Below are 72,089 nucleotides of genomic sequence, written 5' to 3' on the forward strand. Positions count from 1 at the left end.
CTTCTAATACTTCTCACTAAATGCTCAAAACCATAACCATCCCCCTGCATGTATGTTTAAAAAAAAAGAAAAGAAAAAAAAGGCAGAAAATAATTTTCTTTGATGAAAAGAAAACATGTTTTTCAAATTTCTGTCATGCAAATATTTAATCTTCCTATCAATTTGCAAAAGGTTTGAAAAATTATAACCCTGACCATGTTATGAAACCATTTTACAATAGCATTTGACATTTACATAAATTAAAACATTCTGATAAGTGGAATAAAAAGCTCTCCAGGTTTAATCATTCACATCCATATTGAGACCTACTATCTGTGGTCAATTGTTCATTTTTGAAGTTAACCACGAACTTTCTTCAGTTAATTTTAATCTACACTTTTGCCATGTATAATACATTTTATGCTATGTATGTTACTTTTGTCACATCACTTTACTTAAAGGTGCATTAGTCACGATTCAAGAAACACCACCTATAGAAATGAAAGGTTATCCTGGGTACCAATGTGACCTTATTACACACCTTGCTCTTGGGAGTGATCTTTGTAGGTCAACCACTCCTGGGCAGCCTATCAGTGCTCTTGAATTTAATCTACTTGTAGACAATCTGTATGACTGGTTTGGTGGATTCAAAACTCTTCTGCGATGGTTCTGTAACCTTTTCCAGCCTGATGAGCATAAACAGCTCTTTGTGAAATATAAAGTTTTGAAATTCACAATTGTGATTTAAAAGTGAATTGTAAGTTGTAATCAAATCACCCCTTGCAGTACCATTATATTTCAGATATCTGTGCCCTTTGCACACTGCCAACGTTTATTGTCCCGGCTTTGAAGCAAGGGCAGGTGTTACCTGGATGCTTTTAGTATAGATTTAAACTTAATACATGTGTACTGCCTATGCAAACACTTAATGAATACAATATGATACATTTGCATTCATATATACATAGGAAAAATCCCCAGACACCACCTGTCCTTTTGTACTTTTTATTAAAACGACACATTTGTTAAAGAAGGCCACTGGAAACGTGTTTTGCACAATTAGGCTATCATTAGTCAGTTAATTTCTCCGTACATAGAACTTATTGAAAAGGGATTGGTAGCCTATGGGTACAACTATTAGATGCGTGTCCCTAATAAACTGGCATGTCAGTGTATATGCACTTTGAAAAAGATTTTAGGGCTACATGAAAATTTCATAGACCTGTCAACCCATACTTTTCAAAGGTACATTTTAGGATTTATGTACTGCTTTCAACTGATCTGCTTAATTAAAATAAGCTTTGTACTTGCATAACATGATTGTCTATTCATAACAGTTTCAGATCAAAAGAAAACCAAAGCCTTAGGTTAAACTAAATGCTTCTGATAAAACACAGCTACTAACCAGTCAGACTGAACTGTAATGAAAACATACCTGCCCCAGGTATTCTCCTAATAACTTAATTATCTATCTTGCTTTGTGATTAGGGCTGGAGCTTATGGACTTCAGGAAGGCAGGCAGGTTCAGATCTCAGCAGTTCAGTGTCACCTCAGCTTCTACACACTTGGTTATGAAGATCTTAATTGAAATCAGAAGCTCATTATCAAGCCATATTCAAGGGAGTTAACAACATGGAAAAAAAGAAAGTACTACAACCCAATAACCTGCCAAGTAACCCACTAACGTATTTGCTGCTTAATATCAGCAGTTAGCGAAGTGCTCAAATCCCTGGCATGCACTGCAGGGTGGTGTTAAACTGGAGTGAATAGTTTAAAAAAATTAAATAAAGGCTTCCACCCTGCCTCTTGCGGTAGGGCCCCAGAATCTTGTACTACACCACTGGTTAAAATGTTAAGGTGAATTACGAGACCTGGCCTGCTAACTCTGTCTTGCTTTAAGATATAATTTTCAAATTGGAAAAATAATCTGAATCTGTTATTGCAGAAACATGAGGGGGGGCAGACATAAGAGACTGTAAGGCATTTATTGTAGAAAAGTATTGTATTTATAATATACTCCATCAAAAAATATTACCCAACAAAAAAAACCAGAACAGAGTATTTTTATGATTACTTTTCTAACTTTTCTCCTTAAATTTAGGTTTTAAGTTCTTTTGAAATTGAATGATTTGTGATTTATGGTTGAGGTAAACAATAGTTTTAAATATAACTGGAAACAAACATTTCAGTTTAAACAAAAAGTCAGAGGACTACTGTACTGTATGGTACTCTTTATGGCGAGTTGCCGGTTTCTTCGAAAACAAGGAACTTCCCACTTACGAGTTTTTCTGAGGGATTTTAATTGTCACCTATAAGGAAAAAACCCACCACACATTAGATTTAAAGTTTTTTCTTCTTAAAATACACTAAGGCATAAAAATACACAAATGCAACATATATGTCCCTGTTTGAGAGGTGATACATTTTTTTTTGGAAACAGACAGGAAACTGATATGACTCTTCAGAGGAAAAGCATAATTGAACCGTAATGTTTTTGGTCACCCTGATTTTCCAAGTATCAGTACTGGCCTGACAGTGCAGAAACTGATTAATGCTCTTTTCTCAGTTTGAGTAAGCTTCTTCAATTAAACCAAGTACAATGACTATGTTCACTTAACAAAGTACCAATGTAATACCAAAAAAATCATATCCGACTCTTTCATCTCTACAAGAATGGTGGTGAAGTATGTTTGCTTACTGTTTTGACTTCAGTGTAGTTTTCCAGGCCATATTCTCCTAGTTCACGTCCAGTCCCAGATGCCTTGTAGCCACCAAAGGGAGCTTGGACTCCAAATACATTATAACAGTTAATCCTGTAGATATCACAAAAATATAAACACAACATCAACAAAACTATAGAAATAAGCAGTTAATCATGGTTTTCCCAACACCTTCCAAAGGTGCATTGATGTATAAATATTTAGGCTTCTCTCTCTCTCACCACCTCAGCATGAGAATTAAATACTCGATTTTAGCATATGAATTGTCAAATCAAAAGTTATTTATATATTGCTTTTTGCAACAGATGTTACAAAGAAGCTTTACAAATGTCCAAGTACAAGCCCCCAGTGAGCAAGACAAGGGCCCACTGAGGGAAAAGTGTCCTAACTACCTTTTCTGAGTCATCATTGCAGGTCCAGTAAATATGAGAACATCTGGCTAAGGCCAACCAATGGCACAACTGGAATTAACACTTCAATCTGTGTGGTAGCAGGGCTCACTGACATACCAGACTGTGCCAGCACGAAGACTGTTAGAGATGTACTGCGCCTTGTTGATATCCGTGGTGAAGACGGCAGCGGCCAGGCCGTATTTAGTGTCGTTGGCTCTCTCAATCACCTCTTCTACAGACTTAAACTTTAGAATCTGCATTACCGGCCCAAAGATCTGACAAACAGATGGGGCAAATTGTTTCACTTAAACATAACTTTTCAGTTAGCTGAGGTCTGTGACTAAAGTAATTGTCAGTTTATTAGCTTAAGCTGCACCTCTTCACGGGCAATTTTCATGTTATCCTGAACATCTCCAAAAATGGTAGGCTGGATGAAGTAACCACGGTCTGCAGCTGCACTGCCTCCACACAACAGTTTGGCCCCCTCATGTTTTCCGCTGTTGATATAGCTCAGAATCTTCTGGTATTGTTCATCATCAACCTTCGGCCATGAAAAAATAAATTAGCTGAAACATCAAGCAGCTAACAGCATGTCTGTACCTTTGTGTGTGTGTGTGTGTGTGTGTGTGTGTGTGTGTGTGTGTGTGTGTGTGTGTGTGTGTGTGTGTGTGTGTGTGTGTGTGTGTGTGTGTGTGTGTGTGTGTGTGTGTGAGAGAGAGAATGTATATAGTAGTTTTGCTTGATAATATAATATAGGAATCACAAGATATAACATCCTATATAAAGCAGGTATGCACAGTAAAGGCATTTCTCTCTCATACTTGCATCTGTTTAGAAACTAAAGTGAAGCTGCCTAGTTTTTGTTGTCAAGTTTATGAGTATAAATGTGCTTGAACATGAAAAGCTAAACAACAAACAATTTTGTCCATGTGTGTCTTGTTTGTTTTTTTCCAAGATGAATGTTAAAGATAAGTCCTCATCAGTCACACTTCAATTACACTGCTTCCACCTCCACAATCTCCTTTTCTAAGTCTGTGGATGCTCTGTGGCTTGGTGTGCTCCAGGGCCGTACCTGTGGGCCATGCTCAGTTTTGAGATTGAAGGGATCTCCCACCACTCTCTTCTTTGCTCGCTCCACACTGCGCTCCACAAACTCATTGTAAATGCTCTCCTGTACATATGTGCGTGAGCCAGCACAGCAGCACTGCCCCTGGTTGAAGAAGATGGCCATGTTGGCTTGGTCCACAGCTTCATCCACTGCCAGAACACACGAAAACCAACTCAGAAAACCAGCTCAGAAAACCAGCCCCATAAACATGCCATCAGTTTCATTTGTCTCTCCCATCTCCTACTTGTTTTGTCATGTGACAAAAGCAACTCAAAACGTCTAACATTTCTGTATAAACAGAAGCTAAGGAAAAAATGTCACTTTCTAAGGACTGACTAAAATGACAGCATGACGAGATCAAGTGGATCAAGTGCACATTGTAACCAGTGTACAGGGATTGACAAGCACTGTACTCACTGTTGGCATCAGACAAAATGATATTGGGGCTCTTCCCTCCTAGTTCCAGAGTTACTTTTTTCAGGTTACTGGCACCTGAGGTTTGCTGGATTAGTTGGCCTACCTATAGAACATGTGGGATAATGTATGTTAATTTACACTCTGTTTGCACATGCATCACTCACATGCAATTAGTACACCCTACAGTCTTGCCTCAGTGGAGCCCGTAAAAGCGACTTTGTCCACGTCCATATGAGAAGCGATGGCTGCCCCAGCAGAGGGGCCCATTCCAGGGACGATGTTCACGACACCAGGAGGGAAGCCCACCTAAAGGGTCCCCAGCACAAGGACACAACAAACACAGAAAAGTTAGTGTGATGTTTTATTTTTGTTTCCACAAGTGCATAACACAATGTTGTTCATGTTATTCTGTTCCGTTTTTTCACTCCTGTAGATCACCTGGTAGGACAGCTGCTAATAACACCAAGATCATAGGCTCATTGGAGTGAATGTACTGTCATACTGATAAATATGTAAGTTGTTCTGGATAAGATCATCTGCCAAATGTGATGAATGTAAATGTTTGAGTTGAAAAATAAAATATTGCATATATGTAGAATTTAAATGCAATGCTGGTCTTTGAAGAAAGGAACTGAGGTGACAAGGGCATATGCAATTGCCTAGGTGTCAAGGTGCAACCGCACGCACGCACGCACGCACGCACACACGCACACACGCACACACGCACACACACACACACGCACACACGCACACACGCACACACGCACACACGCACACACACACACACGCACACACACACACACGCACACACACACACACGCACACACACACACACGCACACACACACACACGCACACACACACACACACACACACGCACACACACACACACGCACACACACACACACACACACACACACACGTTAGAAGGAACAAACCTCCTTTATCAGACTGGCCACATAGAGTGCAGTAAGAGGAGTCTGCTCTGCCACTTTCATAACGACTGTGTTTCCAGTAGCCAGGGCAGGGCCAAGCTTCCATGCTTGCATTAACAGAGGGAAGTTCCACTGGTGGAAAGAAAGAAAGAACGAACGAACGAGAGAGAATGAACATTAGTGTTACACACTAGACAACACTAGCCTATTAAGAGACACCATTGTTATGTGGACAGGAGGTCTAAGGTGAAAAGGTACACAGGTCTCTCTTAAGTGATCATTTGTGCATTTCACACTGATGTGAACATGCTGATCTGGACTGCTTTTAAATGGAGAAGAGAGAGAAGAAAAGGGGAGGAAGGTGGCAGACTGGGTGAGGTAACATAAAAAAACCACTGCGCAAAAGTACTAACAGAGCAGAGTTGTTTTTATGTCCAATTGCAGAACAGGACATACTAAGCACTGATCACGACCTTTGATGATGAAACCTAATTGCAGCAAGAAAAAAAGACAAATTCAGTCAACAAAGATCTACATCTGCCTCCTGTTCTACCCCATCATCCCACCTACCAACACCCACACCACGTTCATGCAACCCCTCAGGTTTGATTGAGAAATCAGTTCCCGTCCAGTTCCCTGTGTGCCCTCATGCGTGTGCCACGTTCTGCTTCTTTTCCCTCTATAGTACTGTATGCTCCAAGCATACCTAACAATCTGTGGTATGTGGGCTTCAAGATCCTGCAAGGTCCAGCTATGTTCCTCCTAACATGAAGGAGGGACCAGAGCAGATGGAGGACATCAACATGCCCCTGCCCTCTGCACCCACGTGATGCACGATACCCACATGTATGACATTATAATGGTGCATGAGACTGATGTGTTAATACCCTTGCTGTGGGTCTCTGCCAAATCACAAGTGAACTTGTGAACTCTTAATGTCTCTCAGGTGATTTACTCCTGCCTCAAGTTCATATTAAGATACTCACTTAATATGAGCAACGTCCTGTGTATTCACAACACAGTCAGTGTTTTGTCATGTGTTTGGCAGGCATTCAACACAAGCTACTGGCTTCTCTCACTTGTCCTTTCTATGATCCAAGTGATTTTGCTTAATCCTTTTGTAAATTTCATTTTGAACTACACTATTCTTCCTCATGCCATCTCAGGGAGGTTTTGTTTTACCCATACACAAAATAACAAGACATTACATGTCATGTTTTCAAAGCAAGTCCTTCATAAAATATCCATTGGGAACATTTGTCAGCTAACTCAGAAAGGACTGGTAGTCTATATGTGTAGCCTACAATGTCCCAACTACTTGTGTTTTCATGTTTATTAAAGTAACAGACTCATATTGCCCAGTGTATGTTTATAATACCCCCTCCAATACACCTGCACATTAATAACACAAACTTGATGCTAAATTTATATACTCTGGCTAGCCCTACTTTACATAACCAGGCTTTTTCCAACACAGAGTCCTGAATTAAACCCTGCACTCATTCCCCTGATTCCACCCTACCCTGGTCTTTTTGGTTTCCCTTATCTTCAAACTCTCACTCTCACTCATTGCCTTCTCCACCAGCTTCCTTTTCAGAACAACATGCAAACACAACCAATACTCAGCAGTATTACAATAAGAACAGTGCAAAGATATTACTCTTTAGAATCTCTCTATGAGAAAATACAGGTAAACCTTGTCCACAGAGGTTTACTATATACATGCTACATGCTTTAGTTCATGTAATACTGACCACCAAAATAAGTCTTTAGAAAGTTTAATATTCAAGCTACATTAACATTAATATAAAACCTTCACCTGTTTGACTATATAAGTGATGAGAGACGAGAGAAAAATGACACTGACATATACAGCCTGATCCCCAGGCACATACTCACAGGAATAATCTGGCCACACACTCCAATGGGCTCATGTCGGGTGTAGCAGAAGTAATCTCCATCAATGGGAATGGTCTTGCCCTCCCATTTGTCCGCCCAACCAGCATAGTACCTGCATACCCACACCCAACCACACACAGCATTCAGGTGAAGTCTATGCATGTGCCCAAAACATATTCAGGCTAGAAAAAACCCCACAAACAAATAGCAAAAAAATATACCAACTTTACTCCAGAACGTTCTGGATGTATTATATACTAATAACCACTCCAGAATGTTCCACATAAAAAAAAAAAAAAAGACATAGTCAGGCACACAAATGCATGAAAAGCTGCTTCTGTACACTTGCTAATAAATGAATAAGACTCAGCTGACTTTAGACTTGTGTATATAGGCTTTTATAATAAAACAGTCCTCTGTGTGCTACAATGTGAATGAACTAAATATGTAATTTTGCTGTGAATGAACAAGCCCAGTGAATGTGTAACAAGCGTCAACTGCTGCACTTTCTTTTGTAGAGGTGAATTAAATGTGTGTGTGTGTGTGTGTGTGTGTGTGTGTGTGTGTGTGTGTGAGAGCCCTAAGATCACTTTGCATGAGCAACATGCTCAGGGGTAATATAAAGGTGTGATCACCACAGATCACAGAACCATATTCCGCTTCCAAAACCACTAAACCATTCAGCAACTACCCATTGACACAAAGGCTAGCTGGAAGCAATGGGTAAATACAAAAAGACTGAAACAATAGTATGCATGCTAGAATAAAAAAAAAAAAATTAAGCATAATTTCTAATGTTAAATATCACAAACTGACGCGATTGTTGAGACTTTTCACATTAAGACACTACAAAACAAGTGCCACTTACAGACCAAGTCTGAGACTAAACTTGTTCTAAATTACAATAACAATTGTTCCCCTATTACCTCCCCCTTCCCACAAAATTATAGGGGGGCCAATTTATGCAATGGCTGGAAACAACTAGGGCCCTCTGGTACTTAAGTGTTACAGCTAACCAAGACAGACACCTCCAGCTTGTCATGCCACTTAAATACTGTATTTATGACTGCTATTGAGTTCAAACTAAACAGGACTCACCTCAAGCACTTTAACACCATGGGCACATCCACAGTGTAAGCCACAGCATATGGCTTTCCGTTGTCTAGAGTCTCTAGTGCCTAGAATACAAATAGCTTAATAAAACTACAATAAAACCCTAATAAGCTTCATTAGACTGTAAAGAAGGTGTGGAATAATTTGCTGACTTTAGCAGTGTTTAGAAAAAACTGCTCCTTACCCACAAATACAACACATATCTGATCTTAATGTATGCAATTCTAAAACAAGCACCTTAATCTAGATATTTTCAAAAATATGAACCACACCACATAAGAAGCAAATCAAAAGATCACATTTGAAAGTGTGCCTAAATATAAAATACAAAAAATATGATTTTGTAGAATCATTTGATGATAACAATTGTACCTCTCAAGTTAATCAATATCCAGTTCCAGGGACAGTGTCAAAAGTACATGAAATCTACTGTTTTTTTCATGAAGTGTCTAGTGGTCACTGTATACATGAAGCAGAGCACTGTATTTATAGCTCTCCCAAGAGATACTGTTACATAACGCAGAAGGCAGTTACTGTGGTAATCTGACTCTTTTGCAATATCCTGCTGCTTTTCAGTATTTTGTAAAGACACACTCCCCCCAAATACAGAAGCTTCTTCACACTGAACAAATATTAATTTTGATTAGCATGAAGTTTACGATTACTGGACAATTAAAACACTTTCTCAGAAGTGTGCACACACCCAGACCTTAAACTGACTGGGCCCATGTGCAATGAATGAACCCAAGGGCAAAATTTCAATTTCAAAATTCAATGCATTAGAGAGATACCAGTATGGCAGCATGCTTTCTCTTTGGTCTTTAACAAATTTAACATAGCTGTGACACAGACATGAGCAAAACAAGAAAATCCAGGCCAGCTCCCATAGTCCACTTGCCCACTACATGAACTTTTAACTACACATCAAAGTGCCTCTTTTACAACCCAGCTATGACAGAGTGCTTGATGTTCTGCCTGTCATCCGTTCCTAGAATTAACCAACATGTGAATCAGCCAACTAATCCTGAAGGTAAAACAATTTTACCCAACCTGAACCTGTAAATAAGCTTTCATTTGCAATTCATTAAAAAAAGTATTTGAACAATATTTTATCTGCACGACATAGATCTGATCCAGCTGCCACTCACAGCGAGATAGGCAGCATCTCTCTCAATGCAGTCAGCCAAACGGTGCAGGAGCATTCCACGATCTGATGCGTCCATGCGTCGCCATGGCGAGCCCAGCCGGAAGGCACCCTTGGCAGCCTTCACTGCTTTATCCACATCTGCCTGAAACATAGAAACGACCATCATGACATCTATACTTTTTACTATTGAATTCACAATAGGGCATAATATAGGACTATTGGAGGTCTGTACAGTTAATGTATTCTACAATGCCTTAATCATTACGTCATTAGGTGTACTAAAGTCGAAACATTAAATCTCTACATTAACAATGCTTTAGTGAGGTGGTAGAAGTAGAATACTCTCTTACTGGCAGTTGCAAACACACATCCAAAGTAGCACAGCACAATATATTGTTTGTCAGTTGTTATTGCAATATGGCCATTGAAATACCGATATGGTATAAAAAGCGGAATATGAAAATTAAGTCTAAGGAATCTTCTCGTTTTTAATTGTCTGCTGATTACTCTGATCAATCTCAGAAGTTTCAGATGAGTATTCTGTGGGTATTTTTTGAATCCCATCATGTTCACACGCTCCAAGAAATGCAAGCAACTTTGGTCAAAATAATGCAGAACAAAGTGTATTCAGGAAATCCTCACTATCGTTCTTTAAATATACTGCAAAACATATTGTAATATGTAGGAATATAATCACAATACGCCATTTCGTCCGAAACGTTCAGTCTTACCGCACACCCTTACCTTATCCCCCTCTGCAACCTGGCAGATGACTTCCCCTGTGGCTGGATTGATGGTAGGGAAAGTTTTCTTGTTCACTGCATCATGCCACTCATTGTTGATAAACAGCTGGATTCAGCAAATAACAACGTTATCTTTGGCGGTATAACTTAAAAGTAAAAACTGTGAACTGACGCATGCAATTTGTTAAGTTACAGCAACTATCTTGCTAACCTACTGGCTTAGTATTTTCGAATAACTCGAAGTTAGTTACACACGGCGAGAGGATTTTGAAATGCAGTGATGATTTAGTGTACTACTGCGAGAATATTTCGTAGCCAGAGCCATTCCTGAGCAAATAAGACTGATCTTGCCAAGCTGATAACGACAAAAAACATCCGAACAACACACGATTTGGTACTCTATCTACCTTGTTGTAGTGAATATCGGGTTGAGTGTTTGGTGCAGGAATCGCTGCAGCGGAATACGTGCATGCAGAAATCCGTGAAACCGGCCGTAAAGTTCTGGAAATCCCGGTGCGTAGCATGGTGGCCCTACACGAATGCCTCGAGTCAACCGCACAAAAATAGACGTTGGCGCGTGAACAGGATCCTGTTTATTATAGCACCACCCCATAGAATGGCGGAATGCGACTTCAGTAGCTACACTGCGCATGTGCGTCAATAGCTAAGGAGCCCCTGTAAGGCGAGGGTGTCCAAGTCTGGTCATGGCACACCTGCTGTAAGGACTGATGTCTGTCTTGCTGTTACATTATGAAAATAGAACTAATGCAGAAATCTACTGAGGTAACGCTAATTGTGCAAATACAGTCTTAAAGTAGTGCCTAGGTAGTCACATCTAATAACTGTATATTACTGATAACTCTTTTAGTCCATGAGTCTTTAATCTGAAATATTCTATATCACTCTTACCCTATTAAGCAACCCCAGTGTAAGTGGTTTAAGTAAGCAGATACAAAAATTAGGATAGTAAATAAAGTTCTTACTGTTACCTTACCTTCAACTTTTATTCATGAAAATTGTAATCTGATATGGCCTGGTCAGACCATATTATACAGTTCACAGTCCATTCATTTAAAATGACAGAACCTAAGATATAAAGGCAACAATGAGAAAAATCAGAAGATTAACGCATTGTGTTATATTCTGTGTGAACATTCAAAATTAATCCAGCATGTCCTAAATAAAAATGTTATACAATTTTAATTTTACAAGTCTCATCATTTGTTATACAACAGGGACTGGGATAGATGGAACAGTGGTGTAAATATATCCACAAATTAGAACAGTTAAAGTAGAAACAATCAAAATTGTACTTAAGTTAGAGAAAAAACAAAAAAAACAAAAACAAAAAAACCACAAAACTTTCTGAATTTAAAGGTACCCAAAGCACATTTTCTAATATTAATGTGCATGTTTGTGTTATTTAAAAAAAACAACTATATACTTAACACTGCAGTTCATCATGTACTGGTTCAAATCTCTCACCATCAACATTCAGAGCACAGACAGTAGTTAGACACTTAGCTACTTTTATGTTAGCAATTAGCAAACCTCACCAATTAGCCAATGAACAAACCACAGCTCATGCTGAAGGACATCAGTTACATTTTCTTAAGCAAAAGGCTGAAAAAGAATACACTGTATTGTGTAAGAATCACTTTTTTTTTACAAACTTAAGAACACGGAGAATATGCATTTCCAGAGGTAAAAGTAAGTAAATAATTGTGAGAATTATATGAGCACTGGATGAAACTGTTCTTTACACACATTCTGAGGCATTTCTATTGACTCTGATGAACACAGTGGTGTTCATGAGAAATCAGACCATTCCAACAGGCCTCCATCCAATTCTTAATTAGACAGGCAATGAAAGATTACTGTAAAAAGTCAAATAGGCTTAAATAGGGGTGGAATAAAAGTAGGCCCAAATAGAGTTCAAATACTTAAAAACTGTACTGATGTAAATGTATTTGATTTACTTGTACTGCACTGCAGCGACTGAACTTCAGACTATCAAACAAAACCTATTCAAATCAAACAAGAGCATGCACGTAGGCCCAGTATTGCTGGTTAGATAACACGGCAGTTCAGGGGTTTAGTTATGTGTGCACACAGGTGCTGGACAAAAAAAAAAAAAAAAAAAAAAAAGACTTCCATCATTTTTTCTGGCATTTAAAGCGACACTGCCTTTTATTAAGTCTAAATTATTAATATCATATTTAGATTACACAGAGTAAACACTACCCTGGCAAATTATTGGAGCACATGCAGTCTTGTGCAAACATGCTTTTATTACAAAATGTTGCATTTTGCATGCCCACATTTGACCTGAGTAACTACACTAATGCACTGTAGAAGGCTCTTTACCATCAAGCACTCCTTTAACGCAATGAAGGGTTCACCCAGTAGACACATGCCCCAATTCTACACTCTTTCCATAGCTGGAGAATCACCTGCCATTGTCGATTTCTTAAAACATTGCAATAATGACTATGGAATGATGAAGTGGCACAGCAGTGCCATAAACAGCACCTGGTATTAGCCTGGTACTTTCAGGCGTATTCTGCTGTCCTAACGTAAATACTCCCCCTCAGCCTCGCTGCTCCTTCTTAAAAGGGACATATCTGGCTTATCGCCTGGGATTTTACTGGTGGTTATCCATCATGGACAAAGTACACAAGTCCTGTACTTAACAGAATATCATCTATTTACATTTTACCTGAGTTAAGTACAAAGGCACTTGTGTTGAAATGTACTTATGCTTCAATGCCTTCAGCATATCTTGAAGCCAAAAGGTTCTGCAGGGCCTGAGTGACAAGTTAGCCAATTAAAAAGCGAGTTGGGCTTAACTGCTTTGCTTCTGTTTAAAATGCATCAAATACAGCATCATTAGTTGTAGAGATATCCTAATATTTGTGTTAGGATAGTGTAATTGATTCTTATTCTCAGAAAAAAACTATTTTTTTTCACAATTTCATTGTTGCCTTATTATTAACACTGACAATACAAACAACCAAAAAAAAAATCTAACATTTTCAAGTTTACTAACTCTTGACTCTGGCATCCAGTCCCATGTCTGTGAATTGGAGATAGCCAATATGAACCAGACTCCTTCCTTCAGCTTTACAACAAATCAAATGGCAAGGATATGAAAAGACTAATTTCAATCTTTTCACAGAAGTTACACACCTGGAGCCAGTGTATATGCTGATTGGATAACTTGTTCTTGGTGTTTGAAATACCAGTTTTATCTGTCAGTAAAAATATACACACTTGGTTCTTTGAAATGAAACCTAATCTTTCTCTACCACTGAACAAGCACCTCTAGTGCGTGGATAAAGCAACATCAAAGTCTGAAATGACAAATATTACTGATCCAGCTGCATGCAGTTCTATCACTGAGTTGAGCATACTAGATCAGTTTCCTGGTCACCTACTGTAGTGCACAGCAAGACACAGACAAAAGCCCACTGTCTAACAGAATTGCCTGGGCTGATGTGAGAAGGTGCTGCCCATTGTCCTTCTGCTCAAAGCCCTGCAGCTCTGGGCATGGCATTGAAGATACGGAAGCCCTCTTTAGTGGCAAAGTGCCATGCCAGTTCTGCCATGGCCTCCATTTGACACGTGCTGCCAGCCCCTTGAACAAAATACATTTGAGATAATAGCCATAAATATTACAATTATTTAAATTAAAAAACATTTTATTTAAAAAGTGGCGGTAAAAAAAAAAAAAGAAAAGAAAAAAAAGACCTGCACACATACTAAAAAACAAAACAGTACAAGCCATCAAGACTGTAGAATCCATGTTAACTGCAGTATTAATTGTGATAGGAGCTCAAATGTGGACTGTCCAGGAGTTGCTATGGACCAAATTGAAGAAGGAAGTATAGACTGAGTTGTTATCTGATTATACGTTACCGTTGAGAGAGTTTGCATGATTACTCTGTAAGATGACAGCCTGTCGGAAGAAGGAGAAGGACATGTAGAACTGCCAGTTTGGGATGCTCTCCAGCCCCATTGTCCTGCTGTACAGCTCAAACATTTCCTCAGCACTGGGAACGCCGTTCAGAGCAAGCTCGTTCCCTATTAAAGCATAAAAACACTCTCACCCCTTGAGCAATAAGAATTTCTAAAGGCTACTATGGTATTTCTCCAGTTTAGATTGGAACTGCTAAATGAGCAAGCCAGTTCTCCTTAGCATTAAAGTAAAGTATTACTTAATGTTGAAAAGACCCTTATCCTATTATTTAAGACATTTAAATGTTGAAAAGTTTGTTTTTTCTGACTCTGGCTGTCTGTGGTGTGGTACCCACTGAAACAGTTATTTGTTTATGGCCAGTCAATTTTACACTGTAATAAAGAATTCTCACACAACCTCTGACTTAATGGTTGATTATGTAGTGCAACTGGGCTTAGTTTGACTGGTCTTTCTCTTACCTGGTTGGCTAGCAGGGTTACAAGTCTCATAGAGGGACATACAAGAGCAAGCCAGATCTACAATAGGGTCTCCTACAGTGGAGAGGCCCCAGCCCAACACTGCCCTCACAACCGACTTCTCCGAATCAAACAGCAGGTTGTCCAACCTGTAAGTGAAATGCAGTTGAACCGCAAACTTGGCTGTTCCAAAGGGCACAAACAGAGCCTCCTGCCAGCCTAATATCAGTGGCTTCTCACTAATGTGGAAACCATGAAGTCAATTAACCGTCCATTAAGTACAATTTCAGTCTGACATGCCTGCTGGGCACTCTGAACAGCATACCAGCATGTAAAGGTAAGTGTCTGTCACTGTGAAAGTCATTATGAGGAGACTGCAATTATGAGGTGCCTGACCTGTAGTCTCCATGCAATAGTGTGGTCCTTTGCTGTTGAGGGAGATGCAACAGGAGCCAATCTATAAGCCTGTTCATAGCTGGACTGGGCTGACTGGTACTGGCCTTGTACTGTTGTGCCCACCTCTTCACCTGACTTTTCATGAAGTTTCCTGAAACACAAACAAATCATTATCTTTAGTTTCAATCATGACAGACAACACTGAAAAAAAATTCTTGCTGTGTAGTTGAGTAACTGCAATGTCACATTTAACCCAGAGGATGGCACCATAATGCCACAAGATGGTACTATGGCAAATCTCATACACATTTTGTTATCTACAGGTTAAATCACATAACCCATTTCTGAGCTATAATGACTCCATATCTGTGCAATGTTGCTTGAATTCTTTTTTGAGGTGTAAAAACATTCTATATTTTAATTCCCATTTGGCTTTAAATGGCTAACTGGGCCTACATGTCTCCACCAAAATTTAAAAATGTTAAATTCAAACTTCTCAGCTTACAGCCTACCTGGCTCTCTGAGGTCCTCTAAGCCTGTGGTTTTTAGGTCAACTCTGTGTATTTGACAGAGTGTTTGGACCATAGTTTCATATATAGATCTCTTCCTATCAGGCGCCAATCCTGGCAGAAAGGGATTATTAAATATGTGCCCCTGGCTGTAAGATGTCAGGTAAAACGGGGTGTCCAGGACACTGCCCAAAAGAAAAGCAACATGAAAAGGCATGAAAGCAGTAGTGAAACACACAATTATTATTCTGGATGCACATTTAATTAACAGTTTATATAGACATTATGAATTATACACATACCTACATAATGTTGGTTTTCTCAGGTGTGTATGTACTTACCTGGCTACTTCACACTGGGCAAGAACATCTGGCACAGGAACTCCAACACCTTTCAGGCCTTTGAGAAGCCTGTGAAACACACACAGAAAAAAATTCAACAGATGCACACATGCACATGCGCTTACACACACAGGCTCAACCCATTTAATGTCAAACCATTAACTAAGCAAGATTTAAAGACGAATACATCACCCACCCAAATGAAATATGGCAAACCTGCACTCCTTTCTCAGAGATTCAGTATTTGGTTTCTTCTTTAGAACAAGATGGCTCCCACCACAGGTCAGGAGGTATGCAGAATCAAAGTGGCTCTGGCTGAATTGCCGCACTGTAATTGGGTCTAAAAAGCAAAAGATGAGAACCGACGTCCAATTAAAAAACAACACAGCTATTGACATGGACTAGCATTTGACATAAAGACAACTCTAAGAGAAAAATTTCAATATGTTTGACCTGGTTTATTAATCCAAGGTAATGTACCTGCATGGGGTACCTGAATAGCTTTGTCGAGGTACTGGGCGAGACGGTCTACAGGGAGTTGTTGACTTGACCTCACAGAACGTGTTCCAGTAACAAACCCAGACAAGGACATGTTCAGCACCTGCTCCAGCTCCTTAACAGCAGATATAGGATCTTTGACCTAAAGAGAAACGGTACGACATGCATGCTGTGTAAAAAAGAAACAAACAAAACAAAAAAACGCAATTGAATACATTTCCAAACTCTAAATGTCTACGCACACATATAAGGCCATTAACTCTTGAGGGGAAGTGGACTATAGAGCTGTCGGGGTGTCTATGAAGTCTTAGAAATTCTCACAAAACTATTTGTGGCAAAATGAACTGACAGTTAGAGAATATGCCCAGGAAAATTCCCTTCTAATTCAAATAAACAAAAACTGTAGAAAAGCAAAGAAACATGGAAAAATCTGTAAGGTTTCTGCTTGGGGTAGAAATGGCTAAACCAGTGTTGATATAGGACTCACCACAATGCCATGCATGCCCACTCGCTCTGCAGCCTCCACATTGAAGCACAGGTCATCGAGAAACACTGCTTCCTGAGGCAAGACCCCCAGCCTGTCTGCACACAGTAGGTAGATCCTTGGATCTGGCTTACACATGCCAACTTTGCAGGACTCTATGATCTAAAGAAAACACACAAACAGAACCAAGCCACCTTGACATGGGACACAAACAACTTATACTTACGATCGTATGTCAGGTGGCAAAGGGAAGACTTGAAAGCAGTTACATTCAGTGCCAAATATATTTCTTTTCATTCCCTTTATGATGAACTTCCCATATACTGCCATCAATACAAGAATGAAAATGCTCTTCTTACGGTCATTATTTTCCCTATGTGATCTGAGCCTGCTGCACATGGCATTGTCTTCGCTTATGGGACATGAGCAAGGTCACTTACCACATCAAAGAGAGAGGGATCCAGAGGCAGAAAGGAATTTCCCCCGGGCAGCAGGAAGTTGTTGCTAAGAACTGCGGTCTTCAAACCCTCAGCACGGACACCCTGCACAGCCTCCATCATAGCTGAAAGAGGCTGTGTCATGGAGCCACTGGTCAAAGCCGAGTGGAAAGAGCCAATGTGGACCTTGAAGCCCACCTGAAAATAACAATATTGAACAATATAGGCAAGGATCATGTGACCTATAGCAACAGTTTCAAATGAGCTAAAACCAATTTTCAGGACTATTTCATGCACATAGTATTTCAAGTTAAATTCATGCATGTATGCATATATTTTATTCCTTAATTACTCATGAGTGGACTTTCAGGTTCACCACAAGAATCATACAATTCGACTGCAGTCTTGGCTAAAGGTCTGCACAAACTCCTCTGGACCCTGCTCCCCTCTCATGTACTTCTTCCAAGAGTTTCCATCTCCCCCTGTCCTAATGGCTCTGCCTATTGTGCCATGCGGAACGTCATTCTTCTCTTCCCATTCTGTCCCAGAAATGGCAAACATATTCAGAATTATAATCCACCTGGGGTGCATTTCCCTTGAGACTATGTGCATTGTTGGAGGTCAAAACGTAAAATACAGTATTAGCTGCATATGATGAAGTAAATATTAATCACAAAAGATGGCTGCTATTCTCCTTAAATATATTGCTGCGGGGATTCAAAGTATGTTTCAGGAGAATATTACTCGTCTGTCCTTTTGCCTATGTGATGCAGTCTAATTTGCTAGCAGAATAAGAACATACAGAAAGCACATAGAGCGTGTTACCTGTTGCCTTAGCGAGCGGTGACGGTATGAGAACCCCAAACATATCGAATATTACAGCCTTATAGGTCGAGGCCCAAACCACGCTGACATGGCGATGTAACAAGGGCTTCATACTGCGCCACAGCAAAGCACCCCGTGACAGCTGTGCCATCTTCACTGTACTCTTTGCCACCTTGACAAAAATACACATCCTATTCGCAAACTACTAGCTAATAAAGTTATTAACCATGCCCAAGGCCTGCTGTTCTCACTCATTATTTGTCAAATTGTCGCCATCAATATCCTAACCATAGCACATCTTCGCATCATACAACACACATCAAGAGTTTAAAAGATAGCTAGCTAGGATAGCCAAACTAACTAGTCGTGTAGCGAGACACAAGAACTTAAAAAACTACGTTGTTAGCTAACCAGCTAAACTTGTTTGATATTAAGTGTATGGTTACTAGCTAACATACCGTTTTTTTGTTTAATTCAAACACTCGCTGCTGTTGAACGTTAGGAAGTTAGCTAGGGTTACCTTTTTACAGGTATATCGATTAGAAATTCAATGTTACATGGTATCACTTGTGATTTTCAGGCGAACCAAGAAAGCACATCTGTTAAACGATGTAGGGCGAACACGTGACGATAACATTGCATTACGTAATATTTACTTATCAAAGTAAAAGTCTTGTTACCGCAGACATATAAAGTAGTGTTTAATTAAAGCATCTTGTTACAGCTTTTAAGTGTGACAGGCTAAGATGCACTCAAATATATGTGTGAAGAGAGCCCGTGGAAGCAGTCACAAGAACAAATAATAGCTCAAATTACAATCTTCAACCTGACACAACAGATCCAAAAAACCTCGTATTAGCCACTCATTTACAGAATAACGGAATGATTCAATTGAGAAGACGTCTACTAAGAGGGCAGTAAATATCCATTAAAATATCTGCTGTTAGGCACGTAAATGCTAACCTGATTTCACAGCTATGTGTTGGCTGGGTTCTTTTTGATGTATTTGCAGTATCAAAGTGAATAGCTAATGAATGCTGTCACTAATCAAAATATAATTTCCAGCTATGGTGCCCACTCCCAGGTGTGGTCATCAGTTATATCCATTTAAGGCTGTATTATGAAACTGACCATTTTCCCCTACGTAACTAAATCAACTCAGCAGCTAATTATCACATCCACCCAGATGTACTGAAGCACTAAAAGCAAAAATTGTTCAGTGGTCCTTCACAAACATCTCAAATCAAAGCCCAGCCCTTCCTGTCCGGATTCTGCTGGGACCAATGAACAGAAGTGTCATACTTCCTAGCATCAGCAGCGCAACTGGCCAAGGAGACATTCAATTTGGAACAATACAATCATAAGTTCCAACAATATCTGATATCCAATATCCAGTTACTCCAATATTTGAGTTCCAGCACTCACAAAAGACACCAACTATATCTTCAGTCATCAAACCACATTGTGACATTTATTTGCAGGATCATTTAAGAACATGTCTTTTTACACTGGCATTTGTTTATAAATTTTGGCTTAAATAAATTATCAAATCTTCTCACAAACATGTAAACATTAAGGTCTAAAAAGAGACTCACGAAACAGGACAAAGTCATAAGATGACAAGAACAGAGGGCATTGATGTATTTCTTTGAATCAAAACTATAATGCACCTGAAGGATAAACTATATTAGGGTTGCTGTATAAGAAAGACTTGCAAGCCAAATGTATCACATTTTAAACACAAACTGAGTTCATTCAAGTACTGTAAAACTGGAAATTCCTGTTTGATATGTCTTGTGTTACAAGACATACATTTGAGAACAGTCCAAGACTGCACAGCTTACTTACTATTTAAGTAAACACTTATGTAAAAGACAGCTACATTATTTGTGCCACAGAAACTTAGAGTACTTTCGGCTGAATACTGACCTAACAGTTTGAATATTGTTTTGCTGGTTTGGGATTTTCAGCACTTTTTGGTTTACAACACACCATTGGGTTTCACAGCACACTTCAGAAAGTGAAACCTCTGATCATTGCATCGAGTCATGTTTTTGTGAAGTATACGCTTCATATGAACTCTCAACCACAGCACACAAAACAGGTCTCAATATGAGTCTTAAATAAGTGCAGTTAAATGTAAGTCAAGTTACAAGTCTTACACACCAAAAGGGCTTTTTCCTCTTTTCTGGATGGAATTAGCAATACTGTTGTTCTTTCAGATCCTATTTCTGGCTGCTCTTCCTTTCCTCATAATGTCCTACGGTCTTTCCCTTCAACACCCACTGCATCATTCATGCTCGATTCACAGAACATGAACATGCAACACAACAAAGTCCAAAATTCACCGAGCAGTCTTCAGATGGTTTGTAACTTTGAGCCAGCTGGTGGACTGCTGCAGTGTCTTCTGGAGCCACCTTGCTCCATGCTATGTGATCCCCACTATGTAATTAGTGCATTGAAAATAATTTTAAAAATACATGCTGTTTTATTTCTACATGCCTAGATTCTGTTATGACAGTTTTCCATATGTGTGATCTGCTTCTTCAGGTATATAGAATATATTGTGATTTTAATGCATCAACAAGAATAAGCTAGCAGTGGGTATGCCATTTATTCAGTGTTTGACTAAACACACACTTTAATTTGTGGAATTTATCATGATTGTGGTGGGGCCTTATAGGAGACACTTTCCTGTACACTCTATAATTTCAGTCTGACAAAAGTATACTCCCTTGCCAGGTATTCAACCTTAGCATAGAAAACACACAAGTCCTCCATTTCAGTCAGTGATGGCACAGGGTAACAGTAATATAAAGTGACCAAAACTTCTCACCTTCCATTCTCTAATCCTATGTTAAAAGTTCATCAATTGTGTTGCATTTCAATAAAGCCATAGTCATAAGAAAGGAATTCCCTTGCTTCATTCTGGTAGCAGGTGCAGTGGCAGAACTCATAACAAAACTGCTGCTAAAGGCCCTCCCCTTTCTAGATGCTTTTCAAAACTCTCATATAGGCTTGTTTGTCATAGATTTTTAGCCACCTTGGCTTGCATCTGGCATGGTCACCTTGGCAACAGGCCTACTGCCTGTATTGCGACCTTAGAAGTAAGACAACTCAAGTCTCTTCAGAAAGGTCCTTCACACATTGGTGCCCACACTTCCTTTTTGTTTTCAAGTGTTTGTTCACACACAAACAAGTCCAGTGTCCAGGAGGGCATGTTGTAAGGCTGCTTGGATGACAGACTGGGCTGTTGGAATGGTTCTTTCTTCATAGCCATCAGACAATTTGTGTGGGTAAACTAGAAGAGCTGAGGGAGGCATACGTTCGCCTCTGGGAGCGGAGCAGCGGTGTTTGGGTGTCGGCATCTCGAACGGTGACACTACTGAGAGATCGAAAATGCTGCTGTGTCCAGCCATACACAATACAGTTCAAGAAACCCTGAGAGGCACAGGTGAAGGCCTAAGGAAAGAAATGGAGACAGGAAGGAACACACAGAGAGAGAGAGAGAGAGACAGACAGACAGACACTAAGAGTGAGTGAATGTATGTAGTCATAAGAGAGACAGTGATGTATGCATCTTGTTTCTTTAACATTAAATGAGCGAGGTATGTGAACATAAGGCAGTGATCCAGCACCTTACCTCTAGAATGTAGAGGATCATTCCCACCCTCCCCTTGACTTCCTGTGGTCTGATTAACATCAGCGAGGCCAGGAGAATTGCTGCCCAAAAGAAGAGTTCAAAAACGTCTTGCTCAAAGCAAGCCCAAAGGATGTACTGTGCGTGTGTGTGCATCTTTGCATGTGTGTGCGCATCTTTATAGGAATTTAAAATATACCCCCAATAACTGGAAAACATGACTAGACTAATGTAGGGTCTGGTCTCCATTAGGAATAAATGCTCATTCATCTACTGAGGCTACGTTTAGTGTTAAGGGTCAGTTTAGTATTAGGTATAATCATTACACAATATTTAAGGTTAGGGTTATTGCCATATAGTTCTTTACAATACTGAGATCACAGAAGGCTACAGCATACAGAGGAACTGTCCAATAAATCCCAAAACCAAACAGCTTTGTTGTGTGTATCCTGACCAGTCTCAAACATTCCAGACAAGTGTTCTATGGATGTTTTGATGAATCATAGCATTTATCAACAGATCCAACAGGCATAAACCGTCTCAGTCAAAACAATGGATGCCAGTCTTTCACTATCCCACTTTAAGGCTTCACCAGTATGCTGTAATATATTACAAAGCATACTCCAAATGGAACGCATCACTGCGTGATAGTCATGTGTTCCATGCAGCCCTATCATTTATCTGCAGTGAGACACCCAGTTAAGGATAGTAACAGAGGTGTATGAGACAGAAAAGTGTGTGTGTGTGTGTGTGTGTGCATGCGTGCGTGTCTAAAGTCTTGTTTACCTGGTGCCCAGCAGAAAAGGTATGCACACGGGTAAAGAACCATACGCTGTTCTAGTACACGCAGCGTAGCCCACTGACGGTCGCCAAAGAAACCACGAGATGTGAAACAGCGCCTGTACAAGGAGCAAGCTTTATGCATGATCACCTGGAACAAGAACAACAATAATGTCAGTGATGGGGGTTTCTTTAGAGTCTTCAGAATTTTTATACATAATTTAATTATGGGGTATTCATGGCTAATCTTATACTTTTATAAAACTCAAAACTTAATCATTCTATAATAAAAATATCCTTTGGCACAAAAACAAATGAATCCTTTTTACACTGATTACACTGATTAGTTGTTTTAGGGCATGGTTTTATTTTACAGGTTAGCATTAAAAACAATTTTGTTATAGCAAAACCTATTTCTAGTCATATTTAATACTGATTAGCCATGAATCATTTAAATGAACACAGTTTAAAAAAGCATCTCACCACAATCCCAATGAGAGTAAAGAAGAAAGTGATGAGGAAGATGATGATGGTGTAGGTGCTGATGATCTTACAGGATGTGAGCATATTACTCACTGGCGAGGTTAAGTACAGAGCACCAGTGTGCAACAGTAGACACCTATAGATAAACAGGATGAAAACAGGATGAATTCTGAAGAAAATATTTCAGCCAGTAGCATCAACACTGCTAATTAATGAATGGAAATGAATGGGAGCTAATTACATAATGAGCTCAAGATGACCAAATTAGTATGAATTCCTTAAACAGAATAAAATTGCGCATTTTTAAAGCAGGGGTAGAAAGAATTCCAAGTTAAGTGTGGTGCACTTCGACAAAGATACCAAACAAGTCTTTATGTAACATTATGTTTATAACTGATCTGAGGAGATCAGATTGTAGGAAGAATTTCTTTCCAACTCATGAAAGACATAGATAGGTGTGGGACATGAACAACTGTAACCCTCTATAATGATCTATATTCAGGGCCTCCACCTGATATTATATGAAATTTTAGTCTCACAACCACAGCATGCATTTTCTTCTCTTTATGTCTACTTATTTATTTATTTATTTTAATGAGAGGTACCAACAGTCATATGCCCAAATGGTCTGAAACCTCAGGAATCCATATGGAATGCAAATGAAGACAAGAGGAAGGTCGTGAGTCTCTGGACAGGTCTGTGAGCCAGAAACAACTCGCTCATTCTTTTTTTCCTTTCATTAAAATAAAATCTTGTCTTCTAACCAAACATGTTTAACAGATGTTCTGTCTCTCTTTTCTGTTACATTAGAGAATGACTTAACGGAGTTATGTATGCCAGATTTTTTCCTAGCCAAGGCACTGCAAAGAATCTGGAGGTAGACATACTTGTAGGGCTGGGTGAAGTTTATGTAACACTGGTGAATGTTTCCTGTTATGTATACTGGCACTGTGAGCAGCAGAGGCAAAAGGCTAGAAAAGAAATGTGAGAAAGAAAATGTGAGGCAATTACAGAGCCCACGTGTGTCCATACACACTCGCATTCACACACACACACACGCACACACGCCCAGGAACACAATATACAGTACAAGTCAACGAATGTTGGAATCACACTGCTTACCATGACATAATCGCAGCCCGATGTCTGCAGTGGCTCATCTGAGCAGGAAACTGAAACAAATTCAGTGTTCATTGCACATGGACAGAGAACAAATTAACCACCTACTCTGTTGATTTTGTCAGACCGTGACAGGTTCTAAACATAGCTTGACTGGTTACCTGGGCTGGGAACCCATTCAGTGTCCGGTTGTAATTGTCCTTCAGGCCCATATACAGCACCCACACGTAGTTCAGTGTATAGAAGAAGGAAGCCATATAGAGGGTCTGATTGGTGAGAAGGGGAAAGATAGTAAGAGAAAGAAAGGGTGAGAGTTAGATGCCATGTCTCATAATAACAAGCTCGTGCTTGACATTTATGGCTTAGCTGACTGTTTCTCACCATGGAAATCTGCTGCCTAGAAACATGCATCATTGCTCATTCAATGAGTCATGCCATTCTTGCTTAACCACTCTTAACGATTCCAACAGGTTAATCAATGTTCTACGGCAGCTGAGTAACTTCCCAAGATGGTATCTCTTTTCAGAAAAGTACCTCATCACTCCAAAGGGGTTAACTTTTAGTTTCGCACCACAGTGAGCATGTAGGAGAAAAATGTCTGAGCATCAACACACATGATCATATCTATGGCAAATTCCAGTTTACTCAAACAGTTCATTTGCAAATCCCAAACTTATTTGTGTTGATAAGTCATAATGATAGGTTTTATTAGAAGGACCCAGTCACCAGTGTCACCCCACTCCCCCAACCCACCCCAAAAACCCCTACTTAATAGCTGCATTTACTTGTTAATTTGTATAAGTTTCTAGGCTGTAGAACATTTATTATATTACATTTATTATTCAGTGGAGGACAATCTAGGAGATAATCCTGGATAATCCTGGAAATGTTATTTTACATCTACAAACAGTTTCCAAAACTTGTGCAAGTTCATTGTTGTTATTTTCTAAAGTAACTAATGACAGACAATAGCTACAACTCCTACATATAATTGGTACTTTTCATACAGCTAACAATGTGAATGAAAATCTTACTTCAAAAGGAGCCACTAACTTTTGACCCCGAGCGACCTTAGCATTAACATCTCTCTGACCTTACAACCCTTCCATACAAAAACATATTTTTCTGTACATTGTACAGTGCCACTACCCCTATACCCCACAACTTGTTTGCGTCACAGAAAGAGCACATTCCTTAGGTGTGTAACTCAAATGCTGCAGAGAAAAGCTGTGTTTGTGTTCTGCTACATAACAGTTACACCACTACACAGTGGCACAAACTACACAGATAGTTCAACGAAACAGTATCATAGTTGTATAAGAAGTTAGTACTATTACAGAAATGGATGTACAAAGTTATGACATGGATTGTTTGGAAATCTTCTGTATACACAAACATGCAGGACCTTGTGGGCAAGTGAATGAGGTGAAGCTCTTTTTGTTTAGTTAAGCTTAAGTGCTGAAGGCTCACATAAGTATCAGAAATGTGAGCCTGCCTGGGAGGCCAGGGATGACTCATCAGAAAACTTTATGTAAAATTTAGGGCTATTTAAAGTGGATAGAAAGCTCTAAGGTGCTTTCCATACATGTGGGAAAATCTGAGCTTTAGAGGAAAAAGGGGTAAACTCTTGGCTATAGCAAGACAGGTTACAGAAATGCTTATTAATTCCACCACAATGCACTCTTCTATAAACTCCAAACCCGTTGCCTTTTGCTTCTTGTTCCCATTTCAGTTGTCCTCACAGTTAACCATTAAATCATTTCAGTCTCTATGACGCAATACAAAACAATTATTTGATTTGCAACTTCTTACTGAGGTTGATATTGTTACAATAAGAGCAAGAGGCCTGGAGTTGGCCTCTCTCTCTCTGTCTAATGCAAAACTGGGATGCAGACCAAAGTTATTTAGAACCCACCCAAAGTGGGTTGCAATACTAGTTCCACACTGCTTAGCTCATCACACTGCCAGTGCCCGAGACAAGATAGACTCCTTTTGTCCTTCGTGGACAGACATGTGACAAGGCCAAAAGGGGATAGACTGTTTTGTTTTGGGTGGGTTTTTTTTTTAAGATGTGGGTATAAATCAAATATAAATTCATGGGTATAAATCAGCATGATTAAAGTCAAGATCTTATACTGCACCAAAAAGATCAGTTTGTTAAATAAGAAGCATTAGTGAACTGATAAATACATTTCTGTTTGGGAGTCATACAGGTTAGACGTTATGGCCAGTTTATAGGACCAACCAGGAACTAGAGAAACAGCAGAGCAGAGCGGCCAGAGTGGGACGACTTTTGATGGTAGTAAAAGAGACCATGATAAATGTAGAATAGAAAGTTTTACACAACAAAAATTGTGCAGCGGTACGTGCAGAGGTTCCTCAGCTGAATAGCATTAGCAATGTTGAAGCTGGGCCACAGCCCATTACATCAGGGTTCTGGACCCAGCTGATGTTTCTTTATTAACTAAAGTAAGCCTCCTTTAGAAAGCAGCAATGGCAATATCTAAATATTTGGAGCCTTATCTAGACAAACTACATATTGTTCTACACGTTTTATGGAAGATAATATAATGAAGATAATTCTCATTCTGTGCTTCTATTTACCTGTTCCACTGTGTGGAGGTTGTAGCAGGAGACATAGGAGTCACAGGACTTGAAGAGCAGTGCACCACTCAACCAGCTCACAGCCAAAAGCAAGTCGGTTAAACTCAATAGGAACAGAGGCTGTACCTGTGACAGGCAGGAAGGTATTTGATAAGTATCATGGCTAACCGTCACTGAGCATCCATTAGACCTTCAGAAGGACAGGATAAAAAAGCTTGTTTGTGTTTAACGAGAAACAATCATGCTGCAGGCATTAAAATTAATGTTTTACTGCATAGCAGAACAGATTTTTTTAAATGATGCACAAAGCAGATTTTTTTTGTATGTTTTACCTCAGATGTTCTTACAAGTCTTTGGAAAACAGCATAAAATATTATGGACCCTGAGCCTATAATACTGAGAAAGGAACAAAATGTCAGAATGAATCAACAAATGAATAAATACATTCCAATGGATTATATGCATTTAAGAATTAAATTCCAGATAATTTATTCCCACACCTTAGAACAGCCATTATAATTTGAATCCACCACACCGTTGAGTAAACCTTTGAAATGGACAAAGAAAATGTATATTATATGCCGCACAAAGTAATGAACTTCAAGTTTATTACAATGCGTAAGACAATTTTCACTAAATTTTATATTTTGCAAGGCAGAGATCTATGATTATATAATTTGCATAACAAGACTCCAAACGTATTCACTTTGTTGTATAATTGTGTATATCGAAATGAAAGCGTCGCGAGAGAGTTTATGTACGAGATCACTGAAGTTGGTTACGAACAGCAAACTGATATTCTTTAGCATCACGTTATCGTATGAGAAAATGGGACCAATATTTACATAACCACAATTTTCATTGAAAATTGTATATTTACACCAGCTACTGCAACTATATATCTTAGACAACCCCAAAATTACTCACGGATGTCAAGTTTTCGGGCGGACCGGTGGTATTTAGCTGAGAATTGTTTAGAAAATTCCAAAATAAAATGTCCATCTTGTAGTTGGATTTTAAATAATTAATAGAACCATTAAAGCTAGCATATACAGTAATAAACAAATATCCAAGCGAATTCTCCTGTGAGCTGGGGGTTTTGTTATGTGTCGTGCAAACTAGATCCCCGGTACGTTCCAGCGTGGATAAACAGCACCTTGGGTAGACTCCACACTCACTCCGCCTAAAACAATTAGCCCCTCCCGTGGGAGGGAACATGTCTGAGTCAAAGGGACTTTTCCTCCAGCGAACTGGGATTTCCTTTAATTGCAGCATAATTGGTTTATTGATGCATAATACATTTTTTAAATCGTCTGTTTGGGGGCCACAGTTTTGCTTTACATGTATCCCAAGTGTATATATAACCTAATACACTCACCAGAAACTTTATTCATCTTTCCTTGACTCTACACTCACTGGCTACTTTATCAGGAACCATGGATGTAGTTCGTAACATTACTAAATCAGAAAGTTTTGGTTCGATGCGCGCAGTCGTATCGAAAATACGCTGTAGTGTATGTGCGGAGACTGATGAATGTAATTCAGCAAAACACCTCCACAAAGTGACGATGCTAGCCCCATATTGCACAGTTCAAATAGTGTTATTTGGATTACAAGCCTCCCCCTTTGCGCCTCCATGCATAGCACTGTTTATGGCCAATTTGTAAAAACCTAACAAAAGAAAAAAATCTGACAACGGGTTAAGTTGTAGTGATCATCTTCAAACTTTTCCTTGCATTGTGCCTTTCAGACCACTGCTATATCTTAATGGGGGATGTAGATACTTCTGTACCCAATGATTCCAATTCTTTCAGCAGGTCAAGAAGTTAAATTGTATCTTTTTCTTAAGTAAGGAGGTGTCTGTGCAGCTCTGAGATTTTTATATTTGCCTGCAATTGTTTGTGCAGATGCTTGGGGTACCTTCGGTAATTTTAAAATTGTTCCAATTGGAACCAAACTTGTGGATGTGCCTTATTATTTGGGGATTTGGCTAAATTGCTTGGATTTTCCTGTGCTGTCAAGAGCAAAAAGGTGGGGCCTTAAAAACTACCATAGGTACACTACCAATTAACTCCAAATTAAGACAACTGCCCAGTAAGAAACTTCTAGATGTCATTCCATCAATTTCTGAAATTTTCAATAATGCTAGGAAACAAAACAACAATAAAAAGTAGCAACACTGGAATTAAAGTTAATTAAAAACATTCACCCCTGGGGAACTGGATAATATTGATGCAAGGTATTATTATTGTGGAGTGTTTACAGAGTTCATATAAAACCATAATCAACCATGTGTACACAAAAATAACTTTAAACCAAGTTCAGTCACTTCCAAGGTGGAGAATCACCACTAGTAAGCAAGCCTCCCCACACAATGCACTCAACACCTAAAACACACACAAAAAACCCCACAAAAGGGAACAGACAAGACAGATAACAATAAGACAGCTTCTGGGAAATGCTCAGAATGGGAAATGCTCAAATATTTCCACATGAGAACAGCTTCCTGGCAGATTAAAACCAGTCCCCTGATTGGGTTACAGCTGCCACACGCTGATGAGCTCAATATTCCTGTAATGAGAAGCATTCGAGAGTTCCTTCATTATCCAGGACACCATGGCACTCAACCTATTGATACCCAAAAAGAAAATTAAACAGAGCACCAACAAATGTTACAATGAAGCAGAAAGGTTTCTAAAACAGTCCACTGATACATACACACAACCGGCAAGCTCCTCAATGTGTAAGGCATGAATGTGACAACCATTACTCATGGATGGCAATACAAACAAGCAGGACTTACAAGACTTAAAAAACACACAGGACTTAATTTTAACAAAAAAATTGATGAAACATTCCCCAAATTCAATGTAATAAATTTGCCTGTGGATTATCAAAATCCACAGGCAGACATATATCTACTGTGGGTCTTCATTATAGATATATGAGGCCCATTAATTTCCATTTGCAATCAAGTTCCACTGCAGTGTGAGGAAATCATTGCTTTATTTCCATACAAAAAGGTGTGCCAATGCTTCACCCAGATGCCCTTTTCTGTTATGATAAAGTGATCTCTAGAGGTCATGATAGAGGTCCCACTGTAACATGAAATAGAAGTGAACACTGCAGAAAGGGCAGGGAATATGTTCCTAAAAATGTTCAGGAAAAATGATAGAGACAAAAACTACATCTGTGCAAAGATAGAACTGTTTTTAGAATTTAATCGGTTGCAATGTTTGTGCAGAAGAAATTAGAAGGAAAAGGGTAAAATAAAAAAGAGGGTCACCATAACCTTTCCTAGTCACTTATTTAGTATACTCACTCATGCGCCCTCAACTTTTTCTTTCTCTCTTACTCAATCAATCACACACACACACACACAGGAAAGCTGGACATGGTTCAGTGTTCCAACATGGGGCCTGCCACTTTGAAAACACAGCATGTTGGTTAATGCATGTTAAATGGCAGCACGGGGCTCATGCAATGGCCCTAGTGCATAGACTAGTGAAATAAATAATCCAGCCTTTGTGACTGTAATAGACATGCGGTCTTGTTACATGTGTTCTGACACTTACCAGCCCTGTCACTCACTGGAAATGAATATCCAGTAAATTGAAGTTTTCAAAGCCTTCTTTGTGTTCATTTTGTTCTTCTTTATGGAAGTTCAGGGTCTAAAGTTATACCAATCAGTCATGGCTTCACACTTTTACAGCAGTAAAATACATTTCTGATTGCTTTTTGGGGTGTGTCAATATCATAGAGAAAGATTGTTTAACCACCAGTGCAAAAAGTACAAAGAGGATTAATCTTCCATGGAACAGTTTTGGTCAAGGCAAAGGTCATGCTTGACCATAAACGAGGATCCAGTTTCCTCATTCAAAAGTTACAGCAGTTGCCCTGATTTGCCTTGCAACCAAATGTTCCTATTGATGAGGTGCATGCTGCCAGCGGGATCTCTTTGAAGGACTTTAGAAGAAAAAAAAACAAGAGAATTTTATAATAATTAAAATCATGTTACATTTTTTCAGGTGTTAAACTTCTATCATGTTTTTCTGTCTTTTGCATCCATATAGCTTGGCAGTCAGTCCCATTTCTGGCATTTTGAGACCCTGTGCAAGCAAAGTGCTTCTAAAGTTGTAGGCAGTAGTGGAACCAGCTTATATTAGTATATGTAAAAAGTTATGTACTATATTAGTGTAGCAGAAAAAATATATGTCTAAATCATAACATTCATTCCATAAAGTTCCACGAGTATAGATCAGTTTCCTAACTTCATTGCTGCCATGGAAACATTTGTTACTATGCACAATTTCATAGCCATTCCCTATCCCAGTGCTGAGGAGATATTTGAATGATCAAGCATTCTCAACACAATTTTTACACTAACAGGGTAGTGTCATGATTGTGGGTATTTAGCTAATGGAAGTTATCAAGCACAGGAGCACTTTTTTTTTCTTTAAAAAAACACTATCACTGCTGTCTTAAGAGTGGCCTGCCATGCGAAAACATTCAGCCAACAGCAGCAGCCCAGTGGTCCTAGAATCAGAAACCACTGATAAAGGCCAAGAAAGTTTGTATACATATATGTGTGTACATACACACTACAGTGGAATTGCAAGGACTTTCCACTGTGCCTTGACCTCATTTGGAATATTTCAACTAGGCCACACCTCCTGTACATGACTTTGTCTAAAGGAAAAGCAATAAGGAAGTAATTCACATATGCAACTCCAGCAGTGAACGTAGTTTCATTTTAGTCTGTGGCAGAAAGAGCTTAAGAAAAAAAAAAGCCCATTGTAGACAAACAGAAAGCCTAAGTGGTACTTGGTTTATTCATGGAAATGGCTGAATTTGTATTACAAGTATTCAGCACCTTTGTAATTAAATTAACTTTTCTTTTTCCTCAGTTTGGACAGAGCACTCTCAACCATTTCACTGTGAGTTATACTGTGTATGACTATGTATGTGACAAATAAACCAAACTTGAACTTGAACTTGAACTTTTTAAAACTCTGCTTATAAATCAAATATATTAATTCCATGTTTCCACATCTAAGTAGGTGGGTAGCAACCTGTATGTAAGTACCACTGGATAAGCAGTTATACCATGCTGAGGGGGATATGAGTTTGCTGAGTGAGAACTGAGATTCTATGATTAATGTGGCTTGAAAAGTTTGCGTTAGTTAATTTCCACAGAAATAATTGCCATAACCAACATGTATAATAGAACAATAGTGAAAATATCTGCAGCTTTCATTAACTCTGTATGTGTATATATCCGTACAATTACAATTCTCTTTTCTCCATTATAAACACATCAGGGCCATGATGTCATGGTGTTTTTCAGCCTGTCAGCTGCAGGCCAATAGGAGAGGAGCGTCTGGTGCGAGAAAAGACACTTTCTACTTTATTTGTGGGACTTCAAGGCAAATGTATAGGCAAATAAATTTTGCATTCTAATTCTTCATGATGGCAATGTAAATATATACTCTACAGACAGAACCTTAAAAGAAGGCCTATTTTAGAGTGTTGATAAATGCATGGGAACTGTACATCCTACATGTTTTTGCAAATGTTTTAAATTCTACAGTGTGTAATACTTTGAGAGTAAATAAAAATGTTTGCATAGATGTTAGCATTGTAGGGAGATGGATGATTTGAGTAACTACAGCTAGTTCTTGAAAGTGTCAACAAATATGTTCAACAGTCCTGTTAACAGAGCCTTTTTTCAGGTGTACCTGAACACAAAATGGTAAGTTAAATACATTCATAAGTATATTTATGTATGCTTATGACCTAGACCTTAGTAATATCTTTTTCAGAGTCCCTATGGACTCTAGAAATGCATGCAGGAGGACTTTTATTATGCACTCAAAAAGAGCAAAAAAGGACACTGTACTTTTGGTGACATGTACGGGTGTGTCTGGCTACTTTCTGTATGTTGCAGTGGTAGAGATGCATCTGTGCAGGACTCCAACAGTGGAGCAGAAGCAGAAACCTGTGTGACACAGTAGCAAGTCCTAACACAATGCATGTCTGACGAAGAGTTTGTCACAATCTTAGAACAAAGAGAAATTGTATTTGATTGAGCATGTTACACTGTCTTACAGCAGTAGTTAAGGTGACTGATCATACTGTCTCATCCTTAAGCCCTGTGGAGAGTCTAAATTGCATCTACATTACATATTTTGCATCCTCCAAATACAGGATACAGTTCATCTAACATTGTCAGAAATTAGGTTATTGTGTAAATGTAAAATGTAAATGCAGTACCTTTGAAATCAAGTGCATAAGATGGACTTCAATGGGTCTGTGTACTCCACAACTCAAATAAATCAACACTTATTTGCTATACATTTCAAAATTGTGGTCTTTAATTTGGAATCACTATTCTCATATTTCAAAAGTGGACATCAAATCTCAGGGCAGATAATGTATTAAAAATTACAGTAAACAAGTACAATGAATAAATAAGCATTTTATAAATTCTTCATGTTCCAAACATCTTAAAATACTTTCTGATGTCTATCTTACAGCCTTTAAATTTGCACCAATTAAGTTGTATGAATAGCCATATAAAAGGGAAAAAAAAAAAATCACACCACTTCTTAGATCATGTTGGCTTTTTGGCCTGTCATGAAACAATGTTGTGTTATTGTTGTGTCATTTAAAAATTTGGAATCAGTTAACAAACAATACATAAAAACATATGCCCACACACAAATGAATTGTTTTTTTCCTTGAGTAATAATAACAATGTTTAATAAAGACTATATATATATTGAATTTGTTTTTTAGTCTGCTTAGTCCTGCAGTTCCAGTATATAGTACATTTATATTTAGCTGTTGAGGAACCATCTAACTCTGAAGAACCTTGTGGTATTGGTTAACAAAGAACATTTTTGAAAATGTCCTCTGAAAAGTGATTAAGAGCTATTGTTAAGACACCAAAACTAGTTCTATATGGTACCAATAAAAATAGCCATTAAAAATAACCATTAATTAAAAAGGCGCAAAATCACTCCTCTATGGCATTGTTCCAAAGAACCCTTTTTGGTTCCATATGGCACCTTTAAGAACTAAAACAATATTAACTTGTTTGCTGCCAATACAGCAGACTTTATGTAGTGATGTACTGTTTAAGCCCAAGTGAAAAATATTAATATATACAAACAATTCAGTTCATTTGTAATTAGTTTCATGAACAACAATGGAAAAGATTATTATAAAACAGAACAGTTAAAGTGTTTGTGTTAATGTCCTTATCTAGCCGTCAGTGTGGCTGAAACAGTTTTGAGGCTGTTCAGATGGTCCCTTGGGCATCTGTGACAGTATGCATGCTTTACATGTTTGATGCGTTGACTATGACCCATTTTATGATGCCAGTGTTTCAACAATGCTGCACGGTGTCGATGATGCATTGGAAAATTCCGATAACTGTTTGAGGAACTAGCACTGATCGATAAAGTAACATTGCATCATATACTTAAATCACAAATCTTTCATCAGATAATTAAATCACAAATAAAAGTCACAAAACTCTAAATTGACATATTATTACAGTACATACAAGAGGAATGTCCAATTACAGACAATAAATGTGCATTCCTGGATAGATGCTAAACTACAAGGATTCTGCTGACTTTCTTCGAGGTCACCATGGACCGCCTACAATTTGAACGTTCTCATTTAATACTGGCTAATTGGACACAATTCCAGAGGCAAATGGAAAAAAAAAACAAAACACAATTCCAGAAACCAATAACAAAACTGGCCCCAAACAATTAAGAGTGTACATTATTTTGTACATCACTTTTTGACTTCACAATTAAAAGTGGACTTAAAGAGTACATGGACTTAATGCCTACTTACCTCACCATAGATACCTCACCACAGATTACTACTTATAATTTTGAAATATAATACAGTAATTATTTCATAACTATTTCCCATAACTATTTTTGTTTATTATTAAAGACAGCAGGTTTTCTCATTAAGTTATAACCTGAGAGTGTATGGAAGACAATATATCAAACATAATAAAAATAAAATACCTCATAAAAGCCAAAGACACAACTCAGTATGCGATTATACCAAATTTAAATAATGAGTCATGTCAATATTTAAGTTTATACGAAAACGAAACGAGGTAAAAGTGGTTTACTGTATTTTTTTTTTGTCTTAAGGAAGTATTGCGCCATCTTTTGGTTGTTCAGACTACAAAAACACGAGGGCAAGAATAGGGACATTCTTGTTTTACGATATGTAGGCAAGTAAAGAGGAAAATAGGATTTTATCATCATTTTAACGCAATGAATAACTGACAGGTTTATAAAACAGCACTGAATTAGCGTTAGCCAGCATAAATAGTTGGACAACCGCATAAAACAATATAGATCTTAGGAAGGGACTTGTGACATGTTTGCTTCCAATGGCCCGGTTCGCATATTAATGTTAATATCGTTCCAAGCTGAACATCAGTAGTTTAATTTCAAAGTGGTATCAAATCTTTTGTTTCATGTTCATACAAGTCTGGAATCTGGCCCACCGGTGACGTTACCATCGTTACTGAGGTTGTTCCACGTATTTTCAACTCGTATTCAATCAGTTGTTGCCAGAAACCACTATTTGGTCGAATTATTGGTCTGCGCGCTTTTAGCAGTCGGTGCGCCTCCACCAGTGACAGACTGCGGTACTTCATGAGGTACGCAAGACAAAGTGCCGCAGAGCGACTCACACCTGCCTTACAGTGCACTAAGACGCATCCGCATTCTGTTCTCACTTTGTGTATTTTGTCTGCGACGGTATCGAAATGTTCTCCAAGCTGGGTTTCAGGAGAGTCCGTGACGGGGACTCGAACATATTCCACAGAAGGAGTGCAAACCTTGATGACATCCTCTGTAGCATTTATAATACAATTAATTTTGAAATGAGATATAACCGAACTATCTTTAGCTGTTCTGCTGTTGCCGATATAGAGATAGTCTGTTATTTGCCCGAGCCCGGACAGTCGTGTTCCAGGGACTGACATCAGGTGTTTTCATTAGGTGGCTGCCTATTGAATTAATAAGAGTCGGTCAGAAATATTGTTAAAGAGATTGTTGCGGTGTTGAAGTTTTCTCAAATTTGTTTGCTAGCTAGGTTACATAGTGTACAACTGGAGTTGGCTAGTTGTCTTCTGAGATGCGTTAGCTCGCGAGCTAGCTAGCAATCCATCTAGCTACAGAAATTATAAAGTGAGACAATTTTAAAATACCATAAGCTAGCTACATCTAAATTATTTCTTACCTGTGCGAATATATTGCCTTTACAATAACAAGTAAACCAGGAAACCAAACGGACTTTATGAAACTTGCTAGCTAGCTACGCAAGTTCCTGATTGCTACGTTGGCTTCAAGGGGACAATTCGCGTTGTAATGTGGAATACGGTTACACTGAAGTACAATGACCGTTTCAAAGTGGGACTTCCTAGCTTTGAGGAAATCCTAATACAATCAGTAAACGAACAATAAAGATCACAGTTGTAGTCAGAGTCCTGACACCAGCCTAGGTGAAAACCCTAGCAGTTCACCCAGGTTGGCTGAATTTGAATTATTCTCCATAAGACTACTTTCCCAAACATGAATGTTACTGGACTTTTTCAAGTTAACATGCTCCCAGCTTGCATTGTCACCTGATACAGATTTTCTCGTTTGTCCATGGATGTTTGTTTAGTAATTTCCGATTTATTATAAATTTTTTTTAAACCTAGGAATAGTCTAGTGTATTATGCGGGTAACACTAACAGACTTACAGACAACTGACTGACAGCCTTGGGCCCAGACTGCCTATTAGTAAGGCACGCTCTGCTTCTTGTTGCCAGGGAACGCAGATGGCGGCAGTTCATTCTCTATTGTGAAAGAAAGGTGAGCAGTGCGCGCGGACAGCTGGACTGCACAAATACACGCGCACCCGGCATTCAGATGTCTGCAGCTCGCCTCATTAATCCTGCTGTCCGACGCGTTGTCCATTAGTTTCCGCCCCTTATTTACTCGCATATAGACTACTCATCAGCCAGATGTCAGTTAACAGAATTGGCTTTCAGTAGCATATGCGCGCTTGGTTTCGTGTTACCAGAGCCATAAAACGGACATTTAATTTTATTTTTACAGATTTAACTTTAATTTATGTAAAAATTATGTTCGCCTAAAACATCTATAGAGTGTGTTTTTTTCATACGGCGTAATAGTCAGCATTTCAACATAGCGTAGGTCTATTTTTTCTTTGACATTGTCAATCGGTATAATTACTGAATACTATTTAGCTGTTTTTTTTTGTCATAAATGCTGTAAAAAGTCAGTACAGAGTATTCAGTTCTTAGAGAGGAGCTATAAATATATGATCTGTATCATTTTTAACAACAGTCATCGTTTCGAATTGGTTGCCAAGGAGACTGAAAATATATTTTTCATTCTCTTACCCCATGGACTGAACAGACAGCAAGGTAAGGGGGAGAGGACTAAAACGCAAGGGGCGGGGGGGGGGGTCTACTCAGAGGATGATAATCTTGACCAAAGGATATTTTACCAGTCTCTTTTGCTGCCATCCCAGTGTTCAGTGCGTCTTGAAGTGATCTACTTCTCAAAATGCGCAATTAAGGGTTCCACATAAGGCGCGCCTGGTCGCATGGCACTACGTCGAAACATGAAGGGTAAGCGGCTGACCAAGAATTTAAACGACGTGTAAACACATCTGCACAACACAGAGGTGTTTAATACGTATGTAACCATACAGCACGACAGAGTAGTCAAAATTCTAGACACATTGTCCTTTGAATTTCTTACAGTTGGTCGTTGGACGATGTACAGCGTTTGATAACCCTATTTCTGTCTTGTTTTTGGGGGGGGGGGGGGGGGGGGGGGGCGTGGCGACGCTGCTGAAAGATGGATGTATTAGGTTTATATGATTTTGTTGAGACTGTGTTACCGGGGTTTCTCTGCAGGTTATAATTTACACCGGTTCAGAATAAAAAACACATGCTACAATGTCTAATTCAGACCATCTTATAATATAGGTAGTGCAAGCAAACACATGATATTAAAGCCGATTTCGAGAAATCGGTTTTGACACTAATTTTGGAAATTAATCCAGGGAGTGATGATTTGTTCCTCTGAATCTCCTAAATCTTCATAAACAACTACCCACGACATGCGTCACCTATTTTTTTCCCGTAGGCTACAGGGGTGGAGGAGAGCGATGGGTTAAATTAAAACCACACTCTGGCTGGGCAGAGCCACGCTACTGAGAATAATTATTGGAGACAGCAGTCTCAAGAGCTCTTTATATAGAAATTATTGATTACGTGTGCACATTAACGTAGTCTATTTGCACGTATAATATTTCCCTTCTTTACGTAACGTCCACATAAAACTTAAGAGGTTGGCAGGTTTAATATACGAAGTATGTCTTTGTTGTTGAGGATTTGAATTTTTAATAAAATAACAAAATCCTGAATTTACTGAACTACATTTCAATATATGCTCTCTCAGAGCCCAGAGGAACTGCCCTGAAAATGTGGACTCGGGCATTAAGGTAAGTATCTCTTTTGTGCTTCTAACACCTACAGTAACCTATATTACAGCACATTTATGTTGTATTTTTCCATTTTCTAATTTCCGAACTTCAGTATAGGTGTACCTCGAAGGCACTGATGCAAGAAAGTCAGGTAGAGCATCTGTTTAGTTTTGGTTATAAGGTTCCCACCCCAGAATATTTTACCTAAGCAAAACAGATGGGAGGTTTGTATTGTAGATGTACACATAGTTGCGTTCCTTTTTTGCTGCTCTCCTCTGCCTCTTTCCTCTTCCTCTAAAGGGGACTGCCCTGCCTCCCCAGACTGTACTTTAATGAATAATAAATTGCATTCTGTCAGGACAGGTAAGAATTTCATTATTATTTTCCTGAACATGTCATACAATGTTGTTTTGGGGTGTGTGGAATCTAGTAGTGGTCAGCTTCTTACTTCATGTACAATCATATTTTTCCAGTAAGACTTTAATTATGTTTATGGTGTTTATAAATGTTTGAATTTGTCAGTAACAGTTGTAAGTATATGGATACCCCATTAAGTCAATGTTTAAGGAATATTTAGTGCTCCTTAAGTTAGTATCAGAGTGAAGTGGCATTACATTTCCTTTTTTTTATCTGTTGAGCCTTGACAGTTATAAAAGACCTAATTTTAAGTTTTTTAACAGATGAGTCTTTAAAACCACCTCATTGCTTGTATTGTAAAGTACCATGCAAAATTTGTAAGCCACCCAAGCAATGTGTCCTGCAAGTAAGTATTTATTTGCATGTAAAACACTATTTAACATAAATATAATGAATGCAAATAAAAATATTAATATAATGAAATAATTATATATAAAATAATTAAAACATTAATACAATTAAAAAAACATTTGGGGTGGCTTTTTTTTTTCTTCAAAGAGTTATTACTATCTTGTGAGATGTATTGACCTGCTTTCCCAAATGAAGTGTTTTGTACTGTTGCAGAGCTCATGTGGAGCCTCCTTCCGGGACGCACCCTGGGACTGTTGGACCATGCTCTGTCATTGTTACAGCCGAACCAACCAGTGTGCATCTGTGCTAAACTATAGCCCTTCTCCTGTTTTGTCAAGCAAAGAAATAGTTATTTTGGTGTCAAGTTGTGGATTTGGCTTTTATGGAAACATCAGACCTCTGTCTAAGGCCAACCAATCTCTCTCTTGGCAGAACATCAGACTGGTGATTTTTCATCAACCTGTTACCTCTCCCTTCTAAAACAAAAGAGCCCTTTAGAATTGTCTAGTGAAAGCATTTAGCAAGTACAGTGTACCATTAGTAAATGGATCTTGTTACTTGACTGATTTTACCCTTAAAATAGAATACCTGTGTGGAGGTATGTATCATATGGGCATTGGTAGCTCAGTGGTTAAGGTAATCGACTAATAAGTTTGCCAGTTCAAGCCACACCACCACCAGGTTGCTATTGTTGGGCCCCTGAACAAGGCTCTTAACCTTCAATTGCTCAAATTGTATTCAGTCATAATTGGAAGTTGCTTTGGATAAAAGTGTCAAATGCCACCAATGTAAAATATATATCATGAAGCATTGGGTAAAAGTGTGGAACTAGTATCAGCTTACCCTGACTATATTCATTAAGACATTTCAACAGCACATTTGGTGGTTTGGTGGTAACAGTTGGCTATTACATTAACTGTATATTTACTATACACCTGTGGACTGGGAGGTGAGCTGTTGGAACACTTACACGTTAAATGTTCTCTTCACGTTGCTCTCCACTGCACTAATGCCCATCCTTTCCTCAACTAATCCTAATGCTCTTTTGAAAAGGACTAAAGGAAATTGTGGGCTATAGTACTGAAAAATGTAACATATTTATATATGAGGCTATTATAATTAACTATTATAATTAACTATTATGATTAACTATAAATTTGTTACACTTTTTGTATTGATATATTAACATTTTGAATACTCACACCATCCCTTATAGAGTAACAAATTAGCAATGAGTTCATAGCCCTCAATGACCAGACTGTCCTGCTGGTGCCATGTGGAATTAACCTATATTGTATGTGACCAGTATAAATGATTCCTAGCTTTGAAGCATTACAGCTCTAACTCTGAAGATTCACACTAACATACACACTTTAAGTGCAAACGTCTTAAATCATTACTAACTTTTTCTTACTAACAATATCTAACATCACTAACAAGGCTGTGTGGGCTGAAATGGCTTTTTGCAAACCTTGGACTAATGTAATCACAGTGGGAACTACTTGTAAGATTTGTGATAGCAGTCCATAATTTGTACTTTCCTGTGGTCAGTGCATGTATAAGTGCCACAGACACTCCAGGGACATCACCCCAACACACATTATGTACACCATTGTCTTTGACACACTGATATGCCTCTGTTTTGCAGCTAACCATCTGCCTGATTCTCCTTCCCTCTCTTCTCCTTTGTTCCATAGTCTATGGATGGATGTGGCTGGTAGTTTGAAACTGGGCAAATTCTGATTGCTCTGCTTGCATATTGAGATTCCTAAAGAAGTTGGGGGAAGGAAGATGTTACTAACAGATATTAACCAACTAAATGCATTGAGCCCTTGGCACTGGATACTGGACTTGTAACTTTTCCTCACTTGACTCGTTCCATCATCCTGCTCTCCTGTCAGCAGTATTGCTCTTTGCCTTTCCTCTGCATGTTGAGTTTTGCTCATCAAAATTTTTGGAATCATGTAGATCTGTGTAAGAATGACAGAGAGACCAAAAATAAGCAACTAACTTCCATTTCTGCTACATAACACTCGCTGCTAATGGCAATGAAGTACTTAAATACTAACTTGTGAGAGTCAAATCTTCCCTTTTACTAACCAGTGGAATATTGCTTGCTCATGCAGATTTGTGTCCATGTCATAACATTGTGCTGTCACACTGCCTTTATTTGTTTATCCCTTGAATCAAGTTGAGAAATTGCAACATTTATACTTTAAAATGAACCTTTCATGTATAATAACACTACTACAACAAGTTGTGATGTTGAAGTTGTTGCAATTGTTCATATACTCACATGTGGAAAACAGAAAGGCATTCTCTATTATACTAACTATGACTAACCAACTAACAGACTAAATGTCTAATTTCTAACTCACTAACTGGAATGGTAAATTATACACAGACCTGCCACTTTATTGTTTGGGAGAGAATATGTAAGACGTGTAATAAAAGAATAAGATGTCAGGAGGTTGAGGTTTATAAGGGGTATGTTAAAGCAAAGAGTTTGGTTGGCCTTACAAAGAGTTTGGTGTTACCTTAGGATAATGTTACTTAGAATGAAAAGAAAATCCATGTATCCACCAATGTGTGTGTGGTCTGTGATAAATCGGGGCAAATTTATTATTCACTACCACATGTAAGTTTGTATTAAAATCATGAAAAGAAAAACACATTTCAAGAGTTTTATTCATTTACTTAGAATCTTTTATGTACAGCAGACATTTCTATAGATGCTGGGGAGCAGTTATTCTTCAGATATAGTCCATCTACCTTTCACCGATGCAAAAAGATCAGCTCAAGAATTGTACAAATGATTGCTTATGTAGCCATTAAGATAAAGTTGCCGGCTTTGGATAACAATCTGTTACCTGTTTTCTAAAATAAGCCTTAATTATAAAGTTATATTACCCTTAAATTTAGATATAGTCATTATTGGTTCATTACTAATTACATAATAAAGAGAATGCCAATTTGAACATTCTTTCTAATGAATCATGTGATCTACAAACAGCCTATGATTTTCTTTGAAACCACTAATAGCAAGAAATACTGACAGGTAACTTGTTCTAAATGTGTCTTCCTGCTATTTTCATGTAAGGTCAAATCATAACACTAGCACTACATACATGCTAATGAATTGTGCCCCTTGTGCCCCTGGTGTTCTGTATTAGTAGCTGGACAAATACCACAGCATTTTTTGTTTTCATTAGTTTAACACGGGTTCAGATTTTAGTTTATGAGTTGAAACAGGTAAGTGAATGTAAGGAAAACATTAAGCTTTGAATCTAAAGTACGGCTTGGCTTGTAACACCATGCTTCAAGTCTCATGGAAGATAAACATTGAGACTATTCTCTGCCCTCCCAGATGGTGGAACAAACTTCCTCTGGCTGTTCAGACAGCAGAGTCCCTTGCAGGCTTCAAAAGCAGACCAAAGACACATATATTTGTGGAATATTAAAATGACCATTGATCCTGCACCCATGTTGAGTAACTGAAACTCTAGTACTTCTTGTAGGGTATTGTTTGTTATATGTTTATGTTTTTCTTTTATATTGAACTTGTCTGAGAGAGCTTATATGTGTTTTGCGCTTTTAGGCATCAGCACTGATCCCTGTACTTCAACAGCATTCCAGTTAAATGGTATCTTGAACTCTAACCTACTGTACTGGCTAGAATACTTTCTATGAGTAAATGACAAATCACCTTTGTAAGTCGCTCTGGATAAGAGCGTCTGCCAAATGTCGTAAATGTTAATGTAAATGTCTTGGTGTTCTCTAAACTAGCCACCTATGATGCTTTTCCATCAGTCTCGAAGACATTCTCACATCAGCATTGCACTTGTAGAGTGAAGAACTAAAATTCTGAAAGAAAGCTATTTGGTGAGCGTGCATCTAAAATTGAGTATGTGTGTGTTTTGAAAGTGTATGAGTATGAGTATATGAGTATGTGTGTGTTTTGAAAGTGAATTCATTTATTTTTTACGGGGGCGTGGCTATAGACGAGATTGAACCCCCCCCCCCCCCCGCACGCGGCCGTCCGTACCGCGTGACTCGTGGGGGGTGGGGGTGGGGTGGGGAGGGGAGCGTCCCGTGACATATATAATCTTATATAACACTTTCCCAATTTATATTTGTCTTAGAAACAAATTTAAATGTAATCCATTAGATTAAAATTAAACGTTTAAATACTCAGCAAGATAATGATAATAGAAAAAAAACTCCATTACATAAAAAGATTAAGTATATACCAGTAATCATTAAATGGTCTATAATCTTCATATGTTAAGATATTTTTTATTTTCTTTGTAAAGAAATTAATACGAATATTCTAATATATGGAGAACTGTGTCCATGACATTCAATTGTGCATTTTTTTCAGACAATTACTAGACACAAGTGTTTCAATCCTTACAAAGTTTAGCACATATAACTTTTCAAATACTGTTTTCAACATAATCAAATATGCCTAATTTTCTTTAGAGTGAAGTGTTGAGTAAAACCCATGCTGAACCTTGTTTCATGAAACTTTCCCCATTGTCACCTTTCCAAAGGTCAGCCCTTGGTTTTAAAGGGCTACAAGTCCAATGATAGTAATGATGACTATTAGGGAGCACTTAGTATTATGCAACTGCTTTTTCTCTCTCTTTTTTTTTAAAGCCATGTTAGCATTTTGGGATGAAATATTACTTCAAATGTCCCCAATGCCGTCTCCCACCTTCATCCACTGCGCAACTCTTGATCAGACCTGACAGTTGGGTGCCACTGTGTTCCACAGTCCCTGATTGCTATAATCAAACTGGCTTGATTATCGCTATGGGCAACCAATTACATGCAGAGAGCTCTTAATATTTACACTGCAGGCAGCTAGAGGAATTGAATCAACTTGTCCTGATGAAGTATAAGTAAAAGCCAAACACATTTCTAGAAACTGAGAAATGAGTGATTTCAATTCTTAAATGAATATAGAATGAGTAATTTTACACTCACCTCCCACTTTATTACTTTGACCTATAGTCTTTAGGTACACTAATCATATAGGTGAAGACTGGAAATATTTAAATAACAAATATTTGAAATGTATGTTTAATTATACGTACTTTGTGATTTGGACTGATCTAGCATGAAAAAAATGCAATTCGTATGAAGATAATTCTGAGAAATATTTGCATTTCAAATAATATCTTACTGAACACAGCCCACCAGGGCTTTAGACTAATAGCATTTTTTCAAACCTATTTGTGCCAGCATGTAGCTAGAGACTTCAAAGTGACTGTAAGTTGCCGTGAACAAGGGAATCTGCTAAATGCTGTAAATGTAAATGTGAATGCCACCCCTGAACAATCACCTTTTGTAAGATAAAGAAAGTCAGATAGCATCCAGAGTTGCCTCTTGGTTCTGTTCATTTTTAATACTCTGTTTGGATTAATTGCCTGCTATGTTCTGGATGAAGGAGTAGAGCTGTATCTTGAATGATGCAATAACTTCAGTATGCACAAAATCCCCTGGAGGGGGGGGGGGGGGGGCAACAAGCTCTTACTTGCAGTCCAACACATGCAGGAATAGTCTGTGGGCCAAGGTTTACAGTTTAGAGGTATTTGTGATTTGTATCAAAATACAAATACAAATACAAATGAAATGTATTTCAAATTATAGGTTCACTTTTAGGTGTACAATAAAAACCACAGCTCATCTGTTGTCATGCACAGTTTGTCAGGTAGCCCCTACTCCATAATATTATTGGTCAGCTCCTCACCACAGGATCACCACTGACCCAATATCTGAGTGTAACACAGGTAGACTATTCTTAACAGTGACAGCAGTGATACTGACATGGCAGTAACAAGCTAATTGGCTGTTGGTTTGAGTAATACACACAGTGTATGTTCTGAATAAAACACACAATGGTTCATAGCTAAGCCATGGCTAAATGCTGTTCTGATATATGGGCCTAAATGAAGGTGCATTCAACATGGGCTAAAACTTTGCCAATGTATGAGGACACATTATTGGTTGAATCATTTGATATGTTCTTATTATTGCTCACCTAATGTGATTTTTTAAAAAACTATGCACAAAAGATAAATCTGCTCACAGAGGTCATAAAACGTCAACACATTGAGAAAACCTGTTGAATCCATATTCATGGACAGCAGGGGGAAGCAAAGCCTGCCTTTCTCTTTGTCCCATAAAACCACCTTCTATCAGCCAACTTACAATTTAACTGAACATTCACCTGATTGTAAAGAGTTAAATAAATTGATTGATTGTTCAGAGGAGGCATGTGTCTTTCATCAAATCCAAAATATTTTTTTTGTTTGTTTGTACAATCAAATACTGGAAGAAAACTTCAAACAAATGCTGGAAGTCTGTGGCATTAAGACAAAATATGCATCCTGAAAATTAGAGATCAGAACCATTAAACACATCAATTTACAGTTAACAAATCCAAAATAACAATAAATAAATAATAGCCATAGTCATTCATTGTTGGTTTTAACCACAGGCATTTGCTACTAAGCCTAAAATGATTACAGATAACTGCAGACTGATACAGACACACAGACATTCACACATGTTCGTGCACACACACACACACACACACACACACCCACCCACCCACCCACCCACACACACACACACACACACACACACACACACACTTAAACTTCTAAGATAAACAAACTCTGAAGCTAAGTGAAGCAGTTATGTTGGTTTCTGTCTCTCTGTGTACCTTTGCCTACTGTAATCAAGCAATGCTCGATTATACTATTTATATATCTGCAGCAGCCCTGACAGCTGTTCATTCAGCTTAGTGGACATAGGTGTGTCCACAAAGTAACTCAGCTCAGTGGACATAGGTTTGTCCACAAAGTCAGTTAGCTCAGTGGATAGGGGCGTGTCCACAAAGTCAGTTGGCTCAGTGGACATAGGTATGTCCATAAAGTCAGTCAGCTCAGTGAAAATCCAAGTGCTTTGTAACTATAGACGAGTGGTATACAAAGCACACACCAGTTTGATTCAACTGGTCACCAGGAGTGACCAGTTTGAGTTTGGAAACTGTAGTTCAGAAGGTTTGCTCATGCTGCACCTGCTTTATTTTATGGCCACTATGGACCCTGAACCCAAACTGTATCTTATGTAATGTGAATATGAAAATGTTTGTTTTGGTTTTTTTCTCTCTCATGGGGAGACTGAACCATATTATATTATACATGGGTTTCTTCCCTCATCTTACAACTCTCTTTACATTCCAGATGGTTTCCATTTCAATTTATAACATTTAGCTGAAACTTTTATCCAAAGCTCTGACTACAACTTGAGTAAGTGAGGGTTAAGGGTCTTGCTCAGGGGCTCAACACTGGCAACTAGACAGTGGTGTGGTTTGAACTGGCAACCTTCAGATTACAAGTCGAGTACCTTAACCACTGAGTTGCCACCGCCCCACTTCCACTTCTACTTTTCACGTACAGGATATACAGGTGCAGGGCAGGTTGGCAAGATGTCCAGAATGTTGGTCTAGAGGCAGTGTCTCTGTTATTTGCAGATGATGTCATCCTCTTAACAACCCTTGAGGTGGACCTATGACACGAATGACTGTTCTACTTTAAGATGAAGCATCATTCACTGAGTTTTGAATCATATGGAAGGAAGATGCCACTGTACATTTCAAAATTCATCTTGAATTAATTCTGAATTCACTCTAAACTTGGTCAAATGAGTGAGTTCCACTGGCAGCCACACATGCCCATGCGACCGTGTTTCACAAATGAGGTACTGTTTTTAACATGAGCATTTCCCACACACTTATTAACAGGTTAATATTATTCTCATCTCTATGTATAGGAGTTTTCTTATAATCCCTGAATTAGCAAGATTTTTATGTACATTTTAGTAAACTGTATCTTGCCAGTGGTTTGCATTTTTGGGTAAATTCTACAAGTTGCATTTTTCTGTTTATAGTAGTTGTTGACACATTTACAGTGGTGTAAAAAAGTGTTTGCCCCCTTCCTGATATCTTATTTTTTTGCATGTTTGTCTCACTTAAATGTTTCAGATCATCAAGCAAATTGAAATATTAGACAAAGATAACACAAGTATGCAGTTTTTAAATGAAGGTTTTTATTATTAAGGGGAAAAAAATCCAAACCTACATGGCCCTGTGTGAAAAAGTGATTGCCCGCCAAACCTAATAACTGTTAGGGCCACCCTTAGCAGCAACAACTGCAATCAAGCATTTGCGATAACTGGCAATGTGTCTTTTACAGCACTGTGGAGGAATTTTGGCCCAATCATCTTTGCAGAATTGTTGTAATTCGGCCACATTGGCGGGTTTTCGAGCATGAACCGCCTTTTTAAGGTCATGTCATAGTATCTCAATCGGATTCAGGTCAGGACTTTGACTAGGCCATTCCAAAGCCTTCATTTTGTTTTTCTTAAGACATTCAGAGGTGGACTTGCTGGTGTGTTTTGGATCATTGTCCTGCTGCAGAACTCAAGTGCGCTTCAGCTTCAGGTCACGAACAGATGGCTGGACATTATCCTTCAGGATTTTTTGGTAGACAGCAAAATTCATGGTTCCATTTACCACAGCAAGTCTTCCAGGTCCTGAAGCAGCAAAACATCCCCAGACCATTATACTACCACTACCATATTTCACTGTCGGTATGATGTTCCTTTTCTGAAATGCTGTGTTACTTTTACGGCAGATGTAATGGGACATACACTTTCCAAAAATTTCAACTTTTGTCTCATCAGTCCATAGAGTATTTTCCTAAAAGTCTTGGGGATCATCAAGATGTTTTCTGGCAAAACTGAGACAAGCCTTTATGTTCTTTTTGCTCAGCAGTGGTTTTCGTCTTGGAACTCTGCCATGCAGGCCATTTTTGCCCAGTCACTTTCTTATGACCTTAACTGAGGCAAGTGAGGCCTGCATTTCTTTGGATGTTGTTGTGGGGTCTTTTGTGACCTCTTGGATAAGTCGTCACAGCGCTCTTGGGGTAATTTTTGTCGGCTGGCCACTCTTGGGAATGTTCTCTACTGTTCCATGTTTTCACCATTTGTGGATAATGGCTCTCACTGTGGTTCGCTGGAGTTCCAAAGCTTTAGAAATAGCTTTATAACCTTTTCCAGAGTGATGGATCTCAATTACTTTGTATCTCATTTGTTCCTGAATTTCTTTGGATCGCAGCATTATGTCTAGTTTTGAGGATCTTTTGGACTACTTCACTTTGTCAGGCAGGTCCTATTTATATGATTTCTTGATTGAGAACAGGTATGGCAGTAATCAAGCCTGGGTGTGGCTAGAAAAATTTAACTCAGCTTTCCAAAGATGTGATAAACCACAGTTAATTTATGTTTTAATGGAGGGGAATCATGTTTTCACACAGGGTTTTGATTTTTTTCCCCTTAATAATAAAAACCTTCATTTAAACCTGCATTTTGTGTTTACTTGTGTTATCTTTGTCTAATTTTTACATTTGCTTGATCATCTGAAACCTTTAAATTTTACAAACATACAAAAAAATAAGATATCAGTAAGGGGAAAAAGCTTTATCACACCACTGTATATCACTATATCAGATAATGTTTCTGATCTTTTGAACAGTTTTTCTTCATTGGTACACATTCTTTGGATGGTCTGCCCAGTTGTTTGCTACTGTTAAGATAACCAGTGTATTCATGCTTCCTAAAAACTACTTGAGTAATATTTTGACTAGGGCTGATTTCTTCTGATTTTACTTTCAGTCTCATTATGTCCGCATTACTACATTGACACTTCCCTGGACCTCCTGCTGAGAGACAACAGCAAACTCTGGATGTAAATGCCACACCTAAGATCAGCTCTATTGCTCCCCCTTTAGTGCATGAATTAAACACGTGTCAACAAACAGCTGAATAAGAAATGGCTGAGCTGCTCATTGTCCAATTACTTTTGGTCTGCTGAAGGAGGACTATGTACAAAAAAGTCTATAATTCTTACAGGGTTCATTGGATATGGATGTACATACCCTTGAATTAAAACTTCCACACTGCAATTTAACTCATATCCTTATTTTTTGGTAATCAAGACCTTCACTACAGATGTTGAAGACCATGACAGAATATCATTACTCTATCAAAAAAATGCATGGGCTCTTAGTGATCCAGAAAATGTGCCCTTCCATATTCACATCTGTATTCCAATGGGTATCCCAACAGAACCGCTTTGGGGTGCCTACATGAACATCACAGATTCGTCAGCAACATGAAAGCACATGCCACCACGCTTGACATTGATTGAAAAATCGTACTGATATGTTGCTAATCCTCTGAAGTGAGAGAAATGAAAACATACAAAAAACATCATCTTTTAAAGAGATTAGCAAACAGCTCAGAGGTTAGCTATAATAGTCACAACAACAACAACAACAACAAAAAGGCAGGCAAGACATTTTGAATAAAACGAAACCTCTGCTTTATATAATCTGGGATCTGATATTCTGAAAATGTGTTGTCATATCTAAAATTAAACTCTAAATGGATTCTGAGATTCTGAAAATGTACTGTCATATCTAAAATTACATTTTAAATGGAAGCATGTTTATAAGTCTGCATTCTTAAATGTTGTCCTGTTTCCCACACGGTGTTGCAACACCATCATATACCAGCTAGCTGCTCTCTGTTCCAAAATGGCTGACTAACCTTCTGCTGCTAATGGTCAGAAAGCAGATAAAAGGTCCAAGTGTGAACTGCCTCATTTATCAGTTGCCAGGCTAAGTGATGGACAGTAATTAAAAGTTAGCTAATAACCTCTTCCCACCTGACATTTCAACAGGGGGGTTGGGGTGGGGGGCTGGACACTACTATCTACATATAGATTAAAAGGCGTAATTGGGTGGGAGAGAAATGGAGAGAAAGGAGGAAGGCGAAAAAAGCAACCCTGGCCGTTGTCAGGCCATTAGGCTGAAATTTCTGAGTGACACTTTGATTTCTCTGTTTGCCCTAATATGATGAGCACGGCTGGGGTGGGGAGTGGAGGAGCTAAAACACTAAATGAATGGAGGTTATCTTGGTGGGCTCATTAATGGGGCAAACAGTGGCCACAGAAAATAGCTTTAATTTTGTTATAATTGCTTGGTGGATGTGAGGTGTCAGTGAAAGGGGGCAGGGGAGATGGCTGAATCTTCTGGAAAAAGGGCATGGAGAGGTGATGGTTAAGTAGCTCTAGTATCATTACTTCATCTTAAATTCACTTTGAGAAAAAATGGGGTTACAGTATGCAGCTAGCATCCTACATGTATCAAATTAATCTATGAAATTATGGAATTAAAATTATTAGTTGACAACATAATTAAATAGTCACTTTATTTAGCAGGAAATGTAATTTCCATTGATATGGGTTATGTGATGTATTTTGCGGTATTAACCCTGATTTAACCAAGAAGTAAACTTCTATGTAATGAAGTAGAAAAGGACTACACAAGAAATTGGATGCACCCAAAGTAGGAGAAACAGTGACAAAATTAATAAAAAAGTACATTAAAAGCCATCTATTTCTATAGGACATAGGCCATATAATTTAGATTACAATGGCAAATATTAATCTTATGAATAAGGAATCTATGTACAAGAGTTGGAGGCAGTCATGTTGCCATTGGAAACAAGAGAATTCCTTTGAGGCTGTCACTCAAATTAAGATTGGTGTGTAACCTTGTAGACATGATCAGGTGACTTCACAGCATGGCAGCTGGAGCATCTCTCGGTGTGTAAGTGGAGGGGGCAGGGACTTTGTTATGTGCATTTATGTGAATGTTGGTGAATTGGGAGGTGTATAAGTAAAAATGTGAATGGATGTGAATGATTCATTAAATTCTAATATCACTGACTGCCATGTGTATATTAGATTAGTTTTTGTCAACCCTTATTTGATTTTCAGAACAGATTATGATAATTACAAATGGTATAATAAGATAAGATTTTACCAGTCCAAACATGTATTTCAGTTTGAGTACTTTTTGCTCATTGTAACCTCACTTATTACAAGTACATTAAGTGATTTTAACTGCCATAAAGTAGTCAGTTCATCTGTTCTGCAGAAGGTAGCTTGAAACCATATGTTAAATGAAAGGGGTACAGAGGAGCAGGAGGGAAATACACCTAAAAATACATTTTTAATGTATTTCATCCCTTCCCATTTTAACTAACTTGGCATCTGAAATTCTGCTGTTGCTAATAAAACCATAATGGAATATATTAGTAGGCTGTATGTGATTACTGTATAGCTACACTTGTACAGCCAAATGTCACTTGGATCCTTCAAATCCTTCTGCTGTGGTCTACACATAATCCTCTACACACATCCTACATGTGAAGGTTTTTAACCCAACTGTATCCACTATGGGCTGATGTAGTTCCAAGCATGAACAAGTAAAAATAATAAATAATTAAAGGGACGATTAATTTCAATCTTTTGCTGAGGCCATGGTGCTCTTCAGTAACAGAAAAAGCCATAAACAAAGTCTCTGAAAACTATGCCCATCCATTTTGCGGACAACGGTCATAGAGCCATCTATAATTTTCTTGCTGATAAAAACATTAAAGGATCAACCCAAGAAAGGTAACATAATAAATTGTAATACCTGGTTTAAATTGCTAGATATCCATGGCATGCCAGGTTAAATCTACCTGTCATTCTTGTTGTGCAAGATAGAATTTATCCACATCCTTTAATATAAATTGTACAAATGGCCAAGGTCATGTGACAGAATAAATCTTCTATTTCCTGAGAGTAAAGCAAGAATTTCTTATGAAGATTCATATATTCATAGAGTAAATATGTCTCTTTTGTGTTACTGAGTCAAAACTTGTAATAGCATGCATTATATGCATTATATTAGCATGCGTGCAGTAGTATTTTAATAATGCTAGAGATGGTAATGTATTTTATGAAAAGGTGGGTTTTTGATTAATGTGTTCTTCTAAAAAGTCTCTCTCTCTCTCTCTCTCTCTGTCTCTTTCTCTCTCTCTCTCTCTCTCTCTCTCTCTCTCTCTCTCTCTCTCTCTCTCTCTCTCACACACACACACACACTCAGTATAACACATTTCCAGCTGAGTGTAGTGCCTCTGACAGCCCCTTAGTGTCACTCTCCAAGCTCAGACAACACTCACACCATCATAATAACAAAATGACAACTGCTTGACACTATACCCATATGTGTGGTGTCAAGCATGTGTGCAGGGTTGATTTCAAATGCTATAAATCACAGAGGAACAAAACCATATAGGGAACAATAATGCATTAATTATCTACAATGTGAAAATGTGTATCTTAATGGTGAGACTCTTTGGGACTCTTCTTTTAATGAAGGTATGTCCACAATGATCTCTGGATTCAATTTAGTAGAAACACGTGTGAACAAAATGGTTCACATTAGCAGGTGGAATTAGTCACACATTAGCTTTTATTAGGAAATGTTAAGAATTTGCATTTGCTCCAAGTATTTTCTTTGTATTATTCCTGAGATCAGTTTTCTATAATTCCAAATTTGGGAGAAGACCAGATCGCTCATTAGTGGCATTCAGCATATTTTCCTGTCACGGTCTCAAGCCATAATGATATAAATGGTAATACTGGTCCTAGAACATTAAGTTGATCTAATGTGTGATATATAGTGCTTTCAGATTAGTAAGGGTGCTTTGCTCTGCCAAAGTTGCAATTGCACCACCAAGTCACTTGATGTCTCTCTTGCCACAGACTTGACATGGACCCATAGTCAAGTAGCCTCCCACTACTCTGGCACTCCCCCCTGCTCCGTCTCTCTTGTTTTCTGTCTCTCTCTCTCCTTGCCCAGCACCTGTCTCAGTGGACTGCCCAGATCATCCATCACCTCTGCCCGTCGTTCTACTCGCTCTCGCACCTATCCGCGAACAAAACACATCTTTCTCTCCTTCGCTCTCTCTGTCACCAAAGTACCACACGACCACTCTATTGTTTACCCAAAAAGGAGAGTGGGCTGTTAACACATGTTTAGTAATAGAACACCCCCCTCTAGGCCTGAAGAGAAGAGAGCTCTACTCCCTCTACCACCTCCCCCCCTACCTCCCTCTCACCTCCTCCTGACAGATTAGACCCACCATTCATCTAAATTATGTCAGTGGAAATGAGCAATCGGCTTAATCTGTCCTAAACGGGACTGGGAGTTTGGGTGCTGTTGACACATAGGTGAAACTGCCTACTGTCGTTGCAGCTGTCAGACCCCCTAACATGTGATGAGTAGCCCCTCCCCCTCCCCCAGGCTCCACGTGGTAAGGAGAGGAGAGAGCTCTGAGGAGCTAAGCAAAATGGCACATAGTTAAGGATCAATAGTATGTCCTGGGCAAGAGTGTCTGCTCAACACATGTGAGCTAGAGATGCTGTTTTGTTTTTGAGTTTAAACACCCAGGGAGAATGGGAAGGTGTTGAAGAATAGTTGTGTCTGTGTTTGGAATTTAATCATCACACGTTTGTTCATCAAGCCTTGAAATAACACTACGAGTTAGGTGGTATGTGTACAGTGTTAACAGTGAACACACTTCTGTTAAGACAGACCCTTTCCTCATTATAAGGTACTATGAGGTTGTCTGTTAGAAACAGCTTTTTAATCACATATTTGCTGAATGTCTGAGAATGTGTGGACAACAACAGTTGCAATGGGTTATGTCACTCTGTTTCAGTGATGTTGTACCTCCGTTAGACTAACTTTGTATGCTTCTTATAATTATGAGGTAATACGACAACAACCAAGAACTTGCAAATGCAGTGGCTTGAGCCATAGGAGAATAACTGCAGTCCCTTTGTGTAAATATAAAGGCTTTGTAAAACACAATCCTAACTCGTCTATTCCGTATGAGGCAGATTGCTTTGCTCTGTAAACTCCAACTCCATACTTATGCATGGCCTCTTTGAACCAAAATCCTCCAGCTGCTTTGCAGATGTTGGTGTGAAAACACACACACACACACACACACACACACACACACACACACACACACACACACACACACACACACACACACACATAAACACATACACAGAGTTTCCAACTTCCCAGCTGGATGGGTGTGATCACAAAGATGGTTATATGTGAATGCTTTATTCATCTGGTGACCTCACTGGGCACAGTCATAGTAATAATAGTGATAAGCTCATGTCAATAGTGCAAATGTTTGTCAGAGATCATTATGGCAAGCATTATCTCCACAATTAATCTTCTCAGTTCTTCAAAAAAATGTTATAATAACATGTCCTAAAAAATACGCAATGCCTCCAGGTCACAGTTACTTTGTCAAATGGATTATTTTGCTCTAAGCACTCCCACAAACTAATATGTTCTATATCATAGGAATGCTTTGAATGCTTTCAGCTATAAACATCAGGAGGCCTTTAACTTTCAGTCACTTTATGGGCAGTTATTACATTTTTTTGTGCATTTCTTTCCCCTTCTAGCCATTTCAACAAAGCTTCACTCTGTGACTGTGAAAATCATGTCATCCTCATTTGTCTTTATGACTCCAGAAATCAGCACAACCTGTTTTGTTCTCTGTAGCTCTTCTTTTTTTTCCAGGCTGTTCTTTCTCACCTTTTCCTTCAGCATTTTTGAGAGGGTGCAGAAAAGTAGGGGTGATCTCCTTGACGACGTGAAGGGAGTAGCAATGTTTAGCAAACATGTGTGGCAAGTGAATCTTCGTTTATAGCTTTGTCTCGGTCGACTCCAAATGCTGAACATTCCATTCTAGGCCAGTGGGTTGGCGTAGGACCCTGAGCCAGGTCTGAAATTCTCACCCAAATCTTTCTTATTCATGTTCTCTTCCTACACAATTACCCAAACCAGACACACCTAAATTCCATTTCACAATATCATATTTTTTAAATTCTCCTATTCTTCCGTTAAGGAAACTTGCTTTTGTAGATTGAAAATAACTTTTCAGAGAATCACACTTCCTTGGAAGAAGTGAAACATCTGAAATATAACAGTGCTCAATTTCCTACAATATATAAATGTACACAATCATATTAACCAGATTTTGGCACTGCAAGTTTGTAATAATGTATCACCTGAATTGGTTATACAGTTTATATCAAATTTCAGATAATACAGTATCATATCACTTTTAGTTTAAGTGTCCTAATTTAGTGGGGTTTGGAGATACATTTGACAGTGTTATGATATAGTACATGCATCATATTTTTGGAAACATGAAATTTAAACAGGAATGTTTAAAGAGGAAGAGATTGCACTCAAAATTTCACATTCAAATTTATGTAAAATCTAAAATGACCTTAGGGGAAGTAGCTCTGCTTGGTGGCTCCCCTGCAAATTAACTACTATCACTCCAAGGGGGTCCAAAGTTGTGATACAAAACCTTAATTTCATATTTTGATAAATCCATGGCTGGGTCACCGTTAAAAGGCCAAGCCTTACTATTTAAAAAAAGGTACATTGTCCATTAAAAAAAAAAAAAAAATTAAACTATGACATGTCTGAAAATAATTATCTTAAGATACATTTCTAAAAAATGTCTGACTGCAGCTTTAAAGGGGCAAAAGGAGGCGGGGTTTCTAAATTATGTAAATTAACAGCCAGAAATTTGTTAAGGCATGTGTGGGTGTGCAAAAGATTTCCATCCAAAATGGTTTTCTTTGAGTAGAAAAAGGTCAGATTTAGCTGATGGTGTTGCCCAAGGATTGAAGAACGACATTTCTCATTTTTGGTGCTTAAGAGGACTCCAAGCTGGAACGCTTGGAGGTCATACTGGAATAGATGTAAGTTTAAGGGCTTTTCCAAGAATCAATGTTGAATCATGCAGAGCAGTCTAACTTGCGGGCAGACAAAGTAAAAAGCTGAAAAATACTAGAGTGCAGAACATTACGAAAAACGGAAACAGAAATATGGAATATTGGATGTAAGTAAACCCAAGGAAATCTTTTGCAAAGAAGAAAGACATGGACAATAAACACACATGCAGTGATGACATGCTGGGGTGATAATGAGGACGCAATGCCAGATAGGTCAGGGCTTCTAAAGTGACTCTGGGCCTCACCACCTGCTGTCTGAATCTCACATGCTGTACTTCACTAACCAATCTGACAGACTAGAAGTGCATTTACCTTGGCTTGACACAGTGATCACTTTTTAAACTGCAGCTATTAGAAGACCACAGAAGCAGCACAATGTACTTAGAGAAGAACGCTGATTGCACAGTTCCTTGTACGAGAGCTGTCAGACGCCCAGAATTGGCCAGCACAACTGTAGAACAGGACTGAGGAAGTTATCCAAAGCCATCCTCACAGCCAGAGAACAGGACTCTTGCATTGCCAAGCATGCCTGTTGTAACATGGGAATTCAAACTGAGGACTTAGCCAGTTGTGCCACTTGGGAGCCTTAAGGGAAATTTTATCATGTATGTTTATTCTCCTTCAATCCATTAAACCTTCCCATAATTTTCAGCCACTTCTTTGCTAGCACTTCACACTAGTTTCCTTGTGCATGGCTGCCTGCATGGTGCACCTTGTCCTAGCTTGCAGATCCCAATAAACAAGCCCAGTAAATGTTTAACATACTCTCTTATGACATTATTAAATTTGAGCTTTCTGGGGTAAGTGAATCAATGCCTAGAGGAGACCATAATGAGGATCTGTGAAAACAAGCAGGTATTCCTGGCAAACACTGTGAACCAGTGTGACATGATACTATTCATTGCCACTATGTAAATGTACATTCTGGGTCAAGAGTTATTTAAAACACGATGTTATGAAATGGGTGCATATGACTATTGTGCCGCAATTAACTCACAGAAATTTGACTATATTATATATGCTACTTCATAGACTTTATAGACAGTATAATAAATCATACAGGTCATACAATTCCATATTCATGAAGCTAACTGACAAATCTTTATGGAAAGATATTAAACATTATGAATTGGGAATGCATTTGCAGTAAATACTGCTGTAAAACTCCAAAACTATCTAAAAACATTAAGCCTTGGAAAATCTCACTGGAATCAGGGGACTGATACTCCGGTGTACACAGGTCTAGTTCCAGTTTAGATTTGTAACTGTACAATATATATAATGACTGTATAATAAGCCATTAAAATAAAGAAATCTAGTGTTGGTTGTATTCACAGTTCAATGGGCACACATTTAATTAATACACAGACTAATACAATGATGGACTTAATGCATTACATGTTTCAATTACATTCCAACCCAACAGCATTTGTTCTAACTACTAAAAGCAATCAACAATGTTTTCATTTAAAAATAATGTAATAATTTGTAATAAATCACTGTATCAAATAGTGAACAATTATACATCAGGGATTCATATATTCATATGTTGAAATGGTTTTCACCCAGGTTTTTATGGTTTCAACCCAGGTCAAAGGCTGGCTTTTCATCCATTCAGCTGTTATTTGAGAGAGAGAGAGAGAGAGAGAGAGAGAGAGAAAGAAAGAGAAAACAGGAATGTTTCTCCTTGCTTAGCAGCCTGGTTTTGACTCTCAACTGCACTGAGGAATGGTATTATGGGATGATGCATTTTAAAACAGTTTAATTGGTCTATTTGTTGCTGTAACTTTGCAATATTCTTTGAAATGTCCAATTTATCAAACACTAGCCATTACCCTGTCCAAGGCACAAATGGCAAGTACATTAGCACCAGAAAGCATGCAGTTTTTACACACACACACACACACACACACACACACACACACACACACACACACACACACACACACACACACACACACACACACACACACACACACAATGGGATGTGTTCATTGTAGTCAGTATTCTGCCATATCTTCAAGAGAGATATACTTTTGGCATTAGGGTTTGGCCTCAGATTTGTCAGAGTGATCCAAGTATCCCTCTTCAGTGCTACATTTGTAAATTGCATATCAAAGGTCTTCTGTCTGGTGTTGCCCAGAGGACGATGGATTCCCTTTTTTAGTCACTGCCATGGTGTGTTTCTCATGCTGATGGTGGGAGTTTTGCCTTTTCGCTGTTGCCTTCGGCTTGCTCATTAGGGGTCTGGACCCAGATTTCTATAAAGCTGCTTTGTGACAATGTCTACTGTAAAAGGCACAATACAAATTTAATGAAGAGGGGAAAAAAAGAATCAAACCGGTATGTTGCAGCTGTAATGACTTCTCCCCAGGACACTCCACCCCAGTTATCATCTCCAGAATATAAATCACCTGTTTCCCATCATCCTTACTATTATCCCATGCATATACACTGTGTCCTCTCTAGTGTGGATCTCATTGTGAATTCCTGGTCATGCTAGTAGAATTTACTGTACTAATTAGCACCATAGTGCACCATATTCTCCTAGAAAATCTAACTGAAAATTTGACTGTTGCTAGGTCCAATTATTTGATAGCATGCTGTTAGCTTTTATTGGTCATGATACATTGTATATATGAACAAAAACTACAAATCTGCCAGCTAGATTAGGTAATCAAAGCCTGCTCCTTAGGATGGTGTAAAGGACTGAAGATCATATAATTAATTGACTCAATTCAGATTTGACAGTTTTATTCTACTGTTTCAAGAACAAAAGAAGGAATATTTCTGAGCACAACATTAAGTCTCGGTGATTTCACTTATATCAAGTACAGACAGTTTTTGCTTGATGCATAGATAAATATCATTATTAAAATAATTTTGTCACTATAAACCATGAGCTATTGGATAGGTTAGACAGTTGGGATTAATAGAGTAGCACTGTCTGGTTCATATATATATATATATATATATATATATATATATATATATATATATATATATATTTGCTAAATGCACAAAAACTAGTCCATGCCTTCACCACCCCAAGATTACTTCAGTGCTTTGTTGACTGGATGTTCTTTTAGGTGTTTCAACAAGCCAGATCTTGTCCAGAATACAGCAGCCTGAATACTGACAAATGAGAATATGACCATATTACTTGACCTGTAATGAAATAAATTTGACCATATTAGCTGTATTGACCATGTTTGACCATATTAGCTGCTGTTTCAATTTCAAATTAACTACAAAATAGTGCTCAAAATGCCCTTGGCCCTAAGAACCTAAGTAACCTCATAGTTCAGTAAGATCCACTTTAAATGCTACAATCACAGGGTACAGGCTCCTTCGTTGTAATATTAAGAAAACTACAACAGCAGGCAGTGCGTTTTACTGCAAACTGCTTTAGCCCTGGAATAACCTTGTAAATGTGCAAGACTCAGACACACTCTCAATATTTAAATCCAGGCTAAAAACCCACTTGTGTGGTTAGTTATGCCAAGACCTGTGAATACTAAATATATCTATGCACACTTAACAACTGGTTATGTCTGTCTGTTATGTCACCCTGCCGAGCTGTCCAAAGGGGCTGGTGCAAAGCAGCTGTATTCCATTCTGGTTTGGTCCTTCAGTCCAGATGTTTGTGACATCAGCATTTGGTGCATCTTTGTTGATCTATATGTGTCATGAAGATAGTAGCACACCCACTTCACAGTCTGTTCTGTTTGTTTATTAAGCTGTATGTGAGCCCCTACTTCCTGGCTAAGGATACCACTGCAAGACTGAGGCAGAGGCAGCGCTTCCCCCACCTGAACAACAGATAATTAGCTTCCTCAACCTGATCAACCTGGATCACCTGGACCTGCCACACCTGAACCTAAACCACCTGGACCCACCAGAACTGAACCTGGATCACCTGGATCTGCCACACCTGAACCTAAACCACCTGGATCCACCAGACGTGAACCTGGATCACCTGGATCTGCCAGACCTAAACCTGGATCACCTGGATCTACCAGATCTGAACCTGGATCACCTGGATACACCAGACCTGAACCTGGTTCACCTAGACCCACCTTACTTGAACACAGACTATAACATCCAGTGTCACTTAAAGGAGAAAGGGTTCCTTTTTGAGTGTTGTCTTTCCAGGGTTTCTTCAGTCCAGGGAGTTTTTCACTGTTACCATTGACTCACTTGTTATGAACCTAGGCTTGGTTCCTGTAAAGCTGATTTGAGACAATAGGCCAGATTTATAAAACTTGGCAGTAACCGCACTACGCCATGCAAAATATGCAACTTGTTATTTAATTCCTATTCATAAAGTCACCATGGCAATAATTAGAACACTGGTGTCAACTTACTGCTACGATAAATTCACCTGTACCCAAGGTTAAAGACAATCAAATTTGACATGTAAGTAAGGCCATGTATATTAAAGATCCATGTTAAGCGGCAGTTGACTGATTAACATGAGTTGTGAGACCAGTGGTACACTGAAAACTGCCAGGTGCATAAAAATGTAACTTTCTCCAGGATGGCAACTGCATGGTTGCACTGAAACAATGATTTCAGATCTTCTAAATCATGTCCAAGCTATAAAGTTGTATCTCTCCTCAGTCTATATCTGTTTATAGTTTTTGTTCCTTAACACCTAAATTTGCATTTCTTATGGCAAAAATCCTTGAAATTCTGATATCTGCTGAAACAAGTCACCTTCCTCTTTATGTACTCTACTACTACAGTTGCAAAATCTGCCATGATGTTCACACCATGCAAACAAAAAATATGCCTTCTAAATAAAAATTAATCTATTAGCTAAATGTGTGCATGTGCAGAATTCTGCATATGTAACCATTGTTAGAGAAAGGATAATTCATGCCACACCAATAAATCTGATAAAACTGTGCGTGCATTCCTGATCTTTGCATCAAATGGAAGATCTTTGAATGAAATACATTTTTATTTATTTCATTTACTTTATTTTTATTTTAATTATAATTATATATGATATATTAACTTACCTTAAGGTTGGACTAATGTACCACTGGATAAATGTTTAAAAAGATCCTTCAACAAGCTCCAGTTAAAAAAAAAACAACAACAGCAAAAAACAAATCTATACCATTATAGCCTATGCATGTCCATGTACACATATACACATACAAAAACTATGATAATATTGGCAGTTGTTATAACAATTTGTAGGATTTCTTTTTTGCAAATGAGTGCTTAGTACTTACATTTCATGCCTTTGATTTGACATGTTAAGAATATGGGCTTTGGCTGTTGTGGCAGACTATGGTGGGGGTCAGGTGGTTATCAGTGAGTCGATACCACAGGCTGCCGTAAGATATGAAAGCACGTGCATGTGTGAGTGATTGTGTGCCTGTGTGTGTGTGTGTGTGTCTGTGATTGCTCCTCTGCTGCCTCATTAGGACTGATTTACACAGTCAGGCAAGCAGGCAAGGCTCCTCTCTCCTCTAGCTTTACCCTCCCTCTCTCCCTCCCTTCTCTATCTCTCCCTCCCTCTGCGTGTCTTGCTCTTCTGCCATATAGAGAGAATGGGGCCCTGGAGAATGCCCCAGTTGTGCTGAATTATTCAAATCAGCCACAGGAGCAAGCCAAGGAGCAATGGGAGGGAATGACAATGAGAGAGAGAGTGAGAGAGAGAGAGAGAGAGAGAGAGAGAGAGAGAGAGAGAGAGAGAGAGAGAGAAAATGGGGAGTACAGACCTGCTTAAGAGTAAGGGTGAGAATAAAATATTACCACCTCATCTATTCATTGTCATTGCCACTCATCACAGTATTATTATGGACACATAATCAGTATATGTCATTACAATTATACATACATAAACACATCAGTGCATATCAGTTATACACTTACAAACAGCAGTCTCTCTCATGCAAAGGTACATTTTCCAAATGCTGCATTTTCATATTTATTAATTGCTTCTTACTAATATGCTGGGAGGAACCAAATGTATTGAACCATGTGGTATGCTTTCGAAAATAGACAAGACTGAAGTCCTGGTTTGGAAATGAAACAGTCGATACTTAGTTCAGTCTCAACAGATAATGCTGGGTTTTGACATGTTTAGCAAATTCAGGAAGTAAGCATTCAGGAAGTATGCATTTTTGGCAGTAGTCCAACACAATTCCCCTCAGCACATTAGAAGGACATTAGGACATTAGAAGGTAAATTTTAAACAGGAAGGTAAAATATTTAGATTAAATTTTTTCATTAATTTTGTTTAGTATCTTATATTATTATTGTTTTCACTTAATAGCTTATTTTTGCATTTTCTTTTCACTTTAGTAGCTGATATTTATCATAATTGACTTGCTGAAATACATCATTTTCATTAATATACTAATGCTTATTACCAACTAACCCCTACTTATTTATTAGTGAAAAATTAAAGTGGGGTTCTAAAATGTCCATTTATAGTTTTGAGTAAAAAAATGATGTTCCAAACACTGTGTGCCTGTGTTGAATAATGACTTATATCAAAGTACTTGTAGAATAGACACAGAAAAATAATTTATATTCAGGAGCTCATGAGGAGACCATAACCTCTCTCTCTCTTCCCCGCCCTGTTCCTCTGCATATGTCTACCTCATTAATACACACCTGCCTGTTCATACTGCTTCCTCCTTCGGATTTCTCCCTCACCTTCAATGCTGTCAGAGCTACAGCCTGAGTGTGATCACACGTGAGAAGGAGGAATAAGACAAGAGGAGGAGGAGAGAGGGTGTGTGTGTGTGTGTGTGTGTGTGTGCGTGCGCGCGCACTCCACAATCACACAGAGGGCCTACTGACAGGAAGAAAATAGCAGGTAATTAACTACCAGCACCACGAATGAGAATGCAGGTAGAAAAAAAGAGATGGAAAGAGATGAAGCAAAAGAACGAACCATCCCCCTTTCGAAAAAAGTCTGAAAGCAGCAATTCTCCATCATATATTTCCCCTTAAGGGAAGTGGACAAGACTGTGCTCAGTCTGGGAACAAAAGATGAAAGAGAGAAATGGAGAAAAAGAAAGGATGGCAGGAAGAGGAGTATCCCAGTGACAGCACACTGGAAGATAATGCCCCGTGTGTGTGTGGCAGTCCAGATGTTTCCTGAGAAAGATGTTTGAGTTCCACTTGCTGCTCATTAACATTGACAAAAATGTAATGCTTAACAAGCTCATACATACAAAAATGATCTAGTATTCTAACTCCTAAGTTGTTCGTCTACTTTAAAATCTCTCACTGCGGTTTGTTAATTGTGTATTATTTTTGTCACTAAATTGAAAGCTGTGGGTTTAAATATGCTTCATGACAATCATCCTTTGTAAATTCACTAGCTAGAACTGGATGAGATGCTAAGCTTTAAGATAGCATTTGGTCCTATTTTGATCAGACCCTAGTTTCAAATCAGCCCAGCCAAACTCCAACATTCTCCAGTTTACTATCAACCTAACTACCTTCTCTTGCGTGTGTGTATGTGATGGTGATGGTGGTGGGGGTGCTTGTCAAGGAGAGCCAGGATGGATGCACAAAAAAAGCCTTCTGCCCAGTCAGGCCCACAGGGAGAGGAGTGAGATGTGGTCGAAGGCTGACTAACAGGTTGTCATAGGACACTCCCCCTCCACCACGAATAACGTGGTACGGCCTGCCGTGTGCAGGGGGGTTCACATGTGTATGTAGCCACGCCCTCCGTGATGGCACACACCTGCACGGGGTTCAGTGTTCTGTCTATTTGGTCATTTGTGATGTCGTGTGCTTATGTGGCTGTTAGTGTAGGTGTTAGTGTTGATGTAAACTGTTTATGCATGTTCGTGTTTACTGTTGTTACTATGTTCTCTTTTATGTTATTCATTAATAAATGTTTCACCACGTCAATGGAGTCTGTGCATCCTGCCCCGTGCCCTGCGGAACTCAGGCCAACGTTACACAGGTGGGTATGGGCCTTCCTCATGAGGCCTAGACAGGTGCTGTTAGATAAACAAATACTGGCTTGGTCTGCTTCATGCAAATTATGCTTTAAAAAAAAAAAGTTAATGGAGTTTATGCTTGTTGGACCAAATATGGGTAACTGACAATGCACACAGGAATATATATATATATATATATATATATATATATATATATATATATATATATATATATATATATATATATGTAGAGAGAGAGAGAGAGAGAGAGAGCGAGAGAACCAAAGAACCAAAAAGCTTCTTTCAGACATGAATGTCACAGCAAGGTCAAAGGACACATGATTAAAAATGACTGTTTTTCTAGGGAGGTACAAAATTGGAGGTCGTCAAGCTGTGGGAGGTGGGGTGAGGAAACTTTGTCCCAGAGGTTGGAAGGGGTTGGGAGTCTAAATGGGCCAATTAAGCTGTAATTACAATGTAAACATATTGAGGAGCCAACACCACAGGATCCCTGGAGTGCTATCTGTACAGCAGAGCTAAGTCCCATAATCCCCAGCAACCTGGCCTGTGTATCACTTGACCACACAACGCCTGGCAACCAAACATAAACACAAACATCACAAACGCACAAACACACAAACGAACACTCATATGCGCACATGTGTATACACACACACACACACACACACACACACACACACACACACACACACACACACACACACACACACACACACACACCCAGGCAAGCTGTAGCCAAATGGAAGACTGAAGGGGTTGGCACAGAACAAAAGTGATGAACTGGGAAAAGTCATTTAGAAAGATACGTAGAGTGACAGTAGAAAAAAAAATGATGAAGCTGATCTTGAACTTTTATTACAGTCACAAATAAAAATAATTCATATGTTTAAAATCTAATACAAAATGCATCATGTCTTGATTTCAAAATCATTTCTTGATTTTTTAAATTCCCCCCTCACTCCGATTTCAGTGGATTAATGCTGCCATACACTTTGGCTTAACTGCCACAAACATCTGAATAGCTATCACTAAAGTAGCCACTTTAGCAGTTCTAGGAAAATTGTGACTGCCCTGAGCTCTGTAATTATCAGCTAGAAGTTTCTACATGGTATGGCTGTATTAATCAATCGGAGCATTTCTCTATAGAAAAGCGGTCCTTCATCCCTGTCACTTATTTTTTGTGTGCACACAATACACAGATGCAAAGGCTAAGTGGTAATCATGCAGGTATTTTAAGGGATGGACTTTGAACAAAAGCTTTAACTGGAGGGCCTGGGATTGAATGAAGGATGAAAATAGCAAGAAGTTTAAAATCATAGCAGCTTTAATGTATCCTGAGCTCTGACACCAGCAGAATTCCAGCACAACGTAAATTAACTTTTACTGGGTGCTCAATCCCTCAAGTTCTCTTAAAAGCATACAACCACACTATTGCCTGCAATATAATGGATATTTTGATCAAAGCACTCAGTTAATTTTCAGGCAAACAGACTTGTTTATACTTAAACTCAAGAAAAAGGAATAAAATTTTGCAATGATTAGACACATCATTTTAGCAATTTCTCTTGCTAGTCAATCTTTGTTTGACAATATTAACAGTGTGTCAGTTATCTCAAGTGCGTTTGTATTACTTAATTTGCTTAAAATTTTTTTTAGAACCCCCCCAAATACACACAGCAATAATGAGTTTTCTAGGTAGCATGTTGGATAGCATCATCAAGCAGCCATTTCCACTGTTGATGAGCCCCAAACCGTGCCAATTCCCCTTCTCTTGATCCTACTTACTCTCTGATCACTGTAACTTCTCCCCTGATGACCACAACACGTGGGCTTCTTTTCCCCTGTTGGTTTCCGGCTCTTTTCTGTCATCCTAAACAGGCTGATCGACACGACACTTCCCATTAGGCCTCTCGTCCCTCAAAATTGGCTGTTGCACAGTGGGCATGCCAGCTGCACAGCAATAGGGACTGGCACCAAATGGCAGGCTGCGATGGTGCAGGCTCAGTCTAATGTCCAGCAGGGGGAGCCAGCCTGAACGATGAACTGCAAAGACTTGGAATATTAGGTTGGAAAAGAGATGGGCTGAAGTATGTTGCATGGCGTACGTTAAAAAGGATAAATTGCTACCACTTGCTTTGTCAAAAGCACTGGCACCTGTGGTTGTTTCTTTAAAGCTGCACATTTGAGACTAGAGTGAATTTCTGAGTCACCAAATTCCACATTTCAGTATGGCAGTATGTGTTAGTAAATTCACCAAAGTAAGTTTGTGAAAGTAGGTAGGTAGGTAGGTTTATAGTCCAGTCCATATTATACTTGGAGACATCCCAAATATGTTGAAAATATGTTAAAACCTTGTTGTTACATGTTATCTCCCTTACCTTTAATTTCTTACATTTATTTGGTAAAAATGAAAACAAACTTGCCAGGTCAGCTATGCACATACATTTGTGCTTGAGAGTTCAGTTCCCATGCAATGGTGAAACTACTGTGTATTTAGTTAATGAAGCAAAGCATTACTCATCATGCTTGAGCACACACTGGGCAGGCAAAGAAAGAGGGGCAATGGAGGGTGAGAGCTGTGGCCAAGGTGAAGGAGAATAGACCTCTTTCATTGTGGGAATGACCTCACTTCCTGCCTGAGCCAGTGGTTGACTTTGCTCTGAGCTAATGTTCTGGTATGCCAAGGGAGGGGCAGGTTTGGGAATTCCTTTTTGTATAGAAAAATAAAGAACTAATACAGTACAGTAACATTGGATAAAACACCCTTACAGGCATGCAGTAAAAAACAAGAACATTTGGGGAAATTTGATGCTAATCAGTTATTGTTGAAGTTTAATTGTAGAGCTGTAGATGTTGATATAATATTTATAATGCATATTTGTCATTTAAATTAAAATGCCAAATGTTGGCATTATTAAAACACTCTGGCTAAATCTGCTACTCCATTGTACCTCAACATAAGAAATTAAAGTTTTCTAAAGCTCAGTTTATTGACCTCAGTTACTTTTATTTAAACTCCTTCTGTGTTGATTGAAGTCATTAACCACTACTACTCTTAGGTAGTAAGTCTGTCATGATTATGTAAATTTAGCTTTTCTAGATCACCAAACATCTCTTCCAGAACACAAAACTTTACAGTTTGTCACTTAGAATGCACACACATACGAGGAAGAGGATCCAAATGCTAGAGGTTTTATTGAAGAAATGGGGCAGGTTAGAGGAGTCAGGTTGGTCCGAGGTTGAAAATACAGTGCAGAGACTGGAAGGCAGGATTCGGAAACCAGGAAGACAAACACATATCTGGAATGCTCGGTATGCAACATGGGAATAGCAATACTTTGCTAAATGTGAGGGAGGGGAGCTTAAATAGGGGGTAGTAATGAAGAGAATAGTCATCAGGTATGTAATTAGCGAACCAGATCCGAGACGTCAGTAAGAAGAGGTAGGCATGGCAGTGCAGGGATGAGCATGGTTCCTGGAGTTAGTAACACTTCTTTGCATTAAATGGGAGAAATTATACCTTTTTCCAAGACAAACTTAAGAACAACAGTCAACCATGAAATTTTCTTCCTACCCCACTGAACCAGATGCAAGTTGCCAAGGGATGAAAAACCTTTGCAACCATGCCATGTCACAGTGCTCCAAAATGAAACAGATGCATATCAGGCCTACAGGAGAACAAATAGTACTGGATGGTATAAAGAGTTTTGAATTCTACAGGCATAAGTGGTACACCATCACAAGTCACCCAGTCCTCCTCAAGTCTAAAGCTTGTCAATTGTGGGAGGATTCATTTGGACTGGAATGTTTCACAAAATCTTTACTAATACTCATTTAAATGAACAGATATAGGGTAATTTCTATACTGAAATATACCACTTTGGCAATGATACACAGACAATTATGTTGAAAGATTGGTTGTGTAGGCAGGACATTCACAGGCTAGAATAGTGACAGAGCATTAATCATGTTTTTTATTTTCTAGGCTTTGTATTGGCTCGTTTCATTTCAAATTAGTGAAGTCCATATTGACAAATATATGTCTATATATAAGTCAGTGATAAACCGGAACAGTGATCTTTAAATGCAAACTGTGTTTAATTAATATTTTTGATGTTTGGTGGTAACATTAACTTTAGACAATTCAACAGTACATGCTGCTAGCAACAGATTGCCTGATTTCAGGACAATACATATGATGTGGTTTCTTTGTTCAAGATAAAAATGTTTTCTTACAACTCCTGCATACAGTAACTTTCATTTATACTGTAACACAGTGTTAAAAGCTATTGGCAGGTATATCCGTGGGCAACTGCTTCTAGTATATTGCTATCTGCTTTACTCTGTGAAAACTCTTGTTCAGAATAAACAGTTGCACATTCTGTCATGGTCCTGTCTCATTCATCACAATGCAGAGTGACAGCTATAAAGGAGACCTAGGCTACAGTAACAGGACATGACAGCTTAAAGGATTTTCCTAAAGCATAGTTTTCTCTTAAAAAATCTGGACAGGTCTTATTATCATCAATTATCATTTAATGAAGATATAATAATTGGTCCTGTACACTGCACACTAACGATATTTGGTGTTTGGATGAGCAAGCCCCAATCCAGTCCTTAGGGACCAGCTGCCCTCACTTACTCTTTCAGCTTCCAAAACACCTGAGCCAGGTAATCAAGAGTTCCAGGTCTTGCAGCTTATGTGCTGGGAGCTGGAACAGAATACCAATTTGACTGACCACGAAGCCCTATGTCCAGAAAATGGATGCAGTAATACCTGAATAATTGTTCCGATGCTACTTTTACTGGCTAAATTTTCACTGAGGGAGAGGCACAGTTTTCTAGCCAACAGAGGCTGTGGTTACAGTATGCCGTTGACTTGTTGTCATGCAACACTAATTTTGAAGTTTATCCTTAAAAACATTGCCCTTGTCAATACAAAGAGGTCATTCACTGTATTGGGAAGGTTTCTAAGCTTCAGAATGAGGAGGAATGGGTATTTGAAATTCAAGAAGGGTAAATTATTAAATAAATCCTTGTGCTGGATGCTCAAAGGTTACAAATACAATAAAATAAAAGAAATAGTGTAAATGGAAGGAGCCAAACCAGTTTTTGGTTTGGGAATTTATGGGCAGACAGTTATTCGGTCTGCAGGCTGAGAAATAACATAAGCCAAAATAATAGTACTGATGAGGGACTGAAGGTAGGATACAAATGGTGAGTCGAAGGACATGTCATGGCACGACAGCCTCCTCGACTCCAGTCCTCGTTTGTATGTGTCTGTGTGTCTGTCTGTGTGTGTGTGTGTGTGTGTGTGTGTGTTTGTGTCTACGTTATCACATCCCTCTCTTATTGATTGGTCACGTGTTGCACCTGTCCTTTGTTATCATCCTTGTTAGTGTGTGAATTTAAGGGCCTGTTTAGTTATCAGTTTTTGACCCTGTTTTCCACATGCTTTTCTATGTGAGACTGTAATTGTGCCACTATATTATGTTTTGCTGTTGTGTGTTAGTCGGTTAACATAGTGGTGTCCTTTGTGTTTTAAGTTTAGTTCATCATTGTTTCAATAAACATTTGTGTCACTGAATCACGGCTCCCAGAAAACCAAACCAGAAATGCAAACAACATGAGCAGGAGATGAGAAACAGGAGACTAGGTGACAACATTAGCAGGAGATGAGACAAGGGCAGGAGCAGGAGATGAGGTGATGCCAGGAGCAGGAACCAAGGCAGGAGACAGGAGACAAGAGAAAAGGAGGAGACAGGGTACGGGATTAGAGACTGGGCAGGACACTGAGTGACTGGGTAGGACACTGGACAACAAGAGACAAGAGGAATGTGGACGTGGGAACAGGGACAAAAAAACATTAATATGGACATTGCCAGACACGTGGCGGCACTGTCATGGGGTGACAATGCAGCAACATCCTCTTGAAAGCAGGGCAGAAGAGTAGGAGACAGCACACAGGGCAGTGTTTTCCATGCTGGGAACAGGACTTAGGGCTGGAGCTACAGGGACACACACACACAGACAGAGGCCCCTGGGTGCCCTCTTAGGTCAACAATCTAAGATTTTTCCATGCAGGGAATAGCAGAGGACTGATTAATTGACTATGAGAGAACCAGATCCAGGGGTACATAACCCCCCCCTCCCCCAAAAAAAAACCATCCATGGAAATCCCCTCTCTGGAGAGCTGCGACTGTGGGCAGCAACAGTGGATCATGAGCTGGAAATCACTCCAGCCATTGGAGTAAAAGGTTCCCGCAAGAGAACTAGAAATCCCTGCCAGGTTTCTGCCACTATCATTAAACACAGCCTCTGTCCAGTACTTTGGGAAGTGCCTACAAGATTAAAAGTTTACATTCCACATGTGCCATGGGGCACTCTCAAAATAGTGCTGGCACTGCAGAGTAAACTGAACACTTACCTGGGCTCCTGTCATAAGCCCAGTGGGGAAATCTCCATGAGGGGCTTCCTTGAGCAATGAAAATAAATTCTTGTTTCTGCAGTACCAGGGAATTGGCTTTTACCAGCTTGGCGGTGTTAAGAATGCGCTAACTTAGGCTTCTTCAGCAAAGCAGCCAGGATTTGATCCCAACAGAACAACCCCATAATGCTCACTTGCTGTGTTCTTAGGTAGTTGGCTACCATTAACAATGAGGGACAGGAGGCAGGACGCAAACAGGAGTAGACACACTAAACCAGAAAATACGTAACCAACACTGGGAACAGAAAATAAACGATGAACCAAGGACAAACAATGAGTTAGTTATCAAGCACAACAAAGGATACAAAACACATGGCGGCAGGAATAATAATAACCACCAAATAGGACTAAGGAACAAAGGGTTTAAATACACAAGGGAATTAGAAAAGAAACGAGGAACACCTGAGACAAAGGGCAGAAATAAAATATGGGACAAAGGGCCACACCAGAAACAAAACCAAAGCCAAAACAAACACACACTGAAGCTGTTGCCATGGGGATGGCAATGCTAGAGGTGGGGATATGTAACAATAGTGCCCTAGGTAAATGCTGATTATTTAACAAACTGTTACTGTGGTGATTGTAAAGTGAATGAATTCTACTGCTCACTGCGGTTCTTTTTGCTTTTTGTTTCCGGACTTGCGCCTGCATCCTGCCCCTTTCTTCGCCCATACACCACGTGATGTCACACTTAATTTTACGCAAAACGGATTTATGTGTTTGCAACAGAAGCACCTATAACTGCAGCAAGTCTACTGTAAGAAGTGTTCCAAAACTCCAAGTGGGCAGATTTGTTGTGATGATGTGTGAAGTTGTGATATATTTAAATGATTGAAATAGTTAAAAGTTTGTGGCTGTAGCCTCAAAAATAAATATATATGTGCAAATAAACATATTTGTATTTATTAATTAGTTCACACATTTGTGCCTTTTTATCTGTGACTTCAAAATTAAAAGTGACTTCAAAATTAGTGTTGATAATATTGTCTGAGTGAAAATTGCAATATGCAAGTATTTATATGAAAAAAAAAATTACAAGTGCAGATTTTGTTTCAAAGGTCCTCACACTGAAAACACAAGTGCAGATTTTATTCTCTGAGTTCTCAGATCATATTTTGCAAGTTTTGCAACATAATTATCTCCATGGTGGCCATGGCTGTTTAGCACTTCATGCTTTAGGAACAGGGTATAGTGCAATCATAGGTAATTCCTGGTGGCTAGCTATCATCCTCTGAATTAGCGTGGTTAGTGTCAGCCCATGAATCAAATGAGAGGAGCTGCAGTGGGATTTCATCAGTAGCTTCAGGTGGATGTGCTTACGACTCCTTCTCACCATGTCCTCCTTGTGGTGGGTCCTGCTACATTTTGACAGGAGGATGCTCAATGACTTTCCATGACCATGAAGCTACAAAGGAGTTGGAGAAGACACCAAAAAAATATATAAATAATTGTCCCTCAATGTATTTTACCTTCTGGCATCAATAGATTGGCCCTCATCAGACCCCTGCCTGTTGACC

At 38.8% G+C, this 72,089-nt stretch overlaps 4 protein-coding genes across 6 annotated transcripts; all 4 read right to left on the reverse strand.

Moving 5' to 3' along the window:
* Nucleotides 1-970: 970 nt before the first annotated feature.
* On the reverse strand, nt 971-11,048 carry LOC113589456 (aldehyde dehydrogenase, mitochondrial). The gene is made up of 13 exons (XM_027029127.2): nt 10,860-11,048; nt 10,454-10,558; nt 9,711-9,851; nt 8,548-8,627; nt 7,450-7,561; nt 5,554-5,682; nt 4,809-4,922; nt 4,617-4,719; nt 4,164-4,348; nt 3,468-3,632; nt 3,209-3,366; nt 2,678-2,792; nt 971-2,288 (listed from the first exon to the last, which is right to left on the reverse strand). Exons 1-13 carry the CDS (start codon nt 10,974-10,976, stop codon nt 2,256-2,258), a joined length of 1,557 nt encoding a protein of 518 aa, XP_026884928.2. The 5' UTR covers nt 10,977-11,048; the 3' UTR covers nt 971-2,255.
* Nucleotides 11,049-11,428: 380 nt separating this feature from the next.
* Nucleotides 11,429-18,986, reverse strand: LOC113589446 (acyl-CoA dehydrogenase family member 10). 3 transcript variants are annotated; one of them, XM_035530200.1, is made up of 13 exons: nt 18,835-18,986; nt 18,377-18,548; nt 17,942-18,090; nt 17,555-17,749; nt 17,118-17,276; nt 16,613-16,772; nt 16,349-16,472; nt 16,133-16,201; nt 15,795-15,976; nt 15,283-15,433; nt 14,890-15,035; nt 14,371-14,535; nt 11,429-14,089 (listed from the first exon to the last, which is right to left on the reverse strand). In XM_035530200.1, exons 2-13 carry the CDS (start codon nt 18,525-18,527, stop codon nt 13,980-13,982), a joined length of 1,761 nt encoding a protein of 586 aa, XP_035386093.1. In that variant the 5' UTR covers nt 18,528-18,548; nt 18,835-18,986; the 3' UTR covers nt 11,429-13,979. The 3 variants fall into 3 exon arrangements, with proteins under 3 accessions (XP_035386093.1, XP_026884914.2, XP_026884905.2); XM_027029113.2 differs by having other exon boundaries at nt 18,897-18,985; XM_027029104.2 differs by lacking the exon at nt 18,835-18,986 and having other exon boundaries at nt 18,377-18,822.
* Nucleotides 18,987-19,780: 794 nt separating this feature from the next.
* tmem116 (transmembrane protein 116) lies at nt 19,781-28,134 on the reverse strand. The gene is made up of 11 exons (XM_027029375.2): nt 27,930-28,134; nt 27,503-27,549; nt 27,335-27,398; nt 27,003-27,128; nt 24,560-24,664; nt 24,402-24,451; nt 24,167-24,250; nt 23,280-23,415; nt 22,803-22,947; nt 22,020-22,099; nt 19,781-21,838 (listed from the first exon to the last, which is right to left on the reverse strand). Exons 1-11 carry the CDS (start codon nt 28,002-28,004, stop codon nt 21,656-21,658), a joined length of 1,095 nt encoding a protein of 364 aa, XP_026885176.2. The 5' UTR covers nt 28,005-28,134; the 3' UTR covers nt 19,781-21,655.
* Nucleotides 28,135-33,721: 5,587 nt separating this feature from the next.
* Nucleotides 33,722-36,380, reverse strand: zgc:153044 (uncharacterized protein LOC751678 homolog). Its single transcript, XM_027028662.2, has 2 exons — nt 36,291-36,380; nt 33,722-36,057 (listed from the first exon to the last, which is right to left on the reverse strand). Exon 2 carries the CDS (start codon nt 36,031-36,033, stop codon nt 35,494-35,496), a length of 540 nt encoding a protein of 179 aa, XP_026884463.2. The 5' UTR covers nt 36,034-36,057; nt 36,291-36,380; the 3' UTR covers nt 33,722-35,493.
* Nucleotides 36,381-72,089: the final 35,709 nt, after the last annotated feature.

The sequence above is a fragment of the Electrophorus electricus genome, chromosome 9, assembly GCF_013358815.1.
Source record: "Electrophorus electricus isolate fEleEle1 chromosome 9, fEleEle1.pri, whole genome shotgun sequence".
NCBI classification, from domain to species: Eukaryota; Metazoa; Chordata; class Actinopteri; order Gymnotiformes; family Gymnotidae; genus Electrophorus; species Electrophorus electricus.

Excerpts from the sequence above, each read along its gene's own strand:
- LOC113589456 (XM_027029127.2), bottom strand. The coding sequence starts at position 10,976 with ATGCTACGCACCGGGATTTCCAGAACTTTACGGCCGGTTTCACGGATT. Across the intron at positions 8,628-9,710 it reads GAGATGCTGCCTATCTCGCT|GCACTAGAGACTCTAGACAA; the intron begins GTGAGTGGCAGC and ends TTTGTATTCTAG. Across the intron at positions 4,349-4,616 it reads CATTTTGTCTGATGCCAACA|TGGATGAAGCTGTGGACCAA; the intron begins GTGAGTACAGTG and ends GTGTTCTGGCAG.
- LOC113589446 (XM_027029104.2), bottom strand. The coding sequence starts at position 18,566 with ATGTGTATTTTTGTCAAGGTGGCAAAGAGTACAGTGAAGATGGCACAG. Across the intron at positions 15,977-16,132 it reads GCCCAGTGTGAAGTAGCCAG|TGTCCTGGACACCCCGTTTT; the intron begins GTAAGTACATAC and ends TCTTTTGGGCAG. Across the intron at positions 14,090-14,370 it reads TCATGCAAACTCTCTCAACG|GGGCTGGCAGCACGTGTCAA; the intron begins GTAACGTATAAT and ends ATTTTGTTCAAG.
- tmem116 (XM_027029375.2), bottom strand. The coding sequence starts at position 28,004 with ATGGACATTTTATTTTGGAATTTTCTAAACAATTCTCAGCTAAATACC. Across the intron at positions 22,948-23,279 it reads TTACTCTCATTGGGATTGTG|GTGATCATGCATAAAGCTTG; the intron begins GTGAGATGCTTT and ends TTCTTGTTCCAG. Across the intron at positions 22,100-22,802 it reads CCTTTTCTGCTGGGCACCAG|CAATTCTCCTGGCCTCGCTG; the intron begins GTAAACAAGACT and ends TCTTTTGGGCAG.
- zgc:153044 (XM_027028662.2), bottom strand. The coding sequence starts at position 36,033 with ATGTCAGTCCCTGGAACACGACTGTCCGGGCTCGGGCAAATAACAGAC.